Source organism: Mirounga leonina, unplaced genomic scaffold (assembly GCF_011800145.1).
Source record: "Mirounga leonina isolate KUSES-001 unplaced genomic scaffold, KU_Mleo_1.0 Mir_173, whole genome shotgun sequence".
Classification (NCBI taxonomy): Eukaryota; Metazoa; Chordata; class Mammalia; order Carnivora; family Phocidae; genus Mirounga; species Mirounga leonina.
Window position 1 is genome coordinate 38,110,746 of NW_023270447.1, and position 72,089 is coordinate 38,182,834.

General features: G+C 36.2%; 1 protein-coding gene across 1 annotated transcript; it reads right to left on the reverse strand.

Annotated features, from left to right (window-relative positions):
• Positions 1 to 12,266: 12,266 nt before the first annotated feature.
• Positions 12,267 to 12,764, reverse strand: DPPA3 (developmental pluripotency associated 3). Its single transcript, XM_035017717.1, has one exon. It carries the CDS (start codon positions 12,762 to 12,764, stop codon positions 12,267 to 12,269), a length of 498 nt encoding a protein of 165 aa, XP_034873608.1.
• Positions 12,765 to 72,089: the final 59,325 nt, after the last annotated feature.

The following is a 72,089-nucleotide window of genomic DNA, read 5'->3' on the forward strand; positions in this document are numbered from 1 at the left end:
TGAATGTTTGCAAGGTATTTGACCGAGAGTTATTACAAATACACATTCTATTTCTTGTTAGAGTAAGATTTGTGTCTGATTTATACCTGTGTTGTATCTCCTCATCATAAAATGCCTTGGCTATTCTTGAAAAATTTCCCTTAAGGCTATGGACTTCACAAGTTTAAAGTCCTCTCCTATAAAATATAAATAATTCTGAAGCTATACATTCTAGATATTGGCATGTAAAAACTACCTAATGATTCACAATTGTTTGCTGCCTCTCCCTGGAGGAAGATTATAATTTCATGACCCATTGATGACAGAATCAGGTAATTTAATGAAAATAGAAATGACTGAATTCTATTTCAAGCAGAAATTTTAAGAGCTAGAACATACTTCCCCTTTGTTATGAGTTCAACAATGTTTTATACATTGGGTATTCCAGAGTCCCAGAAAGAAGACAACATAAAGAAGAGCCACCTGATGATCAACACATAGGATTAGTAATCAATAAATCTTTGCTGCTGCAGACCACTATGATCTTAGAGTCATTTGTTACTGCAGTCTATACTGACCTGCTTTTACTCAGTGTTCAACCCACCATCTATAACTTTATTTGTAAATATCATGCTTAAAATTCTGTTGTTACTCTGTTAATTAGAAGGTATCATATTCGGTGTCTGACTTTCTTCCTTCAGGTTACATAGTGACTAATGCTGATTATTTTGTAAAAATAATACAAAGGTTTATTCTATTCTGTAGCCATTCCATCGGGATCCAAATTAAATAGAAAGCCAGCAAGGCAGGTTTTCTGTGTCCTATATAAGAAAAAGGAAATATCATTGGCATTTGAAAAGTGCTAATGCTTCCTAGAGTAATCCCAGGCATGTAGTAGTCATTCAGTAAATATTTGTGGGATGAATGGATAAAATATGATAACAATTCCATCAAGTAACAGTGGCATGTATATTGGTCCTTTTCCTACACTATTAGTCAGTTCTCACTGTAAAATAATTGTATAAGAACCAACCCCAGGGGCGCCTGGGTGGCTCAGTCAGTTAAGCATCTGCCTTCAGCTCAGGTCATGATCCCAGGGTCCTGGGATCAAGCCCCATGTCAGGCTCCCTGCTCAGTGGAGAGTATACTTCTCCCTCCCCCTCTGCCCCCCCAACTTGTGATTTATCTCTCTCTGTCTCATAAATAAGTAAAATCTTAAAAAAAAAGAAAAAAGAAACGCCCCAGAACTTCAGTGGCTTAGGAAATATATATCCTTACTCATAGATCTGTGGGACAGTTGTTATGGCTCTACTTCTAACTATATGTCCAGATTAGATCTATTCCATATGTTTCTCAGTCTGAGACAGTGAATTCTTTCCTTATGTCAAAATATAGAAGCATAAGAGTATAAACCAAGCCATGCAACTATATAGCTTCTATTTGCTATCTGTGCACATTTTATTACTCAAAACAAGGCACAGAGCCAAACTCAATGTCAATGAGGACATATATTCTTGACCTACCTTCTTGAAAGTCCCATGGCAGTGTATGGACACAAAGTTATATTTTAAGGAGGGTGTAAAAGCGTTGGGACAAAAATCTGATCTAACTCATTCCCCAAGGATAATTTTTTTTGAATAGAAATTTAAGGGGTGCCTGGGTGGCTCAGTTGTTAAGCGTCTGCCTTCAGCTCAGGTCATGATCCCAGGGTCCTTGGATCTTGCCCTACATCGGGCTCCATGCTCAGCAGGAAGCCTGCTTCTCCCTCTCCCACTCCCGCAGCTTGTGTTCCCTCTCTGGCTATGTCTCTCTCTGTCAAATAAATAAATAAAATATTTTAAAAAATAAAAAATAAATAGAAATTAAAAAAAATTTAAAAGCAGAAACAATAAACAGCAGCAACCTCCTCTACAGTACTAATTACCTCTGTTGGGAATTTTACATCAATCTTGAGACTGGTTCATCAAGGATTGCTTAAACTCAATCATTATAATCAGTTGAAATTCTGAAACTGACTAATGGGTGACATGGGACTCTCTGCTAAGAATTAATGATCTTTTTTAAAAAGCTAATTTTATTTTTTTAAAAAAGAGCTAATTTTAAATACAAGTATTTGTGAACTTTAAAAATATATTTTGAGGGGTGTCTGGGTAGCTTAGTTGGTTAAGTGTCCAACTCTTGGTTTTGGCACAGGTTGTGATCTCAGGGCCACGAGATCAAGCCCAGGGTGGGGCTCTGTGCTCAGTGGGGAGTATGCTGGAGATTCTCTCTTTCCCTCTACCCCTCCCCTGCTTGTTCATGCTCTCTCTCTCTCAAATAAATAAATAAATAAATAAATAAAATCCTTAATATATATATATATATACACTTATATATATATTTTTTGAACAAGGCTCTGTAATATACACATGTAAGCATAATTTATATATTAGTGAATATGTATGATGGCGATGATTAATTATATATGTAAACCTGACTAGACCACAGTACTCAGAAATTATGTCAAACACCAGTCTGGAGGTTTCTCTGAAGGTATTTTTTTAGATGAGATTGACATTTAAATTAGTAGACTTTGAGTAGAGCAGATTACCCTCCATAATGTGGGTGAGCCTCATCCAATCAAAGGTCTTAAGAGAAAAAGGCTGAGGTTCTCCCAAAAAGAAGAGAATTCTACTTCTAGACTGCCTTTGGACTTGAGTTGCAAAATTAACTCTTCCCTGGGTCTCCAGTCTGCTAGCCTGCCCTGCAGATTTTAGACTTGTCAACCCCTAAAATTGTATGAGTCAATTCCTTAACATAAATCTCTGTCTCTGTCTCTCTCTCTCACTCTGGGTGTATGTGTGTCTCTCTATCTATCTATCTTTATCTCTATCTCTATCTCTATCTCTATCTCTATCTATTTCTATCTCTAACTCCAGAGACAAAGAGAAAAGCCTGAAAGCAGCTCAGGACAAGAGGTCTGTAACCTACAAGGGTAGAAACATTAGATTGGCAGCAGATCTATCCATGGAGACCTGGCAGGCCAGAAAGGACTGGCATGATATATTCAAGGCACTAAATGAGAAAAATATGCAGCCAAGAATACTTTATCCAGATAGGCTGTCGTTCAAATAAAAGGAGTGATAAAAAGTTTCTAGAGCAAATAGAAACTAAAAGAATTTGTGATCACCAAACCAGCCCTACAAGAAATATTGAAAGGGGTCCTCTAAGCAAAGAGAGAGCCCAAAAGTAACATGGACTAGAAAGGAACAGAGACAATATACAGTAACAGTCACCTTACAGGCAATACAATGGCACTAAATTCATATCTTTCGATAGTTACCCTGAATGTAAATGGGCTAAATGCCCATGTCAAAAGACACAGGGTATCAGATCAGATAAAAACACATTGACAATCCAATAATAGTAGGGGACTTTAACACTCCCCCCTTACAAAAATGGAAAGATCATCTAAGCAAAAGATCAACAAGGAAATAAGGGCTTTGAATGACACACTGGATCAGATGGACCTCACAGATATATTCAAAACATTCCATCCCAAAGCAACAGAATACACATTCTTCTCCAGTACACATGGGACATTCTCCAGAATAGGTCACATCCTGGGTCACAAATCAGGTCTCAACCAGTACCAAAAGACTAGGATCATTCCCTGTATATTTTCAGACCACAATGCTTTGAAACTAGAACTCAATCACAAGAGGAAAGTTGGAAAGAACTCAAATACATGGAGGCTAAAGAGCATCCTACTAAAGAATGAATGGGTCAGCCAGGAAATTAATGAAGAATTTAAAAAAATTTATGGAAACAAATGAAAATGAAAACATAACTGTTCAAAATCTTTGGGGGCGCCTGGGTGGCTTAGTTGGTTAAGCGACTGCCTTCGGCTCAGGTCATGATCCTGGAGTCCCTGGATCGAGTCCCGCATCGGGCTCCCTGATCTGCAGGGAGTCTGCTTTGCCCTCTGACCCTATCCCCTCTCATGTGTTCTCTCTCATTCTCTCTCTCTCAAATAAAAAAAAAAAAAAAATCTTTGGGATGCAGCAAAGGTGGTCCTAAGAGGAAAGTCTATAGCAATACAAGCCTTTCTCAAGAAACAAGAAAGGTCTCAAATACACAACCTAACCCTACACCTAAAGAAGATGGAGAAAGAACAGCAAATAAAGCCTAAACCCAACAGGAGAAGAGACATAATAAAGACCAGAGCAGAAATCAATGAAATAGAAACCAAAAGAAAAGTAGAATAGATAATGAAAGAATTAATAAGATTGATAAACCCCTGGCCAGACTTATCAAAAAGAAAAGAGAAATGACCCAAATAAATAAAATCATGAATGAAAAAGGAGAGATTGCAACCACCACCAAAGAAATACAAACAATTATAAGAACATATTATGAGCAACTATATGTCAAAAATTAGACAATCTGGAAGAAATGGATGCATTCCTAGAGATGTATAAACTACCAAAACTGAACCAGGAAGAAATAGAAAACCTGAACAGACCTATAACCACTAAGGAAATTGAAGCAGTCATCAAAAATCTCCCAACAAACAAGAGCTCAGGGCCAGATGGTTTCCCAGGGGAATTCTACCAAACATTTAAAGAATTAATACCCATTCTTCTGAAGCTGTTTCAAAAATCGAAATGGAAGGAAAACTTCCAAACTCTTTATGAGGCCAACATTACCTTGATCCCAAAACCAGACAAAGACCCCATCAAAAAGGAGAATTACAGACCAATATCCCTGATGAACATGGATGCAAAAATTCTCACCAAAATACTAGCCAATAGGATCCAACAGTATGTTCAAAGGATTATTTACCATGACCATGTGGGATCTATTCCTGGGCTTCAAGGGTGGTTCAACATCCACAAATCAATCAGTGTGATACACTACATAAATAAAAGAAAGGATAAGAACCATATGATCCTCTCAATAGATACAGAAAAAGCATTTGACAAGGTACAGCATCTTTCTTGATTAAAACTCTTCACAGTGTAGGTATAGAGGGTACATACCTCAATATCATAAAAGCCATCTATGAAAAACCCACAGCAAATATCATTCTTAATGGGGAAAAACTGAGAGCTTTTCCCCTAAGGTCAGGAACATTCAGGGATGTCCACTATTACCACTGCTGTTCAACATAGTACTAGAAGTCCTAGCCACAGCAATCAGACAACAAAAAGAAATAAAAGGCATCCGAATCTTTCATATAAAAACACACATATACTATTGGTTCTGTTTCTCTGGAGAACCCTCACTAATACAATGACTAACATTATCTATAAATGACAGAAAGATATGAAATGGAAAATAGTTACAAATGTTATTAAATTGTGAAATGATTAATGCATATAAAAGATCTCTTAAACATGAAGTTTTTAATTGACAATCTAGATGAAGAATGAAGATACAGCATAATCATCAATTCTAATTTCTGCACCAAATTTTTAAAAATTATAGAAAAAATACATTTAGAACATAAGTGTTGAATATAATAAAAAACAAGATAGGTATCACCAGCAGAACAGAAATTTTGAGGACTGCCTGAAAGGTGAATTGCAGACATAATCAATTTACCAGAAATGAAAATAAGGAAAGGCATAGCTCCCAAAATATGAGGAAAATCAGGAATGTAAGTTCAAGCATTTTTAATGATTCTCAGGATTCAAAGTGCACAAAATCAGAGAAGGCCCTGAAGAAATTATCTTTCTATAAAGAGGACTATATATTTTGAAGGGCTGAACATTTTCTCTTCCTTTGCTCAGACTGAACAAGAAGCATCAGGGACACTTATGAGTCTACCAATATGGACATGGGGGTTTAAGAGAAGAGGAAAGTAAAGCTTGAGTCATCCTCAATTTACAACATATGCTGAAGGTATGGGAGGAAGAGTCAATGAAGAGTGGAAAACAAAGAAAAATGGCTCCTGACAGAAAGGAAATGATTTACAGTACTTCAGAGATAAGACCCACCTCTTTCTGATAATTGGTGGGAGCATAGGGCAAGATCCTCAGTCCTTCTGTTGGTATTTTCCTGAATACACCCTAAAGTAAAGCTTACCTGTTGCATTCCCCACACAAATACAAACCTCCTAGCCCATCCAGCCAGTCAGAAAATGGCTATTGGTGATACAGACCTATGTATCCTGAAAGAAGTTGTTTCTTAATAGCCTTACTAATCTACCTAGTCTTTCATCCATACCTCAGTTGGCAAACCAAGTGTCACCACAGTTTTGGAGAAAGGTAGTAAACTGAAAGAGAATGAACTAGATAAACAAGATAATCTGTATTTATTATATTTTAAAATGTTTTCTCTAACTTTAAAGGATTTGGTTCAGAAAGTAGAATTGATGATTATAATATATGCATTCTTGATCTAGTCTCTATAAATGTCAATTAATAAAAAGTGAGTACCTTTGCTTCATGTTTAAAATGAGAGAACTTTTACATGCATTAATCATCCCATAACTTTATAACAAGGAAGAACTAACTTTGGAAAAAGATAAGGGAATTCAGAAATAAATAAAAATTTAAAAATAATTGACATTCTCCAGAAAAAAAATGGAGTAGCTATTGCAACAACAAAGATAAAGAATCTGTACTATAAAAAGTATTACTAAAATGAAAAATAAAAAGTAGGTAAAATTAGAGAAACAAAAGAAGGGTGAAATAGACAAAAGGAATGGCTAAAAGACAAATTAATGGTATATAAAATAAAGTCAAAGAAATCACAAAAATAAAAAGCAAAAGACAAAGAAATTACAAGTCAGACAAATTAAGACTCACAGAGATCAATTCAAGATACCTAATATTCATCTAAAAGGAGTTTCAAATCAGAGATAATTGATGAAAAGAAATAATAGAAGACCTTTCCATTGAGCTAAAGAGAGACATAAAATATAAGATTAAAACTGTCTGGTGAATGACAAACAGCATGAATTTAAAAAGAAAAAAACAAAGACATACCCTGATTTACCTAAGAACTCCAAGAATTAAAACAAATAACGATGCTAAAATCTTCCCCCAAATTATCAAATTACTCACAAAGGAACAAGAGAAAGATTTTGATTAGATTTCTGCATACTGCCTATATTCTAGTGAATGGAGAACTATCTTAAATCTTCTGCAGGAAGAAAAAAAGCAGAAAACACCTTTGAAACTATAACTTTATACTTAGCCAACATTTTTGTTGAAGAAGATCAGGGAGAGAATATAAATATTAACTTTAGACATTGTTAGAGAAAATATCAGTCTAAATATCCACTTCGAATCAAAGGTAATCACAGGAAACCTAGAAATATAATGTATAATTAAAAAAATAACTCAAGAATACTTCAAAAAACTGAATTGAATAACCATAGAAAAAGAAGAAATGTAGTCATATTTCTGCCTATAAAATTATTAGGCTCATAAAATATTACAAACAATTCCTTGCAAACTTTTAGGATCCAATTATTTCTGTACTGTAATTTTTAACCTCTGCCTGACTTATATCTGGTCCTTTAATTAACAACCTCTGTGTTAGTGAGAAATTAAATGATAAAGACCTAAATCAAGAGTGACTGAAGGATTAATGCAGAATAAAGGGGTTTTCAAGAGATTAAAGAGGTAGAATTACAGAAGTTGAGATCATTGCAAATGTGGGCATGATGGAAAAGAAGTAGTACAGGGTGATAACTTGCTGAATGCCATTTACTTAGGAAACAGTAAGGGATGGTGTTTGTGAGAGGGAGGAGATACTAAAATATAGGTACAGTATGTCATAGGCCCTGGGATCAAGGAATATGACACTTGAAGGCCCCAAATCATTAACACCAAACCACATTCTACCGGCTATTGTTTAGCCATTTCATTTGTAATGCACAGCCTTCTGAATAAGAAGTCAGAGTCAATGTAACAGCAATGGCATTATTATTATTATTATTTTTAAAGATTTTATTTATTTATTTGAGAGAGAGAATGAGAGAGAGCACATGAGAGTGGGGAGGGTCAGAGGGAGAAGCAGACTCCCCGCCGAGCAGGGAGCCCGATGCGGGACTCGATCCAGGGACTCCAGGATCATGACCTGAGCCGAAGGCAGTCGCCTAACCGACTGAGCCACCCAGGCACCCTATTATTATTATTATTATTATTACTATTTTTATTCCCAATTCTGTGCCCTGGTTCCTGGAAGGAGCACATAAGGAGCTACACTTCAGCAGAGATACATTGATGTGATATTGACTAACTTCAAGTTTTGACTAATCTTAGATTTTGTAAATTATTGTCAGAGTTATTTATTATTAGAATATTTTGTATGTATGCAGGGACTAATCAGTCATTTCTGAACGTCATTTCAGTTCTTGGAAAATTACTTACATTTCTCAGAATCATGCAATTAGTCTTAATTGTCTTTATCTTTCTATCTCTATATACAGAGAGAGCTGGGCAGGGCAGGGGGAAGGGGGGCAAGGCAACAAACATATATACTTTGTAGACAGAGGTAAATGACAAAGAAATACATTTCAATGCTCCATGGCTATTGTATTCAAAAGAGAAGCAGCGTACCAATATGTGCCAACATTATTAAGTTTTTAGAATATATACAATGATGGAAAATTTCCCAGGTAATTCCACAAAGTAAGCATAAGTCCTAACAACAGAACTGGACAAGGAATAGTATATTCTGATCAAAAAGGATTTCTTTCCAAGAAATACAAGAAGGCTTTAGCATTACAAAAATTATATATTATAATTTGCTACATTAGTGGATTCAGGAAAAACAATTTTTATCAACCTGGTAGATGTAAAAATCATCTGAAAAATTTTTGTTTAAAAAAATTTGGCAAGCTCAAAATAGAAGAAAACTTTTATTTGGTTACATCTGTATAACAGAACTTCCTAGCAAAACATACTTAAGAGGAAGTAGTTTTAAAATTGTAATAATCTCAGGAACAAATTATAGATACCAACTATTGCTGTCATTAAACAATATCTTAATCTTACAGAAGATTCCAGACAATGCAGTAAGTCCAAAAAATAAATAAAAAGTACACATATTTGAAAAAGCCAAAACTCACAAATCAGATGATATAAATCTCTATCAAGAAAATCCAGAAGAATTAATTTAAAAATTTCTTAAAATTAAAAGTTGGCTTTAGTAATATTGCTGGATAAAAAGATCAATATGTGAAAAAGTCAATATCTTATAGAACAAAAATTAACAGTAAGAAAAAGCAAGGAGAAAATATTACTTAAATTAGCAACAAAGATATTAAATGTTTAGGCATATATCTAATATATCCACTACCTATATAAACAAAGACATAAATCTTTACTAGTGGACATAAAGGAAGACTAAGTAAATAGACATACAAAATTCAAGAATGGAAGAACTAAATATTACAAATATGTAAATAGCCTCATGTTAATCTGTAAATTCAATGCTATCCCAAGTATGGTACTAACTGAATTCTCAGATGACTCTGACAAGCTAATTCTTCAATTCAAAAAGAAAGGAAAAATTCATAAAGACAGAGAAGAAATTTTTGGAAAAGAGAAAAAATAAAACCTTTTATATCTTAACCTTGCAGGTATCAAGCAGATCCACATTTATATGAACCCAGAGTTATCTAAATTATGATGTTTGAGGGCAGAATTCCTACACAAAACCATCTTTACTTCTGATATCAGTTGCAAGTTCATGGGGTTTCCAAAACCACCCTTAGGTTTGATAATTAGCAAAAAGGAATAACAGAACTTATTGAAAGCTATTATAGTCACATAATTATTTGTTGCAGGAAAAGGATACTGATTAAAATCCGCGAAGAGAAGAGACACATAAGGGTAGGTATTCCAAACATGGAGCTTCCAGGTGTCCTCTGTCCATCAAGTCACAAATATCATGGTCATGTTGTTGGCAATATGTACAGAGTATTTCCAACCAGGGAAGCTAGTCGTTGTCAAGAGTTTTTATTGGGGCTCAATCACATACTGCTTACTGACATGGCTCACTTTTAGTCTCCAGTCCTTCCCGGAAGTTGGATTAATACCTCTAGTCATCAGTTTCTCTGGAAGTTGTATGTTGTAGCCCAAAGCCCCCATCACAAATCACATTGTTAGACTGGCTAGTGGCTAAAGCCTCCACTCACACAAAGGCACTCCTATCCAGACTTCTTAACCCTACTCAGGTTAATTCTTCACTATACAATATGAAAATTTAGTGTATAGCATTGAATTCAAATTTAGGAAATGATCAGCACATATTCATGTAAAAGCACAGAAATAATTCTGGGAAAATATATTTTAAACTCTAATCTGTAATATACACCAAACTATGAAATAGCAGAGGCCTATTAGGGGACAGGAATGCAAGGAGAGATTCATTATTTGCTCTTTGTGTTTCTAAAGTATTTGGACATTTTTTAACAGGAATCATTTAATAGATATGTGATTTAAATAACTATTTAATGAAATGAGATTACCTCCACTTCTACTAAATAAATATGAACATAATTCTACACAATATTACATTTAAGAGGAGCCACAATTTTTAGCCTACTGGAGGTACTAACATGCATCAGTCTGGGTTTACTGCCTTTCCTATTGACCTTTGAAAAAGTAGAGGTTGGAATGAACGGACTACACCTCTATGAATCTATGAGCATTGTTATTATGTATGGAGCCATTTTTTTAATTTCTTTCTTCTTTCTCTTATTCATTATTCATAGTCAAATGGCTCAGGCTTGAGAAGGACAGAGGTAGGCAAAGATTGCACACTGGCCACCCTCAAGGTCTCCTTAATGAACTCCCTTTCTTAAATCTACCTTTTAAACTTAGTGTTTCCCATACTTCCACCCTTGTTCTGCTTCTCTTACCAGGCTGCAAAGCCTCAGAGGGTGAATTCATCTGCCTTAAAGTTGTCTCTCACCATTGTCTCTCATGGTGATTCATGAATTATATTCCCTGTCTACAATTCCATGGACTTCAATTTCTATATTCTGTTTCTTTAATCTCTCTGTAATCCCTTTACTTTGCATTAATCCTATAGTCATTCTTAGTTTAGGTCTTCATCATTTCATTCCTTACTATTATAAATGTCGTTCATTAAGGAATCAGGATGGTAACATAAATAAGTGAAGCAGACAGCTATAAGAATATCAGGAATTGGGGTGCCTAGATGGCTCAGCTGGTTAAGTGCCCGACTCATGATTCCAGCTCAGGTCATGATCCCAGGGTCCTGAGAATGAGCCCCATCTCATCAGGCTCCGTGCTCAGCATGGAGTCTTGAGATTCTCTCTCTCCCTCTTCCTCTACCCCTCCCCGTTTGCATGCTCTCTCTCTCTCTGTCTCTAAAATAAATAAATAAATCTTTTTAAAAAATATATCAGGAATAGTGAAAACTATAAGGAACTGGAGAATTTTTATCCCTTTTAAAAGCATTTGCATTCAAGTGTTTTTTGTTTGAACATTTTGTTTTGCATCACTGGGGCTAACTGCTTCTGTGGCCAAATTCTGACCTAGTTTATAAACTGTGTGCATGGTCTCCACACCATGTACCTTACAAGTCTTCTATTTGGCTGCTGAATTATCTGTCTAGAAATTAAAAACTAATGATTTCAGTCGTCTACTCAAAAGTTTTCCAATGATTTAACTCTAGACTAAACTGAAAACTCCTTACCCTGGCACTCAATCCTTTAATTATCTAACTTCTGATTATCTCCAGCTGTATTCCTCAACATTCCCATATCACACTGATCCAGTCATCCTGAAATTCTGTTGAATCATTTTTTTAAGAGGTATTCAAATAAGTCAATTTTAATAAGATCCTCTACACACACATTTGCTACTGAAAATTGAAACAGCACAAAAAAATTTTATTACAATTTTTGAAAACCACAAAATCTAGCATACACATCTGTCCTAATCATGCTCTAACCAAACCACCCAAAGTTTTCTGTGTATTCCTTCTGCACAAGTTACTTGGCTTCCAATTTTTGAGGTTAGGTCTTGTCTTAATGACTTCAGGCCTCTCAAACACACAGGCAACACTCAAAACCTATTAGTGCTTCCTTAGGTCAAATCAAAAGGTGGACGTGTACTGAAGTCATTCAAATGCAAACTACAGGATTCCTCACAAATTACTGGTATGAAGGTAGGAAAGATACAAAAAAGACTTTATAATATCATAGATTACCAAAATATTATAGTTTGCCCTAACAGAGCAGCTTTCCCAAGCTGTTGCAAAATGATCCTAAAATCAGTAGTTAAGAAGAAACCATACAAGAATAAAGTTTATGTTTACATTGGCTCTATGTCATAATTATTCTCCATGCTGGTTTCCTCAGAAAGATCTTTATGATACAGGCAATAATGACAGCGACATCGAAATCTTTCTACTCTTGATTCACCCTCATCAGCTTCCTTCTGCTGTAGATCTTCTTGAAGCTGGGACCCCGGGCTGAGGTAGCGCTGGTGCTGAATCATTCGAATCATCCTTGCCATCCTTTCTTTCCGAGCAGTTAACAAAGTCCTTACTCCAGTCCTCCTCCCGCTGCTGCTAAGGATGCACTCAACCAGCCCCTGTGGTTTCGTCTCTCTGTCCTGCTGCTGGGATGGATATTCTCGTAGAGGGGAAGGGAGTTTGATACTAGAGTCGAGAGTCAATTTACCAAGATTCTTTATTAATACTTTGGAGATAGTTTGAGAGGCACCTGAGCCTTCCTGGGAATTCTCTTCACTGGGCATCTGAGATGACCCCAGGGCCCAGGTTGGGTAAAGCTGCTTTGGCAAATCCATTGGAAGCCTGGTCACAGACCGAAGCTCCTCCTAGATCTTCGGGGTCCAGTGGTCCTATGCTCTGTATTGCCTTTGTGATTTTTATAACTTTTTAGAAGCCTTCCCTGACTTCATTTTGATGTAAGCCTCTTGTAAATTGTTTCCTCAGTGCCACTGATTTATTCCCCTCAAAGCGATTTTCACGGGCTGTATGCAATAGTATGTTTGCTTTTCTACCTCTTGCACTAAGGTGTGTGCTCTTCAAGGTGGGCTTGATATTGTGTTTATCTCTGTAGAAATGGCATTTGAAACAGAGACTCTATCAATCTCTCTTTTTCTGAATGGATTATTCTTCTTCTAGCTACAAAGTTAGCTCTTGTTTTGATGTAACACACTAGTTGAGAACACAGGGTTTTTAGTAAGACAGGATTCAAGTCCTTTCTCCACTACAAACTATCTGTGTGACCTTAGGTAAGTAATATAACCTCATTAAGCCTTTGTTTTCTCATAGTGCCTACCCTGCATGACGGTTATAAATACTTAAATAATATAATTTATTAGTACACAGGCTGACACTTTGAAGCTATTCAGTAAGTTCAGGTTACGGTCATGGTAACAGTAGTAGTAGAAATAGAAGTTATAGTAATGCTGATAACATTTAAAAAGTAAACACTTAAAAACATTTAAACATTTTTTTTTGTTTAAAAAGCTAACTGTATTTCAAAAGAAACAGTAAAGCATACTGCACTTTTACTATAGTGGTTCTCCATAAACAATACAAACCTTTTCCTGCCCCAAACTAAACTCATTACATCACACCTTCCTTAATCCACAGGCTTGCTCTTCCTCCTAGATTTCCAACTACTATCCATAACCCTGGCCAATTCAATAATTTAAGAGGACTTCTTGATTCCTCAGCTCCTACAGCCAATCATCAAAATCTGTTGATTCTCTAATGCAATCACTACCACACTAGTCTCACTACATCTTGTCTCGCTAACTCTGATTTTCTAAACAATAGTTAGAAATAATCTGACCAGTTCTCCTACCCTTAGTGCTTCCCATTGTGCAAACTCCTTCCCACTGTCTGAACAAGGCTCACAGACTTACAAAACTGCTCTGGCCCAATAATCTCCCATCACCTCAGTCTCTTCCATCTTTACACTCTGGTCTCCATCAGGTTATAATTCATTCTGTTCCTCCTATCCACCTTGCTCTTTCTCACTATTAAGCCTTCACCCAAGCCATTTTCTCGTCTAAAATAAGCTTCCCAAACCTTCTTAACCTGGCCATCTGCCACTCATTATTCAGGTTTCACCATGTGTGATTTCCTCCAGGAACCCTTCCCTGACAAACATCCCCTCCACCTAGGGCTCATATAACACAACACTTGATTTCACTGTATCACAAATCCTGTTCACTTGTCCTCCTTTTCTGCTTTCTATGTTCTATGAAAGCAGAAACCAGGTGCGTCTCACTCACCATTGTATCCCAGTGCTTATCTCAGTACATGCTACACATAGTAGGAATGACTGTACCTAGGCATGAGAAAAATGAATGAATGAATGAATGAATGAATGAGCAAGTCAGGTGGATTTTTAAGCCTATTTTGAAGCTGTATCTGAGCCAAACTGGTGGGTGTAAAATCCTTTGTCTATTTCAGGCTCTGTGATGACCCTAGAAGAATCACTGAATTCCTGAGTTTCCATAGTTGTCTACAGCTAGTCTGTTTGAAGTTCAGCCGTTCTATGAAGTTCTGCAGTGTGAAGTATAACAACTCCCCTCTCCTCAGCTGTAAGACGTTTTCACACTGTATCTATTAGACTAGAAGTGTTGATTCTTTCACTGCAGATTTCCTCTTTAACTGATTGATTTTATTTTTTATAAACTCAGAATTACTTTTCTCAAACTCTATTTGATTCTTCTTTTTAGTCCTCAGTGTTTAGAATGCCACTAGTTTTTATTACTACTACTACTAGTAAAACCAGCCAGCTATGATGGCTGGGTCAAAGTCTTATTTAGTTTAGATATTCAAACTTTTCTTTTTGATTTAAAAAGAAAAGAAAAAGCATTTCTACACAACAGTGATTCAATGCATATGGAAGGACACTATTGCTGCCATCTAATATTCCTTTGAAGAAAACCCTGGAAAATTTATTTCCTATCTCTATTATTAGTTTTCAATGAGAGAAATGCTTAGGTTTCAGTGAAGAAAGTCAAATCCTTCCCCAAAGTTTTGACCTTCCCCACTTTTGAGGATAAATAAACAGACATAAATAAACAGAAAGTGCATCATAAAGGAAAAAGCATATGCACCTTGGAGTCTGATGGAAATTAATGAAGTTGTAATCATGGCTCTGTGACTTCCTCACTGTGTGAACTTTAGCATTTTAATAAACTCTCTAAGACTCATTTTCATTATTTATATCTTTAAATGATTTACCATAGTAACTACAATAGAGCTGTTTTGAGTGTTACTTGACTAGGGCACATAAAGTGACTTCTATATAATTTGTTATATCGCACATAGTATGAGTATATATATGTATTACAGTAACTGTTTGCAATGAAGCAACATCTGCCACAGAATTTATAGCAATAAAAGCTCTTATATAATCTGAACCTGAATGATGCATGTCGATCCTGGTACTCTTTGTAAAGAGCCCTTCGATGAAGTATACCCTGGGAGTTATCTTTACAGGTTAGAATATCAGTATCTTTCCCATCTTTACTTAGGGTGGTTCAAATATTAGTGCAAAAGTTATAGCTAACATTCAAAGGCTCCTGCTATGGAACACATTACAACCCTTGGCTTTCAGCTTTCAAGATCATCTGTTGTCAGGTGATGGGATTATTATAACTTTTTCTGAACTTAATTCTTGTGAGCTAAAATGATATATTCTGCCAATATGGCCCTGTTTCTAAAAGAATTTGCTTAAATCTTGAATCTGAAAGCAGAATACTACTAGAATACTGTTCAGCTTGAGCTCAGCATTTGCAAAGGCCTAAAGATTTTCTAGAGTTGGCACTTCTCACCTGCTGACTCAGATGGGAAACACTCTCTACTTAAGTATTGTGGCCAAGATTTCTATTGAGAAGATGCTTCTTTAATTTTGTAAACATTTAATGAAGTGGCTTCTCTGACTAAGTTCTTTACTTGAATGACTAAAAATGACAAATTTTACTTAAAAGGTTGCTGCTCAAAGGAAGGCATTTTAATTATCAATAGCTGTTTGACAAACCACCTAAAATAATGGCTGTGACAGACCCACTCTAAGGTGACCAAAATGACTCATACAATCCCTTTCCGTTAAGTGCAGATGAAATCTGTGACTTCCTTCTAACCAATACTATATGGCGAAAGCAATGAGATATCACTCTCTTGATTAGGTTTATTATATGGCAAAAGTGATAGGATGTCACCTCTGATGTTAAATTATAAGATTCTGTCTTAGCAGATTGGAGCAAGAAATAAACAGCCACAGTGTGAACTGCCTGTGGAGAAGGTCATGTAGCAGGGAACCATGAGTGACCTGCAGGACCTGAGAGAAGTCTTTATTCAACAACCAGTAAGAAGCTGAGGCCCAGATACAGAGCAGCAAAGAAATGAATTCTGCCAAAAACCTGAATGAGCTTGGAAGTGGTTACTTGGCTAGTCCAGGCTCAGATGAAAAGGAAGCTTGTTCAACACTTTCATTGCAGCATTGTGAAATCCTCTGCAGAGAACCCAACTAGACCATTACCTGACTCCTGACCAGGGAAATTGTGAGAAAATAAATGTGTATTGTTTCCAGCTGCTAACTCTGTGTTGATTTGTTGTATATCAATAAAAAGTAATACAGTGTCTTGGAATAAAAATGATTTATTATTTATCATTTTGGGGGTTGACTTGGGTTCATGTAGGGTCAGCTGGGGTAATCATGTGGTTGCTTTCAGCTGGGAGGTCAGATAAAACATATGGGATGGTCTCACACATCCCCTCCACTCCCCTCTACATATCTCTCCAGCGGAAGAGTTGGACTTCTTACATGGTGCTTAGAGGTCTTAAAGAGAGAAAGTATAAGTTGTCTGGACTCAGAAGTCCTAGAGTCTCCCTTCTGCCTACTTTATTGTTAAAAGCATATCACAAAACTATTCCAGGTTCAAGGTAGGAAAATATGTGCCACTTCTTAATGTGGGAGCATCATGAACATCCTGGAATGAGAGAAATTGTTGATGGCAATATTTGCAGGCAATTTGCCAAAACCCACCCTCTGGCCTCAACAATTTATAGCCACCCTACGTGCAAAAGTCTCTCACACTCATAAAAGACCAGAAATTTTATCCAATTAGGGGATTAGGTTAAAAGTTCGGTATCTTATGACTCACATTCAAGTCCAGATAAGGATCTTCTAGTATGGACCTTGTAAATCTGTAGATTTGTAATCCAAAAAGACAAACTCAGCATACAATGGCATGATATCAGTTCTCAGAGCACTTTACTGTTGGGCAAGAAAAATTGGGATTCAGTTCTGTTCCCTGGGAGTGATTTCAATGTCTCCCAACTCCATCCTTAGACTGTAGCCTTTTTCTAAACCATCCTTCCTTTACTATAAGAAATGTCCTATATAGCTAAGTGGCATTCTCAGTTTTCATCCTGCCCATAGAAAGTTAGAAGCCTACAAGTCTCTTTTCATTTTAAACTTTGTCACTTTTCATCCAATCTAATTTAACTACCTTAAAAAGCACTGTGTTTCCATGGTATGAAATTATAATCCACTACATTAGAAAAACACCACAACCAAAAATCTCTTCAAAGTGGGTCTTTCTTTACTTTGGGTTGAGACTCAGGATGCCCTGGGATAATATCTTTAAAATTCTTTTTTTTTTTTTAAGATTTTATTTATTTATTCGACAGAGAGAGACACAGCGAGAGAGGGGACAAAGCAGGGGCAGAGGGAGAGGGAGAACCAGACTCCCCGCTGAGCAAGGAGCCCGATGTGGGACTCAATCCCAGGACCCTAGGATCATGACCTGAGCCAAAGACAGACACTTAACGACTGAGCCACCCAGGTGCCCATATCTTTAAAATTCTTTGAAGGCTTTTGTCTGGTTGAAAGGGTCTATAAGGCACTGCCTTAAATCTTTCAGATTTTTTAACAAGCAGTATTATAGCTATACTACTGATTTGATCTTAACCCCGAGGCCACATTAATTGTCAGAACCTCAATTTGATCTTTGTCCTGAAGCTCTTTCTTACTTTGAGAACTTTTTGTCAGTTTGAGAAACTAGGATTGAGAAATAGTGTTATTTTCTAACACAGCAAGACTTGGGTTGAAAATATTTCTTCTCAATTCTGCTTGAAAACTGAAAAGTTCCTTCTTTAGCTCATGTCTCTTGCAGTATCTTCGCATAGGTAGCTAAAAAAAGCCATTTTCAAAATTTTGCCTAGAAATCTCCCCAGCCAGATCCAGGGCTCATTAGGTACTTTTTTGTCTTCCAAGTAACTTCAGGCAACAAACTCAATTTTTCTGCCAAAACTTAATTAACATGGCCTACCCTTTCTCCAGTCTTCCATAGCAACGTCCCCATTTTTCCTCCATTAACAGCTTATTCACCAGTCATATCCCTCTCTTCTAACTACTCATTCAAAATGCCAATGCCATATATTTTATGCTGGGAACTGTACCCGAGTTTCTACACCTGAACAACTGCCCCCCAAGGAGCTTTTTCACATCTATGCTTGATCTAGGTGACAGGATCCTGAACTTGGAGGTTGTTTGACTCCAAGTCAAATGGGGATATGACTTTAGGGGGAGAAGTGAATGTCTTTGCAGGTGCTGGGGACGTGAATTGTGGCATAGTACAGAGATGGATGGCTTCCAAATGTGGTTATCAACACTTCCTTACACCCTTGTACATATATCCCACTCTCGCCATCAAGAGGCGGAATCTATTTCTTCTCTTCTTGAAACTGGTCTGGTCTCATGACTTGCTGGAATGCAGCTGAAATGACATTCTGGGCCCAAGTTTTAATAAGACTGGCATCTGCTTTCTACCTCGTGGAAGACAGTCATTAGACTAGAATATGTCAAAAGACTACACTGTCTGGGAAAAGATGCCTTTTGGTCATTTTAGCCCCAGCTCTTCTCAGGGGTATGTGGCCTCACATAGCTTATACAATATACAAAAAACCACCCAATTTAGCCCAATCAATGCATAGAACTATGAGAAATAATGTTTTTTGTCATCAAATTTTATAGTTTTTTTTTTTTTAAGACAGCAACATATAACTGAAACAAATCTTGATCATGGAACCACATACAACACAGTTATATTATATGTCAGTTAAAATTGTGGTTCCTTATGTATAACTCCAACTTATATATAATCATGCCCCTTAAGTTGCTTATATCTATCAAAATAAAGTATCTAAATAATGTACGATTGAGAATAGTTTTTTTTTTTTAAGATTTTATTTATGTATTTGAGAGAGAGAGAGAGAATTAACAGTGGGAGGGGCAGAGGGAGAAGCAGACTCCCCACTGAGGAGGAAATCTGACATGGAGCTCAATCCAAGTATCCTGGGATCATGACCTGAGTCAAAGGCAGACACTTAACCAACTGAGCCACCCAGGTACCCCGAGAATAGTTTTTAAATTATTTAATGATTTCCTTAAACATATTTGATTAGGATGAGTCAGAAAGACAAAGGGTCGAATAAAAAATATAGCTGGACTCCACAAATGTGTAGGAATTTATTACTTGATATCCTGTTTATTATATGGTAGCTATAAATTTCTCAGCAAATGTATGCCAAAAGGTAGGGTGACTGATATCAAACTAATATGTCCCTATTATTTATGCTTTTATTCATACAATTTATTCACATATTAGGATGGAGGCTGCACTAATATACTTAAGAGAAGCTCAAATTAAATTGTCCTCCTCAGTTTTCTTTTTCTCATTATCATTCTATCCTCATTAGTTGAAGCTACAGTGTCTTATAGTTAGCAATAACCAAGCAAAAGTTATGTTTTAGACCTAAAACTTATATAACTAACCAAGCTTTACAAAATGTAGGTTAGGAAAACATAAACCCTATGCCACAATGAGATATAAACATACTCAGATAATCATTGCTTTTTCTATAAGGAAACTCAATTTCAGGGAGATTAAGTATCTTGACCAAGATTGCATCTAATTCTGTCTGTATCATAAACCTATGCCTTTCTTTTTCTTCCCTCTGTGTACCACAATGCCCCCTAGAAACTAAGGTGCTCTATAAGGTGTAAAACCTGTGGATATAACATTGAACAGATGCTGGTGAGAGGTCTGTAGTCTTCTTAGTAGTTGAATGCAACTCTAGAAGGTACTAGTCTCTTATGGAACATATCAATTTTGATTATTAATCACTTGCTATGGCTGCCCTCTTTTTCTGTAACATTATAAATTCCATTACAATATATCAGCTCTTGATTACTCTATGTCAACTTCCTCATCTCTCAAGAAAAACATCAAGGATAGAGAAAAATAAATTCCATTTAATAAAATATATTGCTACCTTTTATTGCGTGTTTACTATATGCTCCCAACAATTCTATATCTAAGAAATTATTAAAGCTAAAGAAAGGTTAATGACTTCAGAGATTCTAATTAATTAGTTGTATCAGTCATGGGTCCAGTAAGGGTCAGTAGGAGTGATTCAAAGAGTTTATGAAGGGACTATTTTATTTATTTAAAAAAAAAAATTTTTTTTTTTAATTTGACAGAGAGAGAGACAGCGAGAGAGGGAACACAAGCAGGCGGAGTGGGAGAAGGAGAAGCAGAACTCGATGCAGGGCTCCATTCCAGGACCCTGGGATCATGACCTGAGCAGAAGGCAGATGCTTAACAACTGAGCCACCCAGGTGCCCCTGAAGGGACTATTTTAAAAACCAAATTAATACAAAAAAAATTCCAACATCACAATTTTAAAGAATTTTTTTTTTATTTGAGAGAGAGAGATAGAGAGAGAGAGCATGAGCTGGGGAGAGGGGCAGAGAGAGAGAGAGGGAGAAGCAGACTCCCCACTGACCCAATACAGCGTCCAATGTGGGCTCGATCCCAGGACCCTGAGATCATAACCCGAGCTGAAGGCAGACGCTTTACCAGCTGAGCCACCCAGGTGCCCCACAACATCACAATTCTAAATAAAGTACCATAAGAACCACACTGGCACCTGAGGCAAAAGGAAAAACAAGTAATAGTGATCCTGTCTTTATTTAAAATTTTGATACTGTGTTCAGCATGGCTTTTTTCCATTATTTTGATTTTTTAAAAAATAGTACATTAAGGTATTACCTATCTTGATTACTGAGTTTTTATGGCATATTCCTTTCCCTTAAATTTTATACTCAAGGCATGTGCCTGAGCCTGCTCCCACCACTTATGTCCTTGCCATAGAGTATGTGATGTCACCAATCATGGCACCACTTCTGACTGCTTAGATTCACATCACAGCTTTACTATTTATCAACGCTGTGGCTTCAGATTACCCTCTTCACTTTTTAAGAACTTATTTCATTGACATCTTGTGAAAATTAAATAAAATAATTCTTATGAAACACTACAGTGTCTGGGACAAAGTAAGTTCTTAATAAATATGAGTTAGTGTTGTTATGTGTGGAGTTCTAATTTAATTTGACTAATTGAGGAAGGACAATTCTTCCTTTTATGGCCTTATAGACTAAAATAAAGTATTTGTTTAGAATTTTAGATAAGTGCCAGTGGCAACAAAGAAAATCTCTGCTTCTGTCTCATTCCAGACAGACTAGATCTATCCATTAGCACTTTCTGAAATGATGGAAATATTCCATAATCTATGCTGTCCAATATGGTAGCCACTAGCCATGTGGTTTGACATGTGGCTAATGAAACTGAAAAACCCCAATTTTTTATTTCATGTTAATTGGTTTAAATTTATATAATCATATGTGCCTAGCAGCTACTTTATTGAACAACACAGGTACAGACCCCTGATTGTTAATTTACTTTTTTTATGCTATAAGTAAAAAGGAGAATCAATGTGAAAGTACATACCAAAAGACTTGTCATAAAGGAGATGTCCACTAAAGGCTGTTGTTTCCCCTTATCCAAACCCAAAGGACTAGCATTTTGTTGTTGTTGTTGTTGTTTTTACAACTCCAGTTTTTGCTGATTCTCCCACACAGATTATATCCAAAGTTTGCAGTCTTTGCAGAGGACACCAAAGCGGGAGCCACAAAGCCAATAATGTACAAGATGACCCACTGGGGTGCAAGAAGAATATAGACTTAGAGGGCATATTTGTTTTTAATAAAAATATGAGGAAGGGGCGCCTGGGTGGCTCATTTGGTTGAGTGTCTGGCTCTTGGTTTCAGCTCAGGTCATGATCTCAGGGGTGTAGGATCAAGCCCTGCATTGGGCTCTGTGCTAGCATGCAGTCTGCTTGAGATTCTCTCTTCCTCTGTCTCTCCCATTGATGCATGCTCTCTCTCTCTCTCTAAATTAAAAATAAACAAATCTTTAGAAAAATTTAAAAAATATGGGGAAGAAATTAAGTTTTGTAATATCCAGTAAATGGATAGGGCCACCTCTGCCTCACCCTGCCTTACTCAGTCTGTGCTTTATTCAGCTGTCACTCTACATGAACTTATATCAGAAAATCATCCCTGAAAAGAATAAAAATATCCATAAGCCCTAAATGTTGACAATGGTGTCCTCACTGGATTGTTCGTGTATTCTAACATATCACATTTTGCACTTTATGGGATGATATTATATGGTTAATTGTATTTTTTTAAGATTTATTTATTTATTTTAGAGAGACAGAGAGAGAGAGAGTAAAAGTGAGAGGGAGACGATGAGGGAGAGAGGATCTCAAGCAGACTCCATGCTGAGCGTGGAGCCTCACACAGGGCTCATCTCAGAACCCAAGAAATCATGACCTGAGCCAAAACCAAGGGTCAGATACTTAACCGACTGTGCCACCCAGGTGCCCCTGGTTAACTGTATTTTTAAAAGAAAGATTTTAAAATAGTAGGGCGCCTGGGTGGCTCAATTGTTAGGCATCTGCCTTTGGCTCAGGTCATGATCCCAGGGTCCTGGGATGGCTCCCTGCTCAGGGGGAAGCCTTCTTCTCCCACTCCCACACCCCGTTTGTGTTCCCTCTCTCGCTGTCTCTCTCTCTCTCTCTGTCAAATAAATAAAAGATATTAAAATAGTAAAATCTTTACAATATTATGTGATAAAATGGAGGAATAGACTGTAAAAATTTTTGCCATTATACTGAAAAGAGTTGCTGACCCTAAATATGAATTATGTGTTTTTATTTTACAGGAGACAGATGTTCCAAATTTGTTGATTTTTTTCCAGTATGACAGGTACCTATCATACTGTTAGGTTGCTGCTACCTATCAGATCTTTAAATAATTTAATAAACTCTTTGAATTCATCTCTTTGAGGTAAAAGTAATATTTCAACAATAAGCAAGAAAATAATTGCTTTTTGAAAGAATTTCTTGCTATGGAGAGAGTATTTGGAAAACAGATGCTTAGAATTGTTTCCATTCTTTGGTGTTGCCGCCAAAAACGCTGTATATCACCCATAAAAACACTCATATCTGCAGACTCTAAAACCTCAGCAACATAATTTTTTAAACTTCCTAAAATTCTCACAAATGACATTGTAGGGAATTTGAAATTTCTTTTTAAAAATTTAAAAGTACAATGTTGTATATTTAGGTTAAAAAGAAAAACAACTGAATCAGGGGAAAAAAACATTAACAAGATGAAACAACATGAACTTTCCATCATTGGTGTGCAAACTTAAAAATCTTATGTAATATTTTTAATAGAATGCTTCATGGTGGCTTTTTGCCATTAGGACTTCTCTTTTTTTAATTATTATTTTTATTGTTATGTTAATCACCATACATTACATCATTAGTTTTTGATGTAGTGTTCCATGATTCATTGTTTGTGTATAACACCCAGTGCTCCATTCAATACGTGCCCTCTTTAATACCCATCACCAGGCTAATCCATCCCCCCACCCTTCTCCCCTCTAGAATCCTCGGTTTGTTTCTCAGAGTCCAGAGTCTCTCATTAGTCCTTTTCCAACTATGACAGTCATAAAAAGCAGGAATTAAAAAAAAAAAATGAAACCAGAATTAGACCTTTACATTGCTATGTCACAAAATGTTAAAGCAAGACTAAAACTCAGTGAGGCATATTCAATCACATTGCTTTACCCAAAATTTATCGTATTTATATATTAATAGTAGTATTTTAGTGAGAGTGAAAGTGATTTTATATATTAATATTTACCTCATTCTAAAATGTCTATTTGTATTTATTATTTATAATATACTAGTATCATAACATGTTTTTTTAAAGAAAACTATAAGTAATCATATATTGAGAAGGTCCAATTTCTTTACTGAAATATGTGACTTATTAGAAATGTTTGAATGTTTAATAGTTTATTTCTTCATTCTGTATGTTTTGACTTTCTAATTAGGTTGAGAAAGCTTTGGCACATATAGTTTTTGAACTCACTGTCTTTAGGACATTGGTTAGCATATAAGAATAGGCAATAATAAAAATATGCATCACTTATCAAATGCTATGCCAGAAATTATACTGGTGCTTTACAGTATAGTACAAGCTGCCAAGGAATATTTTGTTTAAACCTCACAGCATATCTATGAGGTAGGCAATATGATCTTCTTATGACATGCTAGGAAACTGAAAGTCAGAGCCCCTAAACAACTTTCTCAAGTTTGCAAAGTTAGTTAAGGGACAAACTAACTTAAATACATTTTTTTGGATCTGAATATTAATATTACTAATAAAATAATTATAGTAATCATAATATCTAAAATTTATTGTTATTACATGCCAGCATTCTAAGTGGCATGTACTATTCTAATTATTCTATTCTGTACCTAGATTTTAAAATAGAATTTAAATAACCCACGCTGGTAATTGGCGGAGGTAATATTCAAGCCCTAGAGACTATCTCTTAAGTATATTCTATTGTCCCTCAAGACTGTGCTCTTTCCAATACGCCACCCTTCTTACAGATTGATTGACACTCACCAGCAATAATATAATCATTGTTAAACTCATCATCCTTAGATCATTTCTAGGTTTTCATACTTTAAATGAATTCTTCAAAAAGTTAAGATTACTGAGTTCAAAATGTTGGAAGCCAAAGGCTTGGAATTGGAAAATTTTAAAAATTGGAAAATTTTAAAAATTGACCACATAAATTAAGTTCTGGACTCTAGGTAATTTAAGAATAACTGTTTTGCTTATTTGTTCAATTTAGCTTTAGAATTGTCTCACTTCTCCACTGAGCATGTATGCTGGTAGGGACAATGTTCTTTTCATATTTAGACAATAATCCTAAGGTATTCACTGTAAAATATGTGGCAAGTTGGTTAGCCATTATTTAAATCAGTTTTTGTTTTGTTTGTTTTTTGTTGTTGTTGCCACTTGTGAATATTGAATTCTAGACTTCGTACTTGTGGCATCTCGGAATTCAAGTCACTTGCAAAAAATTTAGATTGGAACATTGTACATTGTCTATTTATAAGTGCCTTAACAATCAACCCTTTGTACCTATTTCTTGCTATTGATTGAAATGTCTTCAAGGGAAATAGGATAAAAGAAGCAGATATACATTTTGCTTACTGAGATGAAAATTGTTCTGCTAAATATTGAGGAATCCTAAGTTTAAACCAGTTTGTGCATCCCCAGAGTCTGTGGAACACTTACTGTGACTGTATAGTTTCATTTCTGTTGAAAGAAAATTTAGTCTCAGTTCAGTGATTATAATGCTATGTTGTATTAATAAGCTTCCTATTATGCTAAACCAGCTGGACACACTTGACTAACTCTGGAAAGCAGTGGATGAATATGTTAGCTGTCTGGCCCAAGTTCTAACTTTCCATCTGTGAGTTGGACCCATTTGCTGATACTGCTACTTGGGAGATTATTAATAAAGTTAAACAAGTGTTTATAAGAGCAGTTGAAAGGTGGGCACAGAAGGGGAAGATAGAGAAGGCATTTGGAAATACAACTGTTACTATTTATTAGGCTTTTCAAACTTAGACCTCTTAGATCTGAGAAGAAGTTTGAGCTCTAGATAAAATAGTTATAGGGGGATTTTTATTTCAGTTCAGTTTAATTCGACAAATACTGTTTCACTATCCCCACTAGGAGTGAATACAAATGAGATACTATGTATTGTTGGGTCAAGCCACAGACTGAGTAACCCTGGATGTGACCTTTCAAACAAATATCTGGAAAGAACAAAATATGAGGCAAGTCCAGGACTTTTCAGATTCTCATTCATTCTCATTCTCTCTCTCCCTCTCTCTCTCATACGCTCTTACCAATTTAGCTACCAATCTTATTTACAAAGAATAATTAAACACAGATCATGAGGGTAAATATTCAAGTGGCTTGATGTTTTCTTCAAACGCAAAGATATCTCGAGAAGAATTATGTCATTGAACAAGAGTGAAAATAACAACTTTAATCATATAATAAAACACTTCATGTACTTTACAAATAATATTTCTTACTAATAGTCTGACATACTGACAATGCTCTGTCATATATTAGATTACAGAAATATATGCATTAATTAGATTGTGGAGAACATTATGTGAACTTCTGGTACAGTCAAAAGAGAATAAAGATGTACTGATTTTCAGGTATTTTCACTGTGAGCAAAAGCTTTACTCACAAGGCCCCTAAGATGAGATTTCATGAAATTTTCAATAAACACCTATGAGGATCCACTATATATCAAGCAGAACTCTGAACATTTAGCAAGAGAAAAAAATGCAAAACATATGTTCACAAGATTATGTGGTGAGTGTGATAATAGAGGTAAGACTAAGGGAATATGTTACCATGGATTGCTATAGATAATGTGTAAGAAAAGTTGTGAGACAAGACTTCAAAGAAGAGCAGAGTTAATATACTCCTCTAAGATAAAAGAGTTCACTAGCAGGGGGTGGGGGAAACAGAGGAAAAATATTCTAGGCCCCACAAATCTGAGAGATAATGATAGATAATATTCATGGAGCAATTGCTGGACATTATACTAAAATTCTCAGAATGAGCTAGCTCATTAAATCCTGATTTAGAAAAAATCTTAGGGCGCCTGGGTGGCTCAGTTGGTTGAGCGACTGCTTTCGGCTCAGGTCATGATCCTGGAGTACCGGGATCAAGTCCCACATCGGGCTCCCGGCTCGGTGGGGAGTCTGCTTCTCCCTCTGACCTTCCCCCCTCTCATGCTCTCTCTCTCTCTCTAATAAATAAATAAATAAATAAATAATCTTAAAAAAAAAAGAAAAGAAAAAATCTTACACACTAGGTAATCTGATTTCAATTGTAAAAATAAGATGCTAAATCTCAGCTAGGTTAAGCAACTTAACAGAGATCTGAGAACTAACAAATTGTAGTGCCATTGTTTAAACCTAGACAGTATGATACCATAACCCATGCTTTTATTTGTTTGTTTCAAGTTTTATTTAAATTCAAGTTAGTTAACATTTGGTGTAATACGGGTTTCAGGAGTAGAATTTAGTAATTCATCACTTACATATAACACCTAGTGCTCATCACCAACAAATGCTCCCCTTAATGCCCATCACCCATTTAGCTCATCTCCCTCCCACATTTCATGCTTTTAAATAATACATTACACAACTTCCCAAAGGTCCTGAGATGTAAAATAGCATGTTTATAGGGAGTATCAAGAAGATCAATGAGGTACTTGCTTAAAGTAAAGAAAAAAATCTATCATCTATCTATCTATTATCTGTATCTATGATATTATTTAGTCTTGGTTTCTGAGAAAGTAGCTACTCAAGATACATTGTAATTATGTCTTTATTGTTTTGTACCCAACATGAGACTCTAAATTCCTTGAAATGCAAAGATTGAGTTTTTGATCTCCAGTGCTCACTGGTACTGAATAAAGTATAAAATTCCTTTTTTCTATTTTTTGTTTGTTTGTTTGTTTTTCACCTATTCAGGACCTATTCATCTTCTTTCCAGGAAGTTCCTAATTTTTGTTAAGAAATCACTCCTCTCCTCTTAATACATGAGTTTGGTGAACTAATCTCACCCTAAGGGGGACATAGGAACCAGCCAGGAAAATAAGACTATCACATACCTCTAAAACCAAAGATTGGTTTCATAGATGACATATGACCAATCACAGCCAATGAGAAATGCTCTTGGAGTTTATGGGGGTATATTGAAAAGAAAGAATTATTCTTTCTGCTCAGGTTTATGACACAATAGTATGCAAGGCATGAGTTACTGTTAATCATCTTGCCATCACATTTTGGCAACAATTCTTATTCTGCCTAAGTATAAAAGTAATAATGAAGAAAGATATATGACATTATTTGAGTCCCAACTGGGGATAGTAATTGAAACTAACTAAACTTGGGAGTTTCATTTATGTAAATTAATATAAATGTTTCTTGTTTAGGCTAGTTTAAGTATGACTTTGTGTGTCTTAAAACAAAAAAAAATTTATTATTTCATGCTCTGGAAGCCAGAAGTCCAGAATCAGTATCACTGGGCTAAAATCAAAGTGCCAGCATTGCTGTATTTTCTCTGGAGGCTCGAGGGGAGAATGCATTCCTTGCCTCTTCACCTTCTTATTGGTTGTTGACATTCTTTGGCTTGTGGTCACATCACCCCAATCTTCAAGGCCAACATCTTCTAATTCCCTTCTGTTCCATCTTCATATCTCCTTTTCCTATCTGTGTGTAAAATCTCTTTGGCTCCCTTTTATAAGGATATATGTATTGCTTTTAGGGTCTATCCAGGTTATCCACCCAGAGATGGACAATCTTTCCTTCTCAAAATCCTTAACTTAATCACAACCACAAAGACTCTTATTTTGCCATATAAGGTAACATTTAGAAGTTCCAGGGATTAGGACGTGGATATCTTTCAGAGGGGCATTTTTCAGCCTACCACAACTCTCAATGGCCCCTACTTCCCAGTAGTCACACACTTGTGTAATACCCTCCCCTTGGGTGGTGACTTGACCTAGCAACTTCTTTCTAATGAATAGAATATGACAAAAGGGATATAATGGCACTTCTGTGATCAGGGTATAAAACACTTTGATTTCCATCTTGCCAATCTTTTCTCTTTCCATTGCTTTCTTGGTTTACAGATCTTGATAAAGCAAACTGCCATGCTGGATATGCCCATGTGGCAAGGAACTCAGGGAGGCCTCTGTCCAATAGCCACTGAGAATGTGAGGCACAGCACACAAGGAACTGAATCCTGCCAACAGCTATGTGAATAACCTTAGAAGCAGAATCCTTCCCTAGGATTCATCTTTTGATGAAAATACTTTAGCCAACACATTGATTATAGCCTATGAGAGAGATCCTAAAGCAAAGGAGTCTGTTAAGCCATTCGCAGATTCCTGGCCCACAGAAATTGTGAGATGATAAATGTTGTTTTAAGCCACTAAATTTTCAAATAATTTTTTAGGCAGTAACAAATAACTAACAAGGCACTAAGTGAATATTCACTGAATAAAGTGATAAATGAACAAGACTTTTCAGTGTGAACAGTTGGTCTATGTATAATAGAAAATGGATAAAAACAGGAGGAAGGTATGATCTGGAAAAAGATTCAGGTGCAGTAATCAATCAGTGATAATTTGTAATTATCACAGAGATGGTACACTGTTCTGTGTTACTGAATGAACAAATTTTATCTGAGTATAAATCAAAAGTAAAATATCTACTATCAAGTATATCTACATGACAGCTTTGGTCAACATAGAAAAAGCCACTGACAAAACTGATTCTGTGCATTTTGATAATAATGCCAATGTGCTCTTTACTCTATTTTCTGAAAACCTGTGCATCTGTCTGCTATTGTTATGTAACAAGCAAACACAAAAATTTCAGTGACAAACAACAATAAGCATTTTTTTTGCTAACATATCTATAGTTTGAATGAGTGAGTAGAAAATTAGTTGATCTAGATGAGTTTCATCTGAGCAGCTCTAATCTGTAGGTTAACTCTCAGTTAGATCTACAAACTCCTCATTTCCTGGAACCAGTTGGCTCCCAGGACATATTCTTCTCAAGGCACTGGCAAGAGGACAAGAAAAAACATTCAATGGCTCTTATGTAGAGTTGCCGGATAAAATATAGGATATCCAGTTAAATTTAAAGTTCAGATAAACAACAAATAGTTTTTAGCATGAGAAACTTTTTGGAACATACATAAAATATTTGAGACATACTTATACCAAAATACAGTTTATCTGAATTTCAAATTTAACTGATCATCTTGTAGTTTTATTTGCTAAATCTGGTAATCCTAGTCTTAAACCATAGATGTAGAACTGGTATATCATCGCTTCTATCCAAATTTTATTGGCCAAAGAAAGCCAAAAGACAGAGCCCAAAATAAAAGGTCAGTACACATGTCATGGAGAGGAGGAAGTGAGTATTTTGCACAACAATCTAATCTACCATGATTTGCCAAGACTTGCAAAAAGATCAATAAAATGTAAGTTAGATATTTTAAACTTTTTTTTAGTTTTGAAAAACTCATGATAATATGTCAGCATTATAAAATAACATTGCAGGTTCAACAGGCTATAAAGTAAAATTAGTCTCACTATCTTTGTTCTTATGTTTTATAGAAAAGGTAATATACAAATTTTTTGTCTACTGACAAATATGTCAGTAGAGTTTCAATACCCATTTCCTAAAATAATAGCATTTTTTAATTTCAATTCCTATTTGTATTAAAATAATTCTGTGTTTATCTGAATACTTCTTTTTTATCAGACCTGGCTACAGTGCAAATTTCTGTTTTATGTCTGGGCTAGAGAACCTATTCTAAGAACAGTTTCAAACATCTTTATATGTTGGAAGTTTTCTTTTAATTTTAAAAAAAATTAACACTGCTTTTTAAAGCAGTTTTAGTTTAGCAGTTTAAAGCAGCAATATTGAGGGGAAAGTACAGAGATTTTTTTATATAACCCCACCCCCAAACATGCATAGCTTCCCCAATTATCAACATTTCTCGCCAGAGTGGTACATTATCACACTTGATGAACCTTTATTGACATATTATAATCCCAAAGTCTGCAGTTTATCTTTCCATTTTCTCTTGCTGTTATACACTCTATGGGTTTGGACAAATGTATAATGACATGTATTTCATTATTATGGTATCATACAGAGTATTTTTTACTGCCCTGAAAAAATCCTCTGTGATCTACCTATTCATTTTCCCCTCTCCCTCAACCTCTGGCAACCACTGATCTTTTTAATATCTCCATATTTTTGTCTTTTCCAGAATGTCATATAGTTGGAATCATATAGTGTGTAGCCTTCTCAGACTGAATTATTTCACTTAGTAATACGCATTTATGTTTCCTCCATGTATTTTCATGACTTGATAGCTCATTTCTTTTAGCACTGAATAATATTCCATTGCCTGAATGCAGCATAGATTATTTGTCTATTCACCAGTGGAAGGACATCTTGGTTGCTTCTAAGTTCTGGCAATTATAAATTAAGCTGTTACAAACATCCATGTGTAGGTTTTTGTGTGAAGATAAGTTTTCAACTCCTTTGGGTAAGGTAAATACCATAGAGTATGACTGCTGCATCCTATGGTAAGAGTATATTTGGTTTTATAAGAAGCTGCCAAACTGTCTTCCAAAGTGGCTATATCATTTTGTATGCCCACCAGCAATCAATGAGAGTTCCTGTTGCTCCACATCATTAGCATTTGGTGTTGTCAGTGTTCCAGATTTTGCCCATTTCAATAGGTTCTGTAGTGGTATCTTTTTGTTTTAATTTGCATTTCCCTGATGACACATGATGTGGAACATCTTTTCATATGCTAATTTGCCATCTGTATATCTTTGGTGAGGAATCTCTTAAGATGTTTGGCCCATTTTTTAATCAGGTTGCTTGTTTTCTTATTTTTGAATTTTAAGAATTCCTTGTATATTTTGGGGCACCTGGGTGGCTCACTTGGTTAAGCGACTGCCTTCAGCTCAGGTCATGATCCTGGAGTCCCAGGACCGCATCCCTCATCTGGCTCCCTGCTCAGCGGGGAGTCTGCTTCTCCCTCTGACCCTCCTCCCTCTCACGCTCTCTCTCACATTCTCTCTCTCTCTCAAATAAATAAAATCTTTTTAAAAACAATTCTTTGTATATTTTGGATAACAGTCCTATACTGGATATGTCTTACATAAATATTTTCTCCCAGTCTGTGGCTTGTCTTCTCATTCCCTTGACAGTGTCTTTCATAGCACAGAAGTTTTTAAGTTTCACAGCACAGAAGTTTTTAAGCATAGCTTATCAATTATTTCTTTCATGCATCATGCCTTTGGTGTTGGATCTAAAAAGGCATCACCATACCCAAGGTCATTGAGGTTTTCTTCTTTGTTATCTTCTAGGTTTTTTATAGTTCAACAGTTTATATTTAGATCTGTGATCCATTTTGAGTTCATTTTTTTGAAAGCTGTAAGGTCTGTGTCTAGGTTCATTTTTTTGCATGCTAAGTCCAGTTGTTCTAGCACCATTTGTTGAAAAGACTATTTTTGTTCCATTCTATTGCTTTTGCTCCTTTGTCAAAGATCAGTTGACTATATTTAAGTAGGTCTATTTCTAGGCTCTCTATTCTTTTCCATTGATCTATTTGTCTCTTCTTTCACCAGTACCACACTGACTCGATTACAGCAGCTTTATAATAAGTTTTAAAGTCAAGTAGTGTCAATCCTCTGACTTTGTTCTTCTGCTTCACTACTGACATGGCTATTCTGGATTTGTCTCTTCATATAAACTTCAGAATCAATTTGTTGATATCCACAAAATACTTGCTAAGATTTTGTTTGGGATTACATTCAATCTATACATCAGGTTGGAAGAACTAAAAAAAAAAAATTATGTTTTTGTATGGATTATTTTATAAAATCTGAGCCCGTTTTTTGTTATTATTTTAATTCCACTTAGTTAATATGCAGTGTTATATTAGTTTCAGGTGTACAATATAATAATTTAACAATTCCACACAACATCCTGTGATCATCACAAGTGCACTGCTTAATCCCATCACCTATTTCACCCATCCTCCCACCCATCTCCCCTCTGGTAATGGTCAGTTTGTTCTCTATAGATAAGGGTCTTTTTTCGGTTGGCCTCTCTCTTTTTCTTCCCTATGATTATTTGTTTTGTTTCTTAAATTCCACATATGAGTGAAATCATATGGTATTTATCTTTCTCTGACTTATTTCACTTAGCATAATACTCACTAGCTCCATCCATATCATTGTAAATGGCAAGATTTCATTCTTTTCATGGCTGAGTAATATTTGTCTGTGTGTGTGTGTATAATACATCTTCTTTACCCATTCATCAGCTGATGGATACTTGGGCTGTTTTCATAGTTTGGCTATTATACATAATGCTGCTATAAAAATTGGGGTCATGTATCCCTAAGAATTAGTATTTTTATATGTAAATACATATATTGTATACAATACCTACTAGGGCAATTGCTGGATTGTAGGGTTGTTCTATTGTTAACTTTTTGAGGAATCTCCATACTGTTTTCCAGAGTGGCTACATCATTTTGCATTCCCACCAACAGTGCAAAATTGGTGATTTTAGCTATTCTGACAGGTGTGAGGTGATATCTCATTGTAGTTTTGATTTGTACTTCCCTAATGATCAGTAATGTTGAGCATCTTTTCATGTGTCTGTTGGCCATCAGTATGTCTTCTTTGAAAAAATGTCCATTCATGTCTATTCATATGGATTATTCATTTTGGGGGTGTTGTTTTATAAGTTTTTAAAATATTTTGGATACTAACCCTTGATCAAATGTGTCATTTGCAAATACCTTCTCCCATTCTGTAGGTTGCCTTTTAGTTTTATTGATTGTTTCCTTCACTGTGTAGAAGCTTTTTATTTTGATGTAGTCCCAATAGTTTAATTTTGCTTTTTCCCCCTTGTCTCAGGAGACATATCTAGAAAAAAATTGTTACAGCTGATGTCAAAGAAATTACTGCCTGTGTTCTCTTCTAGGATTTTTATGGTTTCAGGTCTCATATTTAGGTCTTTAATCCATTTTGAATTTATTTTAGTGTATGGTGTAAAACAGTAGTCCAGTTTCATTCTTTTGCATGTTGCTATCCAGTTTTCCCAACACCATTTGTTGAAGAGATTGTCTTTTTCCCATTAGATATTCTTTCCTGCTTTGTTGAAGATTAATTGACCATACAGCTGTGGGTTCATTTCTGAGTTTTCTGTTCTGTTCCACAGATCTATATGTCTATTTTTGTGCTAGTACCATACTGTTTTGATCACTACAGCTTTGTAATATGACTTAAAGTCTGGAATTGTGATGCCTCTAGGTTTACTTTTCTTTTTCAAGATTGCTTTGGCTATTTGGGGTCTTCCATACAATTTTTGGATTATTTGTTCTAGCTAAAATCAGAGCCCATTTAAACATCTCTGATAATTTTGATTTAGTAATAGAACTGTTTTACTCTAGATTAATGGATCATTCTCTCTTGTCCTAATTTAGATGTGATTTGTACTTACTCAGCTTCTACTATATGCTCTGGCATGGCATACTTTAAAAAAATACAAGGTGAAGCAATATTGATATTATCTCACAGCAGGGATCATTCAGAAACAAACAGACAAGCAAGAATGTTGAAATGTGGGAGCATAACTTGACTATTTGAATGGCCTTTTGGATGCCTTATATTCATCCCTTCACTCATTTATTCATTATTTAGTTGTAAGCATTTCTTGTGTCTACAGCATAAAAGACATTGTGTGAGATGTTGAGAAAAGAATGAAGAAGGCACAAATCATCTAAAATAATATAACGAATACCTTTTTCTTTTAGTACGAGATAATATACCACATCCTTTACATACACTGTTGCATATAATCATCACTGTAAGCCAGATAAGTTGAGAGTTTTATTCTCATTATACTAGTTAAGAAACAGAGCTGTGAGGCTGGACTTGCCAAAGATTACAAAGTTAATGATTCATACAACCAGAATTTAAACACAAATCTTTTTTTCTTTCCCTTCTAGAAAACATGCTCTTTACCCTAATTTCACTGTCTGATAAGGAAAACTTCTATGAATGTAGTAGACATTGGGCACAGTTTGAGAACATGTGCTTTGGAATCAAATTAACTCAGGTTCAATTTCTGAAAACTCAGGGCTATATAATACTGCACAAGTTACTTAGAGCTTCAATGTTCAGTTGATTTTCAAGAGAGAAAAATGGACAAAACATCATTGCTATCACAGGCTTCTTAACCAGCATTGTGCCTGGAACATAATGTGTATATCCTAGTAGGAACTCAGTAAACCCTTGTGGGATAAATGTAATAAAGCATATTAAGTGTGTTGCACACTCTACCCAGCATATCATCGGTATTTAATAAATGTCAAATTCCCAAAACTCCCCTGACTACTGGTGCTCTGATTTCTAATAAGTTCTCAGCTCTTTTTCAATTGTATTTTTTCTTTATTTCACAGATTCCCCCAATTTGTTATAATGGCTAGTTTCAATCTGATAATAGTTAAAATTTTTATATTAACTTATCTAAATCAATAAAAGAATAATTAGGGAACCTCTGCTTTACTGAAATATGTGATTAATTGTGTTATATAGGAAACATTCTTATCATTGATCTTGTCATATCACATTTAATCCACATAGCAATTCCAGGAGGAAACTGGGTTTAATAATGTTAATAAGAAACAAATATTATCTGACTCCATGCCATAATAATCAAACTCAGTGATATTTCATGGACATGTGAGTTTTATAAAATAGATAAATCTAGTTGTGTATACACAAGACAGATCAATAATTGCTCTGGACAGAAGAATAATTGGTCTAAATCAATTTTTCATTCCTCTATAATCATTCTGACCCAACATAGTTGTAATGTAGGGGTCTATACTAATTATTAAGTACACTTCAGGTCTGAGAAAGTGATCGGTCTTAGATTAATTTTGCCTGGTAATCTGCTTCACATAATCACTGCTTTATTCCCCCAAGCAATGAAGCTACTACACTCCTCTTGAGGAAAATCTTCAAACACAACCTTTTCAAACTGGTTGGTGTGGTTTACCACTATTGGGTTGAAGGAAAGCAGATAAGAAATCTGACATATTTCTTTGACTGAAAGGATGTTGTGCTATTCACCAATATTAAGAGAATAGGAGGATCAAGTATTTTTTTTTAAGGTAAGATGTCAAACTTAACATTATTTGGTCTAGGAACTCAATTTTAACTCAGATTAGTTCTAGGATGTAATATAAGGCTGCAGGGAGTATAAAATAGCTTTAGACTCAGAGTAATTTTCTTTGAATTTCATGCCCCTCCTCTACTAGCTGTGTGACCTTGGGAATGTACTTGCGATCTTGTTTTTTTCTCTTTTCTAAATAAAGATGATATTCCTTTACAAGGCTGTTATAAGGATGAGATAAAGTATATAAAGTGCTTAGAACAGAGCCTAACATAGTACAAGACACCCAGGAAAGATGTCTATTAAGCAATTTAAGGCATGGTGACATTGCTCAGGAGCAAAGTTAGAGCTATGGAGATAGAGATTTGAGAGTCACCACTAAATAGATAATAACATATGAATATGTCCTCAAATTTGAAAAAAGAGGTAGTTCATTTTGAGCTATGAAAATATTTAGTTCATCTGAAGATACCATTAAGGTGAAAGCTTCATTGCTAGTTGTAATCTTAACATTGAATATAGTCAATCTTGAGTTTTTAGTCCCAGGCTCTGTGAGCAGAAAGCAAGCTAGGGCTTTAGAAACCCAGAATGACAAGACACTATTTCTGCCTGTCTGTTCAGTGGTGTGTCCATGCTGATTTCAAACCAAATAATCATCACTCGATTGGTGAGTCCGATGATGCTTTTATCACAGCAGGATACATTCTCCTTGTCAAAATTGGAACCAATTATGCAAATGAAATTTGAAGAGTTCATTAGCTAAATGATAATTGGAGCAACTTGCACTAAAGAAATGATATACAAAACTTTTATCAAGAAAAATTACTTCATTTTTACAATAAACTTTAAAAGGCTTCTCTGTAAATGATAAGTAAATAAAGATTTTAGAATTATTTTATAGATATTTAATGGATTCACTGCCGACATCCTGTTCACAATGCATTTTAATATTTGTTCCTTTGCTGATGTTTTCTTGGTTAAAATATATTGCTTATAGTACTAATAGGAAAGATATTAGGCATTATTTGAAGCTGTTGTATTGTCAATTAAAACAAATATAAGTTCAATAAGCTTTTACTGGAAAAAAATTTAAGCTTTCCTAATCATTCTAGATAGATTTGATAAACCCCATATTTATATATATATGGCAATGATAACATCTATCACTGGCACTGGCCTTATTTAGTCAATGAATTTAAAAGTATTTCCTCTTTTTAAAAGTTCCCAGAAAAGTTTGTGTTAAATTATTTTTTCCTTAAATATTTGTTAAAATTTATCAGTAAAATCATCTGGCCTGGAGCTTTATTTGTGGTACATTTTAATTTTAAGTGAGTTTCTAATAGATAGCATATACTTGAGTCTGGCTTTTTTTCTTTTTTTCTTTTTTAAAGCCAATATGACAATCTCTATCTTCAAATTGGGGTATTTAGATCATTAATATGGAATGTGTTATTGATATGGTTAAGTTCATCATCTTGCTATTTGTTTTTCTATTTGTCTCACCTCTCCTTATTCCTTTTTTCTTCTTTTTTTCTTAACATCTGAAGTCACTAAGCATTTTTTATTATTTCCTTTTATTTATCTTATCATCCTATTAACTATAATTTTTTTTAAATTTTAGTGGTTGCATTAAAGTTTATGGTATATATTCTTTAACTTTTTACAGTGTATCTCCAAGTGATATTATACTACTTTCTGCATAATATAAGAATCTAAGAATAGTATAATTTTGTTTCTCTCTTTCTGGCCTTAAGGCTACCATTGCCATACATTTTACTTACAGATATGTAATATAACCCACAATGCATTGTTACTACTTTTGTTTCAATGGTTAATATCTTTTTAAAAGACTAATAAGAAAACAGTTATACATTTACCCACATGGTTATCATTCCCAGTGTTCTTTGTTCATTTGTGGAGATCTAGATTTCTATTGTATCATTTTTGTTCTACCCAAAGAACTTCTTTTAATATTTCTTGTAGTGTGAATCACCTGGTAATGAATTCTTTTCAGCTTTTGCTGTCTAATCACTTTTTAAATGTATTTCTGTTAGGTATAGAATTCTAGATTGACTGGTATCATTCTTTCTATACTTTGAAAGTGTTGCTATATTTCCTTCTTGCTTGCATTGTTTTCAAGGAGAATTCTGCTGTCATCTTTAAATTTGTTTCTTTCTATACTACGTGTCTTTTTTTCCCTCTGGCTGATTTTACAATTTTCTCTTTATTGCAAGTTTTTGAGGAATTTGATCATGCTGGGCTTTAGTTTACTTTTCCACATGGTTCTTGTTTTTGGAATTCATTGAGCTTGGATCTGCAGGCCCACTTCCCTACCTCTCACTTTAGGGACTGTGATTTTATATATTGGGCTTCTTGAAGTTGTCCTAGCAGCTCACTGATGCTCTTTTCATTTATTTTAGCATATTTTTGACTTTGGTCTTTTTTATATCTTCCATATTTCTACTTAATTTTTGAACATATGGAATATATTTATAATAATTATTTTAATGTCATTGTCTACTAATTCTAACATCTGTGTCTATTCTGGCTCCATTTCAATTTACTGATTATTCTCACTATGGGCCATGTTTCCATGATTTCTTGTATACCAGATAGTATTTAATGGGGTGCCATACATTGTGAATTTTACCTTTTTCAAAGCAGGGTATCTTGGTACTCCTATAAATATCCTTGAGCTTTATTGTAAGATATAATTTATTTCCGGTCTTGCTTTTATATTCTGTAGGTGAGTCCTGAGCAGTGCTCAAACTGGGCTAATTATTCCCTACAACTGAAGAAAGATCTTCGTGATTACTCTATGCAATGCTCTATAAATGAATTTTCCATTTAGGCTGGTGGGAGAAAGCACTATTCCCAGCCCTTTATGAGTACAGAGACAGTGTTCCCTATTTTCTCCAGCCTCAGGTTGCTTATTCACAGGCATGCTCTGATCACTACACAGCTGAGTACCTGGCAGGAATTTTCTGTAAATCTCAAGGGCTTTTTCCTTCATGCAGCTGTCTGGTACTCTGTCAAGCTTATATCAGTTTTTTTAACTCCTTACTAATTTTCTCAACTCAGAGAGTCAGCTGGTTTTTACCTGAATTCCTCTTCTCTGAGCTGTAGCTTGGAATCTCTCTCAAGGCACTAAGCTCAGGAAATTGTAGGGCTTATCATATTTGTTTCTTGTTTTTCATAGGTCATTTGTAACCTAATTCTAGTGTCTCAAAAAAATTGTTCCATATATTTGTCTGTCTTCTTTGTCATCTTTTTCTGGGCTGTTTTATATTTGAGTATAAATACATATCTTGTTACACCATCATATTAGATTTTAATCTAGACATGAATATAGTAACTGAATTCCTATTTTTTCTCTAAAAAACCCATGCTCTTTACTGTTATGCTATAGTACATTATTACAGATACTGTTGTGTTACTTTTAAAGAAAAAGAAAGACATCACCTTTTCTCTTACAGGGAGTTATAAAGATATACAAGAGGTGCTAAGAAGGTAGTTGGAGAGCTCACTTCTCAGTAAGGAAATAGAGAACACTGTCAGCTGTAAGGAGAGGTGGGAAAAGATAAGTAATGGAAAGCTAAAGCCTTCCACTGCCACTGAAGTCAGAAATCCATGAGGAATGGACAAGAGGGTTGCCAAGCAAATATCCACATCCAAGTTATGGATGGACAGCACAAACTTATAGTAAGCCAAGCTTGATGGTTCCAGCAAACACTGTAGCCCAGAGGCAGGACCCGAGGATAATGTAGGGCTTGATACTGGAATGCCAAGAAAGGGGTAGGTCAGAGCAAGAGAGGATGTCAGCAACTGAAGTAATAGAATTCAGGTAACTGAGTTGGCAAAAAAAAGAGCACCAGTTAGCCATAAAGGGACTATTTAATAATTTAAGAGAATAATATTCTAAAATATCAGTATCAATATCTTGTGCATGAGAGGAAGAAAGGCAAGAAATGACAAGTGTATTTTGATTTTGAACAGTACTGAGTAAACTCAGGGATAATACTTTATTCTTTTATTTGTGGCACATGACTGGTTAGAAGTGAAAATGAAAGTTAACAGAAGCAGAAGGTAATTGACCATGAGATCAAGTGTCTAAAAGATAGTAAGTGCATTGAAAGGAATAATTCTAGGCAGAGAGACACTAACAGAAGGGAGTGAATGTAGATGCACAGCAAAATCTCCAGTGCTGAAGAGCTGAGGGAAGATAATGAGTCAGTGAGGTGTCTGGCTCTGGGCCAAAATCCTATGTGTGATTTTTCTGGCCAAACCATAGGTGATAATAAAGCTTTGTCTCTCAAGTCTCATTGAGGAAATCTGCCCTCCCTGCATCACAGCTGGTACCCAGCCAGTGCATTGCAGTTTTCTGGAAGGACTTACAGCCAACGATTCAATCCCCTATCCTTGGGACAGCCAGACATATTCATATTCATATTTGCATTCCTAACCTAGACACCTTCACTCAAAATCCTCCTTACTGAGGGCTTTGGCTAAGGTACTTTTCTTCACTTTCACTCAGTACATTACTGTTCCTATCCCTCACAGATGCATGTACATACATATATGTACACACAGAGGCCAATAAAAAGTCAGGAACCTTTTGTTCAGGGGTTCCTGACAGTAAGATGATTTCTTCTGTCTGTCCTAATCCAACTGACTCTTGTCTGGTGCTGATCCATGGAAAGAAATGGAATACTAAAGAGCCATTGCTACTTTTTTGCCTCTGAATAAAGTCTTGAATGTTACTTTCAATTTGTCTCATTGTCCTAATTAGCCACCTTGATATCTGGTTCCTTAACAGTCAGAGCCTAAAAAAATTAACCATTTTCAAACTAAAATGAAATTATTTCAAGCTCCATATGTAACTAAAATTATAAAGCCTCTGCTAGTATCAGTGAAAGAATGTTATATTGTCCTGATAAAAGGTTTATATAAGGGGCACCTGGGTGACTCAGTCCATTGAGCTACCAGCTCTTGATTTCAGCTCAGGTCATAATTTCAGGGTCCTGGGATGAACCCAGCATAGGTGTCCATGCTCAGTGGGGAGCCTGCCTGAGGATTCCCTCTCCCTCTACCCTCCTGCTCTCAAAATAAATAAATAAATCTTTAAAAAAAAAAGTTTTAATATGAAGATTTTTTTCCTCTATGAGTTTCTCAAAACTGGACAAGAAGTCAGAAAACCAGTTAGTGAGGTTAATCATGCATTCTTATTAATTTATACATAATATTATAATAATATCAATTAAGCAAAATTGATGTTGATTACTTAAAAACACCATGGTAGAATATGTGGCTGATATTAAAAATGTTCTTTGAAGACCAGAAAGTTACTAATTTTACAAAATTTATAGTGTTGGATTCAGTGTGTAAATCATGGCAGGCACACAGTAAACATTTATGTTTTTTTTACATTTATGATTTTCAACTAAATGAAATACTTACACTGTTGTTTTATTTTGAATTTGATCTTCGTTGTTCAAACATCATCCAATCATTTATACAGTCTTCATCAAATACTTTATTATGTGTCTACTACCTTACTAAGTCCTAAATAAAAAGATGAAAAATACATGGTTCCTGACCTCAATGACAACAGTGTTTATACAAAACAAGCTCTTTTATGAAGACCATCATTTGGTGTTGGTAAAGCATCTTTAATGAAACTGTACTAAAATCTTAAGAGGAAAATAAGCAACTTTCAAACATCAAATGCAATGGATATAGAAGATGGTGAATGTTGTACAATAAGAAAAAAATAGGGTCATTCCTTAAAGGTTCTTAGAGCATAGCAGAAGAACAAATATTCTGTTTAGATTTCTAGGTCTGTGTAAGATTTCTCCACTTTTTCTCCCAGCATTGTAGGCTTGTCTCTAAAACATTTCCTGTTTTCTGCTGTAAAAACATATTTTCTTCCTCTCTCTTTTTCTTCCTTCTTTTCTCTTTCATAATCACATTCAGTTTAAAAACCACCTACCTGGGAGCAAGATGGTGGAGGAGTAGGAGACCTGGATTTTGTCTGGTCTCAGGAATTCAGCTGGCTAGGGATCAAACCATTCTGGACACCTACAAACTCAACAGGAGATTGAAGAAAAGAATACCAACAACTCTCTGAACAGAAAAGTGACCGCTTTCTGGAAGGTAAGAGGTGCCGAGAAGTGAATCTGAGGCAATATTTGGGAAGATAGATGGCGGGGGAGTGGGCCTCCGTCAGCCACTTCTGGCAAGTGATAGAGTCGCAGAGCACAAAATCGGAATTTTTAGAAGTCGGCTCTGCTGAGGGTACGTCACTCCAGTGGCTAAGCGGGGGGTGGAACCCTCTCTGGGACAGTGTGGTCTCAGGACTCTCGGGGTCACAGAAAGACCGGGGGTGCCTGAGTGTGGCAGAGCTCCCAGGTATCAGAGCAGGGAAGCCAGCTGCAAAGACAAGGCCGAGGAGCAGGCTCTCAGCTCAGGGTTGCCATAAACCGTGATCCGCGGCACAGTCAGGCCACTGCTTTTCTGGCAGGGACCCAACAAGTGGCAGATCCAGGGAGACTCCCCTTCCTCCCTGGGGAGGAGTGGTGCAGGAGCACACTGCAGGGATCTGCTGGGTTTGGAGACTCCACACCGAGTCGGGTGCCAGAGATAGAAACGCTCAGTCACAGGCCGGGTGAGCACAGAGTGCGGCCGGAGACTGGGGAGATGGGAGTGATTGACTGCTTTTCTCTGGGGCTCACTGAGGAGTGGGGCCCTGAGTTCTTGGCTCCTCCAGGGTGGAGATTGGGAGGCTTCCATTTTCACTCCTGTTCTCCAAAGTCGTGCAGAGAGCTTGCAGGGAACAAAAGCCCCCAAGAGCAAACCCTAGCAGATTACTTAGCCTGGACTGGCAAGGGCAGGGCAATTCTGCCTCCAGCAAAGACATTTGAGAACCACGCCAAGAGGCCCCTCCCCCGGAAGATCATCAAGAACAGCCAGCCAAGACTGAGTTTACCGATCAATGAGAACAGCAGAATTCCAGTGCTAGGGGAATACTGCACATAGAATCCATGGCTTTTTTTACCATGATTCTTTAGTCTTTCAAAGTTAATTTTTTTTAACTGTCTTTTTTTTTTTCCTGAATTTTTTTTTTCCCTTTTTCCACCAACATCTTATCAATCCCTTTTTTAAAAAACATTTTTATTTTTCATTTTTGGAGTCATATTCTATCCCTTCATAGTAGTTACCCTTATTTTTGGCATATATATATAAGTTGTTCTCTCTTTAAAATTTTGAGATACAGTTTCTTCTAACAGATCAAAATATACCTTAAATCTCTAGTGTATGGCTTTGTTCTAGTCTCCTGCCTGATCACATTCTCTCCGTTTTTTTTTTTTTTTTAAATCCTCTTCTTTCCTTTTTCAAACAACTTCTTATCAATTCCTTTTATAAAATTTTTTATAATTTTCATCTTTACAGTCATATTCCATCCCTTCATCATATCAACCCTTATTTTTGTACATATATAAGTTTTTCATTCTTTAAAATTTTGGGAGGCACTTTCTTCTAACAGACCAAAATACACCCAAAATCTAGTGTGTGGCACTAATCTATGCAACGACCTGATCATTTTGATCATATTCTGTTTTGTTTTGTTTCGTTCTCTTTTTGTTTGTTTTTATCTTTTTCTTTTTTTTTTTCTTTTTTCTTTCTTTCCCTTTCTTTTCCCCCAGCTTCAGGTCTTTTCTGATTTGTTTAGAGTATATTTTCTGGGGATGTTGTTACCCTGTAAGCATTTTGTTCTCTCATTCATCTATTCTCCTCTGGACAAAATGACAAGACAGAAAAAATCACCTCAACAAAAAGAACAAAAGGTAATACCAACTGCCTGGGACCTACTCAATACGGACATTAGTACCATGTCAGATCTAGAGTTCAGAATCATGACTTTAAAGATACTAGCTGGGCTTGAAAAAAGCATGGAAGTTATTAGAGAAACCCTTTCTGGAGAAATAAAAGAATTAAAATCTAACCAAGTTGAAATCAAAAAAGCTATTAATGAGGTGCAAAAAAAATGGGAGCACTAACTGCTAGGATAAAGGAGGCAGAAGAGAGAATCAATGATATAGAAGACCAAATGATGGAAAATATAGAAGCTGAGAAGAAGAGATAAACAACTACTGGATCACGAGGGCAGAATTTGAGAGATGAGTGATACCATAAGACAAAACAACATTAGAATAATTGGGATCCCAGAAGAAGAAAAGAGAGAGGGGGCAGAAGATATATTGGAGCAAATTATAGCAGAGAACTTCCCTAATTTGGGGAAAGAAACAGGCATCAAAATCCAGGAGGCACAGAGAACCCCTCTCAAAATCAATAAAAATAGGTCAACACCCCAACATCTAACAATAAAACTTACGAGTCTCAGAGACAAAGAGAAAATCCTGAAAGCAGCTCGGGAGAAGAGATATGTAACCTACAATGGTAGAAACATTAGGTTGGCAACAGACCTATCCACAGAGACCTTGCAGGCCAGAAAGGACTGGCAGGATATATTCAGAGCCCTAAATGAGAAAAATATGCAGCCAAGAATACTATATCTAGCTAGGCTGTCATTGAAAATAGAAGGAGAGATAAAAAGCTTCCAGGACAAACAAAAACTAAAGGAATTTGCAAACACGAAACCAGCCCTACAAGAAATCTTCAAAGGGGTCCTCTAAGCAAAGAGAGAGCCTAAAAGCAACATAGACCAGAAAGGAACACAGACAATATAGAGTAACAGTCACCTTCCAGGCAATACAATGGCACTAAATTCATATCTTTCAATAGTTACCCTGAATGTAAATGGGCTAAATGGGCTAAATGCCCCAATCAAAAGACACAGGCTATCAGATTGGATTAAAAAACAAGACCCATCGATATGCTGTCTGCAAGAGACTCATTTTAGACTCAAAGACACCCCCAAATTGAAAGTGAAGGGGTGGATACCATTTGCCATGCTAATGGACACCAAAAGAAAGCTGGGGTGGCAATCCTTATATCAGACAAATTAGATTTTAAACCACAGACTGTAATAAGAGATGAGGAAGGACACTATATCCTACTTAAAGGGTCTATCTAACAAGAAGATCTAACAATTGTAAATATCTATACCCCTAACATGGGAGCAGCCAATTATATAAGGCAATTAATAACAAAAGCAAAGAAACACATTGACAAAAATACAATAATAGTGGGGGACATTGACACCCCCCTCACTGAAATGGACAGATCATCTAAGCAAAAGATCAATAAGGAAATAGAGACTTTAAATGACACACTGGACCAAATGGACTTCATAGACATATTCCGAATATTCCATCCCAAAGTAACAGAATACACATTCTTCTCTAGTTCCCATGGAACATTCTCCAGAATAGATCACATCCGAGGTCACAAATCAGGTCTCAACCGGTACCAAAAGATTGGGATCATTCCCTGCCTATTTTCAGACCACAGTGATTTGAAACTAGAACTCAATAACAACAGGAAAGTCAGAAAGAATTCAAATACATGGAAGCTAAAGAGCATCCTACTAAAGAATGAATGGGTCAACCAGGAAATTAAAGAAGAATTTTAAAAAGTCATGGAAACCAATGACTGTTCAAAATCTTTGGGATGCAGCAAAGACAGTACTAAGAGGAAAGTATATAGCAATACAAGCCTTTCTCAAGAAACAAGGAAGGTCTCAAATACACAACCTAACACTACACCTAAAGGAGCTAGAGAAAAAATAGCAAATAAACCCTAAACCCAGCAGGAGAAGTGAAATAATAAAGATCAGAGCAGAAATCAAGGAAATAGAAACCAAAAGAACAGTAGAACAGATCAATGAAACTAGGAGCTGGTTCTTTGAAAGAATTAACAAGATTGATTAGCCCCTGGCCAGACTTATCAAAAAGATAAGAGAAATGACCCAAACCAACAAAATTATGAATGAAAGAGGAGAGATCACAACCAACACCAAAGAAATACAAACAATTATAAGAACATACTATGAGCAACTCTATGCCAGCAAATTAGATAACCTGGAAGAAATAGATGCATGCCTACAGAAGTATAAACTACCAAAACTGAACCAGGATGAAATAGAAAACCTGAACAGACCTATAACCACTAAGGAAATTGAAGCAGTCATCAAAAATCTACCAACAAATAAAAGCCCAGGGCCAGATGGCTTCCCAGGGGAATTCTACCAAACATTTCAAGAAGAATTAATACCTATTCTTCTGAAACTGTTCCAAAAAATAGAAATGGAAGGAAAATTTCCAAACTCGTTTTATGAGGCCACCATTACCTTGATCCCCAAACCAGACAAAAACCCCATCAAAAAGGAGAATTACAGACCAATATCCCTGATGAACATGGATGCAAAAATTCTCACCAAAATACTAGCCAATAGGATCCAACAGTACATTAAAAGGATTATTCTCCACGACCAAGTGGGATTTATTGTGGGCTGCAAGGTTGGTTCAACATCTGCAACTAAATCAATGTTATACAATACATTAACAAAAGATCAAGAATCATATGATCCTCTCAATAGATGCAGAAAAAGCATTTGACAAAGTACAGCATCCTTTCTTGATCAAAACTCTTCAGAGTATAGGGGTAGAGGGTACATACCTCAATATCATAAAAGACATCTATGAAAAACCCACAGTGAATATCATTCTCAATGGGGAAAAACTGAGAGCTTTCCCCCTAAGGTCAGGAACACGGTAGGGATGTCCACTATCACCACTGCTACTCAACATAGTACTAGAAGTCCTAGCCACAGCAATCAGACCACAAAAAGAAATAAAAAGCATCCAAATTGGCAAAGAAGAAGTCAAATTCTCACTGTTTACAGATGATATGATACTTTATGGGAAAAACCCCAAAGACTCCACCCCAAAACTGCTAGAACCCATACAGGAATTCAGTAAAATGGCAGGATATAAAATCAATGCACAGAAGTCAGTGGCATTCCTATACACCAACAACAAGACAGAAGAAAGAGAAATTAAGGAGTCGATCCCATTTACAATTGCACCCAAAACCATAAGATACCTAGGCATAAATCTAACCAAAGAGGCAAAGGATCTGTACTCAGAAAACTATAAAATACTCATGAAAGAGATTGAGGAAGACACAAAGAAATGGAAAAATGTACCATGCTCATGGATTGGAAGAACAAATATTGTGAAGATGTCAATGCTACCTAGAGCAATCTACACATTCAATGCAATCCCCATCAAAATACCATCCACTTTTTTCAAAGAAATGGAACAAATAATCCTAAAATTTGTATGGAACCAGAAAAGACCCCGAATAGCCAGAGGAATGTTGACAAAGAAAAGCAAAGCTTGTGGCATCACAATTCCGGACTTCCAGCTCTATTCCAAAGCTGTCATCAAGACAGTATGGTGCTGGCACAAAAACAGACACATAGATCAATGGGACAGAATAGAGAGCCCAGAAATGGACCCTCAACTCTATGGCCAACTAATCTTCAACAAAGCAGGAAAGAATGTCTAATGGAAAAAAGACAGTCTCTTCAACAAATGGTGTTGGGAAAATTGGACAGCCACATGTAGAAGAATGAAACTGGACCATTTCCTTACACCACACACAAAAATAGACTCCAAATGGGTGAAAGGCCTCAATGTGAGACAGGAGTCCATCAAAATCCTAAAGGAGAACATAGGCAGCAACCTCTTTGACCTCAGCCACAGCAACTTCTTCCTAGAAACATCTCCAAAGACAAGGGAAGGAAGGGCAAAAATGAACTATTGGGACTTCATCAAGATAAAAAGCTTTTGCACAGCAAAAGAAATAGTCAACAAAACCAAAAGACAGCTGACAGAATGGGAGAAGATATTTGCAAATGACACATCAGATAAAGGGCTAGTATCCAAAATCTATAAAGAACTTATCAAACCCAACACCCAAAGAACAAATAATCCGATCAAGAAATGGGCAGACATTTTTCCAAAGAAGACATCCAAATGGCCAACAGACACATGAAAAGTGCTCAACATCACTCGGCATCAGGGAAATCCAAATCAAAACCTCAATGAGATACCACCTCACACCAGAGAGAATGGCTAAAATGAACAAGTCAGGAAACGACAGATGTTGGCGGGGATGTGGAGAAAGGGGAACCCTTCTACACTGTTGGTGGGAATGCAAGCTGGTGCAACCAGTCTGGAAAACAGTATGGAGGTTCCTTAAAAAGTTGAAAATAGAGCTACCATACGATCCAGCAATTGCACTACTGTGTATTTACCCCAAGATACAAATACAGGGACCCGAAGAGGTACGTGCACACCGATGTTTATAGCAGCAATGTCCACAATAGCCAAACTGTGGAAAGAGCCAAGATGTCCATCGACAGATGAATCGATAAAGAAGATGTCGTATATATATACAATGGACTATTATGCAGCCATCAAAAGGAATGAGATCTTGCCATTTGCAACGATGTGGATGGAACTGGAGGGTTTTATGCTGAGCGAAATAAGTCAATCAGAGAAAGACATGTCTCATATGACCTCACTGATATGAGGAATTCTTAATCGCAGGAAACAAACTGAGGGTTGCTGGAGTGGGGGGTGGGGTGGGAGGGATGGCGTGGCTGGGTGATCGACATTGGGGAGGGTATGTGCTATGGTGAGCGCTGTGAATTGTGAAAGACTGTTGAATCACTGATCTGTACCTCTGAAAGAAATAATGCAATATATATTAAGAAAAAAAAAAAAGAAGATAGCAGGAGGGGAAGAACGAAGGGGGGGAAATCACAGGGGGAGATAAATCATGAGAGACGATGGACTCTGAAAAACAAACTGAGGGTTCTAGAGGGGAGGGTGGTGGGAGGATGGGTTAGCCTGGTGATGGGTATTAAAGAGGGCACGTTCTGCATGGAGCTCTGGGTGTTATGCACAAACAATGAATCATGGAACACTATATCAAAAACTAATGATGTAATGTATGGTGATTAACATAATAATAAAAAATTAAAAAAAAAAACCCCACCTACCTGAGGAGAGGGGGCAAATGCTAAGTTTTTATCTCAGTAGAAACTGTAGCAAGAAATTTGGTAGGGAAATACTTGTCCTGGAAATGCCTTGTTTATATGTGGTACAGTGGCTTAAAATTGGGATAAGTTAAATAAAAATATGCTATTTAAATTCATATAGAATTTCCTCTTAGAGTTGCTTAATGATTTGTTTGACTCCAATTGCTGTATGAGAATAAGATGAGTGCCCAGGTCTCAGATCAAAAGGCAAAGTGATCTAGATTTTTTAAAAATGTATTAGTTTTTTTTTTTTTTTTTTGGCATTTTGGAGCTAGAAAACAAAAATAATCCCATAGGCGAAAGAAAAACTGATTAAGACATTTTTGAGATTGCCATTTATATGTGTTTAGCATATCACAGGCATAGCACTTAAGAAAAAAATTATTTTTTTTAAAGATTTTATTTATTTATTTGACAGAGAAAGACACAGCGAGAGAGGGAACACAAACAGGGAGTAGGAGAGGGAGAAGCAGACTCCCCGCCGAGCAGGGAGCCCGATGTGGGACTCGATCCCGGGACTCCAGGATCATGACCTGAGCTGAAGGTAGTCGCTTAACCAACTGAGCCACCCAGGCGCCCCCAGAAAAAAATTATTTTTAAAACCAAAGGAAAACCTGTAGTCAAAATGGATTCGAATGAAGGAACATTTTATATCTTTTGACCAACAGTTATCATAGTTATCTTGCCACCTAGAAAAGTAATATAGCCTTGTTATATATTCTTGGGCTAAAATCTAGGTTTAAATTACAAATCTGGACTCAGGGAGGATAAAAACAAAATCATCTACTCCAAAGGATAAAGAAAATTCACTCTTCCTCCTCCCCATCCTCCCTCCCTCTCTCTTTATCTATTCTTCCTTCTTTCCCACACTTATTCCTCCCCAAAATGGGAGTGCTTATTATGTAGCAGATGCTGAGTAGGGTGCTGGGGTGATAGAAATAAATAAAATAGATTTCTTCTCTCCAGGAGATCAGTTGCAAAAGATCAGTTGCAAAAGCCAAAACATATGAAATTGGTACAATGTAGTATGTGCCGCAATAGAGGTTTAATTAAAGTGTAATGAGAACTCAAGTTCTAGGGATCTATTAATCTGCCCAGGAGGATTGGAAAAGGCTTCAGAGGAAACATGATATTTGAGTTGCATCATGAAATCTGAATGAGATATTTCCAAATTACAACCTACCCTCAGGTTTCATCCATATGCCACCAGTGTCCAGGGCAAGGAAGACGTATTCTCCATATGCCTCTGAGATCCTGACTCTTCTCAAACTTTCATTTCCCTTATTTCATGAAACTAGAACAGATAATGTTGACAAGGCCAACCCCAAGGCAGTAAATCCAGGAGAGGGTCCTTAAGAGGTAGCCCCAGCAAAGAGAGGGATAGGACAGGGCTCTCTGCCAAATACCAATGTCCTCATGGCAGCTTGTCAAGCTTCTGCATCCATCAGGAGATAGGAAGCATAGAGGTAGGAGAATAAATATGAGAAATCATGGGCTAAGGAGCAGGAGAAAGAACAATGATCAACATCACAAAAGGAAGGCTGGTAATATATAATAAAGCCTTATATTTGCATAGCAGGTCATTCATTCTCTTCATGATAAAACAAAAAGCCATTGCTCTCTTACATTATGGAGAGAAAAAAAAAAAAATCAGTAAGTATTTATGGAGGCCTGATTTGTTAAGTGCTTGATATTATTTTTGCCAGTTTCTGAATCAGAAGCACCTTCATAACCTGAAATAATATATATCTGTACATATAACTTGTATCACCCAAAGTTGCCTTTTGTACCCTCTGAAAGTACCCAAAGTGGCTTAGTGATTTTTAACCAAAAAAGGAGCAAGGGGCGCCTGGATGGCTCAGTCCTTAAGCATCTACCTTTGGCTCATATCATGGTCCCAGGGTCCTGGGATCGAGCCTCACATTGGGCTCCCTGCTCGGCAGGGAGCCTGCTTCTCCCTCTCCCACTCCCCCTGCTTGTGTTCCCACTCTCACTGTGTCTCTTTCTGTCAAATAAATAAATAAAATCTTTTTTTTTTTTTAAGGGAGCAAAACCCACAGTTTTAAGATGCACAACCATAGTGTAGTGCATCATAGAACAAGGCCATGGGGCATATTCAGCTCTTACATTTGATTTAAAAAAATGCATTAGAGTCAAAGCCCAGTTCTCAATTTTTTTCTCCTATTTTTGTCTTTTCATATAAACCTTAAAATAATGCAGGCTTCCAGGATAGTGATAATCTCTGTCCCTATATAACCAGTAGTGTAAAACAGCACTTAAATAGAGGTATAATGAAAGGAATATTTAGGAAATCTGTTCCATGCAAAATAACCCAAATGATTATCTTCCAGGGTAAATGTCCAGTACTTGCCAACTTTACCCATTTGTGTGACAATCCACAAATTTTACCGTATTGGTGTATCACCTGCATTGTTAATGTTTCTTTAACTTAAAGTTTTTGCTTTTTAGCTTAAATCAGTTTATCTTAAAGGAAAATATATCTCTGACTCTAATTAGAAAGTCCAGGGCGCCTGGGTGGCTCAGTTGGTTAAGCGACTGCCTTCGGCTCAGGTCATGATCCTGGAGTCCCGGGATCGAGTCCCCCATCGGGCTCCCTGCTTGGCAGGGAGTCTGCTTCTCCCTCTCCCACTCCCCGTTTGTGTTCCCTCTCTCGCTGTGTCTTTCTCTGTCAAATAAAAAAAAAAAAAAAAAAAAGAAAGTCCAAAATAAAAATGACAAAAATAAAAATCATATTATTAAATTGTAGTGATATTGTTGTCTGCCTCAAGCTCTGGACGGATGATGCTTCCATTCATTAAAAAAGTACACACACATATACATATATATGATATATAAAAGTATATACATATATATATATGTGTATAGAGAGAGAGAGAGAAAGAAAGAGATTTGTCAGTACTATAGAGGAAGTGCAGATAGAAGGGAATCAAATTGAAACATTCTCTTTGATGATAACCAGAAGATATGAGAGAAAAGGGAAAAGAGCTTGCCCATTGCATGATAGATTGTCACTTAATACCATTTCAACATGCTACCTAAAACCATCTCTAACTTGCAGCTAATGCTTTGGGATACCCTAAATTTGTAACTTTCTTCCTTCATATACATATAGGAAATGCTTAATGTGTATGTATTAAATACATGTCAAATCAAAATAAATATTTCTTACTACGTTGGTCATAGTATCAATACTATGGAGGAAGCTAGTGCTTCTTTATTAACTCATTTGCTTAAGAAATCTGACCTTTATCTAACTAGAATTTTTAATTTAGACTTGTCCCTAAAATGACAATAGCACATGTTCAGTGTCAAACCCTCAGTTGTTATTCTTGTTGACATTTTTCATATATTCTGTCCTAATTGCATCCAGGAAACATAAGGTTGTACTGCATATTTAAAAAACAGGGCTTCTGTACAGCAATCAAAAGAATGTGTTTTACATGTTAATATTGGGTTTCACAAAACAGAGGAAACATATCTTTTGAGAATGATAAACATCATTCTAACTCAGAAGCATTATAGTAGTATTGCAAACTCAATAAAGAAAAAAACCATGATTTGTAAATATCTTCTCCCATTCAGTAGGTTTGTTTTGTTGGTGGCTTCCTTCACTGTGCAAAATCTTTTTATTTTTGTGTAGTGTCAATCATTTAATTTTGCTTTTGTTTCACTTTGCTGAGGAGATGTATCCCCAAAAAAGTTTCTATGATTGATGTCAAACAGATTACTGTCTATCTTTTATTCTAGGAGCTTTATAGTTTCAGGTCTTACATTTAGGTCTTTGATCCATTTTGAGTTTATTTTTGTCTATGGTGTAAGAAAATGGTCCAGTTTCATTCTTTTGCTTGTAGCTGTCCAGTATTCCCAGCACTGCTTGTTGAAGAGATTGTTTTCTCCCCAATATATATTCTTGTCTCCTCTGTCATAGATTAATTGACCATATAAGCATGAGTTTATTTTTGGGCTCCCTAATTTGTTCTAGTGATCTACGTGTCTATTTTTGTGCCAGTACCATACTGTTTTGATTATTACAGATTCCATACAAATTTTAGGATTATTTGTTCTAGTTCTGTGGGAAAAAAAATGTTGGTATTTTGATAGGGATTGCATTAAATCTGTAGATTGCTTTGGGTAGTAAGGCATTTTAGCAATAGTGGTTCTTCCATTCCATGAGCATGGAATATCTTTCCATTTGTTTGTGTTGTCTTCAATTTCTTCCATCAATATTTTATAGTTATCAGAGTACAGGTCTTTTACCTCCTTGGTTAAGTTTATTCCTAGGTATTTTATTATATTTGGTGTAATTGTAAATGAGATTATTTTCTCAACTTTTCTTTCTGTTACTTCATGATTAGTGAATAGAAATGCAGTAGATTTCTGTAAATTAATTTGGTATCCTGAGACTTTACTGAATTCATTTATCAGATCTAGTAGTCTTTTGGTGGAATCTTTAGGGTTTTCTAAATATAGTATCATGTCAAAATGGGAAAAGAGATTTGTAAATTATATATTTGATAAGGAGTTAATATGCAAAATTTTATATAAAAAAACTTAACACCAAAAAACAAATAATCTGATTAAAAATGAGCAGAAGACCTGAATAGACATTTATCCAAAGAAGACATACACATGGCCAACATACACACGAAAAGATGTTCAACATCACTAATTATCAGGGAAATGCAAACCAAAACTATAATGAGATATCACCTTATATCTGCCAGAATGACTAAAATAAAAAACACAAGAAATAACAAGTATTGGCAAGAATGGAGAAAAAGTAACCTTTGTGCTCTATTGGAAGGAATGCAAATTGGTGCAGCCACTGTGAAAAACAGTATGAAAATTTAAAAATATTAAAAAATAAATATCGAATCAAAAATTTAAAAAAATAAACATAGAATTACCACACGACCAATCTGAGAAGGCTATCTACTGTATGATTCCAACTATATGACATTCTGGAAGAGGCAAAGCTATGGAGACAATAAAAAGATCCGTGGTTGCCAGGGGTGAAGAGTGGGGGAAAGATGAATAATCAGGGCACAGAGGATTTTTTAGGCAGTGAAAATACTTTCAAAGATATAATGATGAATATATGTCATTATACATTTGACCAAAACCATAGAATGTACAATACCAAGAGTAGACCTTAAGGTAAACTATGGATTCTGGATGATTATAATGTGCCAATGTAGGTTCATCCTTGGTAGTAAATGTACTATTCTGGTAAGTGGCGCTAGCAGTAGGGAAGGCTATGCATGTGGTGGGGGGAGGGTATGCATGAGAAGCTCTGAACTTTCTTCTAAATTTTATTGTAAACCTAAAATTGTTCTAAAATGAACAATCATGTTCAAAGTAAAGATACTGGCAAAGTGGTAGGTTTATGTAAATGTCTAATTAGATTTGAACATTATATCTGATAAAGTAGGCTCAAACATATTTACATGTACTATTTTCTCAGAAAAGGGTGATAAACTAATTTTATGAAGTTATATCTACGGGGAAATCTTATCTTCAGATAAGCCCTTGTATTTAAAGTTTAAAAAAAAAAATGGACCAAAGAACTATTCAATGTAAAATCTTAGAGTCGTAAGACTGGGCAAAATCAATTTCAGAGGACATTTTAAAGAGCTCCTCATTCAGTATTTCATCGTCATTTACAACTCTCAGCAAAGTGATCATTCTTATTTATTTAACAAATGTTTACTGCATGCTTCCTATAGGTCAGACATAGCTTGAGTGTCTAGAAATTTGTTTCTGCCTAACTAAAACTATCCTGTCGCAGTTCAATCTATTAAAAAGTTATTCCTGGGCGCCTGGGTGGCTCAGTTGGTTAAGCGACTGCCTTCGGCTCAGGTCATGATCCTGGAGTCCGGGGATCGAGTCCCGCATCGGGCTCCCTGCTTGGCGCGGAGTCTGCTTCTCCCTCTGACCCTCCCCCCTCTCGTGCTCTCTCTCTCTCATTCTCTCTCTCAAATAAATAAATAAAATCTTAAAAAAAAAAAGTTATTCCTTATTTCACTGTTCTGAATTATGCTTTTGAAGCCATATAGGTTAAGTCTAGTTCCTCTTTCAGGAGACATCCTCCAAGATTAAGGAAAACCTTCCTAATTTACCAAAATAGAGCACATAACAAAGTATTTCCCTCTATGTATTCCAAAGTGTTTGACATATGCCCATTTTTAGTGCTATATTTCTTTAAACACTAATCACAAAGATGTGATTAATTGATTACATGTGGAATTTCCAAGGTCCGATCTATGAACAGTTTCTATAGGTTATCTTATATCTTAAAAACTTCAGGATTAACAGTATCTCTCCCCAGACCTCCTGACTGAGGTCCAGGCATAATTTTCTTATCAACTGCCAGTCATCTTAAATTAAATGTCCTTCAACCATGTCAAAGCAAAATTTCTAAATTTCATTGTCTTCTCAATAGATTCACACATTCTCTATTCTGGTCAACGAAGCCGCCATCCACCCATTGTTCTAGAGCAGACTCCTTAATGTCTCACATTTCTAATTAATTCTTCCACCTCATTATCTCTCATATATGGTCTTTCCTTTGACCATGTCACTGAATTAGTTTAGACATCTATTATCTCTTACTGGAAAACCTTCAAATTGGTTTCTGACTCCTGTTTTCCACTTTCTAATCACATGCCACGCTGTTCTAAGAATATGCAAATTATGTAATTCTCCTGCTTAAATTTCTGAAAATATTATATCTTCTTGCATAGGATATATACTCATGTAAAAGATTTTCCTCATCTTTCCTTTTACATTTTGCACAAATTCTACCCCTTCATGCTCTATTCTAATTGAGAGTTCCATTTACCAAGTCTTAGTATAATCTATAGTCTTATTTATCTTTTTGTATTAAATTTCTAAGCTTTACCTTATTCTTTACCCATTCTTGGCATTGGTCTGAAAATTTCTGAATGTATTGGTGTTAGTTTCAATTTCCTAGCCACATGCTAATATTCTGAATTACTGGGTAATTACACATGTTCATGTTTTCTTTTTAGTCCTATTCAGTGTCTTCCACCTGAACTAGTGATCTCACAAGCACTCAGGAATTGAGTATATCAATGTCAATAGTTAGCACCTATATACCAAGACAATATGTAAGCTCAAATCCATATTTACTGTTTCTAAAGCTCTTGGACATATTATAGTCATTATTTGCATGCAAAACTATTGCCAGGGACTACATAGGGTTTGAAAAACATAGGAATTAGGTAAAGATAATTAATTATTCAAGGCATTAAGTTAAAGAGTAGGCAAATGGATACTTGGTTTTTCTTTTCACTTTGTCATTTTTTAGTGTCATTTGAAATATTTTACTATGAAAATTTTCATACACAAAGGCAAAGGGAATTTTATCCTATGAATTTTTATCTACACTGGCAACAGCAATCTTTGTGTGACCTGTGTTTAGTCCTTTAACCTTTGCACTACCTTTTCACCTGCAGTCTCAAGACAGAATTCCAATAACCTCTCCTCAGAACTCTTAGAAATAATTTAAAAATTAAAGCTTTCTGCTGGAGATGCTAAATACAATTTAGATTTAAATACAAATACAATTTAGATTTAATGGGAGAATTGGGGCATGTAAATACAGCAATCAGAGCAAGAGAGCAGGGTGTTGACTGTGTTTTATTGATGAGAACAGGGAACTGGGAATAAAGGTTGCAGAGTTATATTCCCAACTCTGTTTTTTTTGTTGTTGTTGTTATGAGGAGAAAAACATTTAACCTCTTTCAGTTTACCCATCTAGAAAGAAAAACTGTTTTTCTCTTCTGATGTGAGCCTTAACAAGATAATTAAAGCTGTTTGAACTTACTTTTCTTATGTTAAAAAAAAGGATATACCATTAAAAAATAAATATTACATCATTCAGGGACACCTGGGTGGCTCAGTCGGTTGGGCGTCTGCCTTCGGCTCAGGTCGTGATCCCAGAGTCCTGGGATCGGGTCCCACATCAGGCTCCCTGCTCAGCAGGAAGCCTGCTTCTCCCTCTCCTGCTCCCTCTGCTTGTGCTCTCTCTCTCTGACAAATAAATAAAAATATTAAAAAAATATATTACATCATTCATAAGGGTGTTTTGTATTAGCATGCTCAGCTTCCAAGGCTGAAATAAATGATGCAAAGCCACCTGTATGGGTTGACAGACAGAGCATCATGTGATAATGGTTCTAGAATTTAGCAGTGAGAATGTTTACAGTCCATGGGTCAAAGTTAAGAAACAGGTCATTTCAAGAGTAAGATGATATATGATCAAGGAAAATCCGCCCTCCCTGCCAACTCATACACAAGGCAATGAGCCCCAGCATCCCAGGGAAAACAAGTGCACAGAAAACCCAGATGCTGAAAAATCTTTAGTGAGTTGAATGAACAGTAAAGTGTGGATATAGGTCAATTAGATATAGAGCGAGTAACAGAGTAACAATTCTCCCAGGCCACTGGGCTGTGTCATGGTCAGTTCACAATTCTCTGTCCCAGAACTTTTTGAGTCCTGTTGACTCAAAACAGAAACAGAAGAGGAGATTTCTGGATGTCTCACAATTGTCATTAGTCTTTCTTCTTTCCTGAGAAGGCTGGGTTCCTCTGATTGGTTCTTCTGCACCAGAGAGTTCTGTCCTACCACAATCAGCCTTATCACTCTGGTGTCCCTTGGGGGTGCTGCTGTTAGATTTGGACAGGGAACCAAAACCAAATAGGAGAGGGTTCTGAGATGCCACTATAGGGCCCAATTGCTTCTGAACTCAACACTTTGTTCCCACTCAACTCCTACCCACTAGTCTCCTCTTTCCCCATGAAAGACCTCAGGTCAGGTCAGCACATTTATGCCCATGAACTAGGATAGAGTTAGTCATCCACAAACTGCTTCACCAGACCCTGCTCTTGCCTAAACTGAGAATCTCCCTCTGGCTTTCCTCTGCTTTTCTCTCAGATTTCATCAACTGCTTTGCTTTCATGCTTCTTTTAACAAAAGCCCAGACCTCCCCCTTTTCCTTTAGCAGAGTCACATTGTTGTTTGTTTGGTTTGGAGTTTAGCTGGGTGATTACTGACCACAAAAGGATTGGAAAAGGATTTTAGAGATTATCTGGCTCATATCCTCCATCTGGTATTTCATCACCCCCATGTACCTGCCAGTCTCTGCTTCCAAACCTCCAATCACATGAAATTCATCCCTTCCTGGACAGCTTTTTTTTTCATTTACAGGCAATTAGAATGTCCTTGTTATCAATTACATCTCAATAAAGCAGAAAAAAAAAAGTCTTTGCATGAGGAGCTAACAAAAGGAAACTTTGATCTTAGACAAAGAAATACCAAAAAGGTCTGGGTTAAAATAAACAGAGAGGCATCTGATCGCCTAATTTAATCTGATAATTCTTCATAATTATTTTTTTTAATTTAAAAAATGAATCAGCCTTGTTGTATTTTAGTTTCTAATATATAAAATGGGACCAATACTACCTTACACTGACTACCTCATAGAGTTGTCATGGAAACCTAATGAAGTAATGCATAGCAGACTCCCACTTGTGCCTAAATTGAGCCCAGTACTAGCATTAATCTAAGCATTCCTTGTGAGTGAACGGAAGGCCTGCTCAAAGAATCTATGTACTTGGCATAAGAGTCCCAGCATGTGAAAGCAGAAGGGAGGAAAATATAGCATAAAATAGGTTAACACAAAACATTCTTTCCACTTCCATGGAGATTACAGCACCCCTCCTCTAGCACCACAGATGTCAGCAACAATATCAGCATTTTCATGGTAAACAGAGGCACTAGCAGGCATATTTAAAGTAATTTGGAGAGCAGAGAACATTGACAAAATAATCCAGTACAGATAAGAAAGAAAACAATGGACATCCAGCAATAACTGACACAATATTGTGAGATAAGGTCAAATATCTCCTTGGGACTCCCAGAAACACCAAGGTGGGAGGGGCTGCCCATTTATGTACAAATGAGGACAAGAGGCCACTACAAGAGGTTTTTAACATTAATAACACCTATTTGTATCCAAAGAAGAAAAGTTGGATTATTTACATTAAAGTGTTTTGCAAATTACAAAATTCTATGCAAAAGTAATGTAATACTACACTTCTAAAATGTATTTTCTACTATAGATGCATAATTCTAAAAAAAATATAAAAATCTGTCTCATGAAACTAACATGCAAATCTGAACTACTATTAAAATACAGAGAAAACAGGTTGCCATGCTTTTCTCCTGACCAAGCTTTGGCCTATTTTTAGTCAGGTACAGGAGTGCTGCTCTTGAATAGCTAATTAAACAGCTAAGGGAGAAAGCCAATGTGGGAGAAATTTTTGATTAACTTATACACCACCTTTATTTCCTCCACATCATCCATAAAGCACCCACTTAACCAATGTTCTTTATCAAGCATCATTTCTGGGAAAGAAAAAGAGGGTTAAGCATAAGAAATACTAAAGAATCCTTCCTCTCTCTTAAGCAAATCCCTTTTGTCACCTGTGCTCAATTTTATAATCTTGGAAACCACCTGTCTGAAAGATGAATTTCCCTCAAACTCCAGTATGCTGAACTTTGCCCAAAGTTAAAGCGAACATGTTTTATGCATGATCTTGAAGTCTAGACGAATACAGAGAGCAAAACGACATAGACAGTGCCTTTCTCACTTCTGCAGACTAATTATGGTCAGCTTTGGCTGCCTGACAGAATCCCAATTCTGCTCTTAACCTAAATCTGGAATAGAATGTCCCTAATACATAAGCGTTTACTTCTAGGATGGACATGGTACTGGGCCTTGTTCTCTGTAAATGTCAGTCATTTTGTCAACACTCTCAAACAACAAATAAATTATTCAAGAAAGCTTGATACATGGGAGGCACTGAACAAACACTGGTCATTAGTTAATTAATCTATTCAACACTGAGTGATTATTCATTGTGAATCCTATGCTAAGTGATAGGAATAAAGTAGTGAAGAAGACAAAGTCCTCCCTTTCATGTAAATCACATGCATAATAAATGCATAAATAAATAAAGATTGTATTTTCAGATAGTGTCAGATTCTATTAAAAAGTAATTCAGATTAATTAAGGTAGTCAGTGAGTATGAGAAGGTATGAATCATGTAAAAATCTCAGAGTAGCCCAGGCAGAAACAATAGCAAATGTAAAAGTCTTGAAGGAGAAATGAGTTTGGCAGATGGAGTAACAAAAAGGACAGTGAGAGCAAAGGGGAGCATGAAAGAGCAAAATCCTAGAGGGGTAGGGGGAGACCTTTGTAAAGCTTTGTAGGCTCAGATCAAAGGCCCAGGTTTCACTGTATCAGAATGAGAATAGAAGGCATTAGAAAGAAGGATTTTAGTAGAAAAATGATACGTACTGGTCTGTGTTTGAAGATGGCTCTGACTGCAATGTACAGAATGGATAGTATGGGCAGGAACAGAAACTCCTCAACAGGTCTGGGGGTTATTGAATGAACCAACAGGAGGGAAGTCAGTGTTAGTTGCCATGAGAGTTTTTGTTTCACTTTTTTTTCTGATTTTTAGTATAATTGTAAAGAATATGGTTCTGTGCAACTTTTTTGAGATTCCTTTTTAAAGAAGTCTGTTGCTAGGGAGGTTGCTAAGGAGACTGAGCAAAGCCTGGAAGATAAGTGACTTCAGTATCTTATGCAGATTTATTTAAATACCAGAGCATGGAGCAGAGTAGTTTAATCCCCCAAAGGAGAAAAATGTGTAAGTTAGAAAAGGTCAGAGAAGGGCCTTCTGTGTGTGTGTATGAGTGGATGTGTGTGTGTGTGGATGCGTGCATTTTGACCACTCCCAGGAGAAAGATGACTGGTGGCATGCCTCAGTGGAACTAAGAAAAACAATTTTTCTAGAAAGGAGATGTAACTCTTGATTCAAGAAAAGTTAGAACTAACTAGGATTTCACTGGCTGATCAAAACAAACAAACAAACAAACAAAAAAAGCCAGTAGAAATTGAAAGATTAAATTCTTTTGAGGAAGAGAGCCACATGCAATAATAGGAAGGATCATCTCTTACTAGAGATGGTTTGGTATGGTGTAAGAACATAACTAGACTTTAAAATTAGACAAATTTCAGCAAAGAATTTTGCTCACAATTAGAAGCTGTGAGACCTTGGGAAAGTTTCTTAAATCTATGAGCTTTGGTGTTCTCAAATATAAAATGAGGAAAAGAAAATTCATCTTACTGGTTGTGGCTGAAAAGGTTAGTCACTCGTCAACAAATTAACTCTCTTTTTCATAGCCAGGAATCTTTAGAAGACAATTGCCTGATTGAGGCCTATATTTCTCAGCTTCCTCCTGACTCCTTGCTCCCCTTCTCTGAACCATCTCCCTTGCTTCCAAGTTTGGTCATATGAGTTCTTCTGGTTAATGGGATATGTTTATGTCATTTCCCAAGCAATTTTTAAGAAGCAGTTGTGCTACTGTACACATATGTCGTATATAGCATCCTATATATACTCTCCTTTCCCTGTTGGCTGGATAAATGTGGAGGATGCTAGGGCCCTAAAGGAATAGAGGAACTATGAGAAAAAGGAAGCCTGAGCTCTAGAATCACCACATGGAAGAAAGCACATGAACTAAGAAGATCAAAAATTGGACAGTTAAATGTGTAGAAATAAACTAATTTTAAGTCATCAAATTAGTAAGCTACTAGAATTTGGAGGTTGTTTATATGGCAGTTTGTATGGCCATAATCAATACTTGTGCTTATTATGAACACTGTAAATGATGCACAGTCCATCACTTGGCAATGCATGTTTAAAAATTAATCTACAAACAGTACTAATTTTGTTACCTTGGACAAATTACTTAATCTCTCTGAGTCTTAATTCACTCATATGTAAATTATGTCTTCCCTAAATATTTTCTTCTCTACTCTGAACATCCCCAATTTCTGTCCATCATTCTTCAAATGGAAGAGTTTTTAGATTTTTTCATTATCTGTCTTTTCTAAAAGCTCTCAGGTTGGTTAATGCTTCTCATAAAGCATAAAGTCTCATAAAGACTCAGAAATAAATACACTACCATAAACAAATATAATATATTGGGGTTATAACCTTGCTTGTTTTGAATACTAAACATCTATTGCACTTAAAGATTGCATGGAAACAGGTGAAACCAATATCACTCTACTTATCAAGACAATAATGAGCCAATGTGTGTATAAGTGAGCCTATACCTCATTCCATAGTGATGTAATCATATTCTGAAACCTGAGTTGGAATTTTATTGTATTTGCTGTAACTCAATTTTTTTTACCATGGGTGTCAACCCATCACATTAACTATCTCTTCCAACTTTGTGTTATCTCTAAATCTGATAAGCATGGCTCCTATATATTCCAAGCCATTATCAAAATGCTGAACTGAAAAGGCCAACTTCATTATATTTTCTTCTGGAGGACAGTTTTAAATATCCCAACAAATATCTAGATGTTTAAACATATATTTTAATCATCTTTATAGTCAGGAAATGATTTTAATACATTGGTGGATTTCCACTTTATATACTCCTAGGTAATTTCAACCTTCTGTTCACCAGTCCATAGATATTCCAACATTCAGGTCCCGTGTATTTGAGAAGCAGAGGCATTCAACAAACATTTAACAAAGCAGGTCTCAAAGGAGGACTCCCACTTTCAATGGGGTGTTTTAGAAATTTGAGAGTATTTTTTAGTTGTCACAATGGTTATGGGGTCTTCTTGGAATTTAGGGTGTAGGGATGACCAGGGATGGTACACATACAGCAATACACAGGACTGTCCCGCAAATTTAGAGAGGTGTCTCACATCTGGTAACTATCAAATATCCTGTGGGAGATTCATGTGGGTTAAATATCTCTACATAATAGCTGAGTCTAGAGTCTAACTCTATTTTGCATATAAATACACATATGCATATTTGTTGTTTTAATTACACAGAATTTTCAGAAATGCCATTATGCTCATCAACCAAAAAACACTTTCTTAGTAAATCTCCCAAGATTTGTTCACTCTTTTGGAAAAGCATGTCATAAGTTACAACAGTGTTATGAAATTTAAGTTGCCAATACAATGTTTCTGTGTCATTCTGCACTTTTAGTTGTTCCATTTTCACTAAGTCTGTGTATATATATACTGAGTCTATGTATTAACCTGTATTTTAATTAACAAAGATTTTAAAAAGTAAATAATATTCAAATGAATGTTTTCCTTTTTTCTTAAAGTTAAATGTATTTTTTCATAAGTGCAAGTATCTAACCACTTACTATGCCTTCTAGTATACTCATGCCTTATCCTTTACATAACTTTTAACTCTTTTTATCAGAGTTAAGACATAATACTGGTATTTTCAAAATGTGTGTAGGCAGGTTATATTATTTGAATTTCAGGACAGTAAATGAGATATTTCAAATTATTTGTGATTAAAAAGGGAGGATTTGGGTCTGATTGGGTTAAGAAATACCAATTTAATACTTTATATATATTAAGATATATATATATATATATATATATATATATATATATATATCCGTGGCTGATTGGTGGGAACTAGATGAAGAATAAGAAATAGGTTCTGGTTTAATGAGCAAAAGTTGAGTTTAGAAAGAGATATGTAATAAACACAATGACAGACATATAAAGAAAGTACACAAAATACACAGAAGAGAAGCACCTAATTCAGTCTTGGATATGTAGAAGTGCAGTCATCGCCCCTTGACACAGTTCCTTAACCTGCTGACAAGTTCTTACTACAAGTACCTATGCTTCTCTGCCTGTGGACTTTCTTTGATCAACTTTCTCTAAGCATGTTCAGCCCATACTCAGGGTAGGCTGAAAGTGGCACCAAGATAATGGCCCATCCCGTCCCTGGGGCAGTTCTCAACCAATAAGAGAAGAGAGTTGGTATATACATACCCCAGCTTCCTCATTTCCATGCAGTTTCTCATGGGTTCCCAACATGATTGAGCCTCAGCTGCCCGCAATGATAACCTGCTATAATGCTCCTTCCATCAACTTCCTTACCTTCTATATATCATTTTCCCACTTCTGTTCCTGTGTATCCTGGATTCACCTCTCAAATAAACTACTTGAATTCAAGTCCCTGTTTTAGAGTACTTCTGGGTAAACCCAACTTAAGACAGGTTGTAAAACTCACATGCATGTTTGCTCTAGGATCCATTTCCTACACCCTCTCTGTTCAGCTTTGTATCTCAGGGAACTGTATTTCCCGGGCTCCCTTGCCAGTTGACATCTAATTAGTTTGGGCAACGGGAGCCAATGGTGGAAGAATGAGGGCAGGAAGAGAGAACAAGCTAGGATATTGACATTTCTCACACTCTGTGGGTTGTCATTTCCAGCAGCAGCTGTGCTTTCTCTGGTTCAGCTCTCAAGGAACAGCATCTGTGTGGTCTCAGGTCCCACCTGGCAGCCTATACCATGGTTCTAGCTCTTGCAGGACAATCCCAGCTCCTAGTCTCTAGTAAACCACCTGTCCCCTATTTCCTTCCAGCTTGGTATATCTAGAAAATTTAAACAGTTTAGTGCTGTTGAAATATTCAGTGTATGATGATGAGTGACAAGAATGAGCTAGAAAAGTAGCAAGCAGTTTGATGAAGGAGGACCTCAGATACATGTTCTGGAATTTATCCTGTTAAGCAAAATTTCCTGAATTTAAATGCTGTTTCTTACTTTTTTTTTTCCCTTCAGAAAATCCATCATGTGCTGGGTTATCCAACACCATGTGAATCCTTACTTCCAAATTACAAGATAGTATCTTTATGTATTTTAGTAGCATAGTCTGTTTATTTCCTTTGGGCAACCCACCCTGGGAAATTAAAATATTTTTAGGAGACGTAATTATGGTTCATACCTATGAAATCTAAACAGAAAACGGGTAAGGAAATATGAAAGAAAGAGTTGACAATACAATACAATATAATGAGATGGACATCAGACTGGGGATTAGGAGAATCCTAGAACCTGTTCTCTCACCTTGGGATGATGATGACACAAACAAGCACACCAAAAGGATAAGAACAAAAAACACTGGAGATTACTTCAACATCTAGATAAAGTAGTTCCCCTCAAAATGCTTCTTGACTTTTGCTACTTTAGAGAAAATTGTAGGCCATAAATCAGATGTATACGGACCAAAACACTCTGTCCTAAATGAGTTACTATTTCTTACCCTTTTGATGAAAACAGAATATAAAGATTGTACAAAAACTAACTGTATTAAAACAATTAAAGAAATTGTAAGGTAATTGTTTTCTTCCTGATCCCTTCTTCCTAACACTAAAGAAGGAAAGCACTCCACAGAACAGTTGCCAAAAACCTAAGCTGATAAACTACAGAATACTAAAGACCAGAAGCTTCATACATGTGTGTAGAAGCAATTTTGTTTTCCCAAGTCTTTAGAGGTCTGATGACTTTATTGCAAGGGTTGTTAAATGAGCTGAAGCTTAATTCATTTTAATCAGGGCATATGAAAAAAGTAATAAAGAAGAAAACCTCTAAAACCATTGTTATTTTATTTCCAAGCCCTGTCCACATGACCAAATCTCAGCAGAAGTCATGATTAGTTAGGAACTACATTAAAGCAAACTTTGACAAAAACTGCATTTGATTCATGTGTCCATAGAGGGAGTAAGCACGGCTCAGGCATTTCTACCAAAAGATCCAAGTACTTTCAAATCTTCATATCTGAGTGCACACTAAAAATCCTTAGTTACAAAAACAAAAGCAGAAACAAAATCACTTCACTTTCCTTTGTAGGAGATTGGCAACCCCTGGCATTGCAGTATGACATTTTCCTAGATAGGATGTCAAAAGCTAGGACATTGAATTACATGCTTTGCCAAGTAGTTTCCCTTCTGACTTCTAAAAACAAGTGATATCTCATCCTTCTTTACTGGATTCACTCAAATGCAATATAAACTCACTCTATAGACTTTCATCAAAGTGATACAAGTCGAGGAATTCAAAGAACACCTATTATTTTGCCTCTCCCCTAGTATAGAACCTATACTAAGTAAGTCAGATTTTCTAAGGAGAAAGCAAAAATTTAAATTTTTATTCTGAAGTAGGTCTAAAGTGAGCTTGGTTCTCTTCAAGACCTTGGCATACTTGAAAGTCCATACTGGATTTAAGGAAAGGTGAGAAAAGAGAAGACTAGGTCAAAGCTAAGTGTATAATAAAGTCAATTAACTTAAGAAACAAGTGTAGATTCAGTTCACAAGTCAAAAGACACTGTGCTTAAAGAAATCAGCACAATCAATTCTCAAAGGAAGCCCCTCAGGTCTGTGCCTTATTCTCAGATCTGTCTTCAGTGTATCTCCAGTCTGAAATAACTCTGGCAATAATTCTTAAATATCAGGGCCCAGAAGAATCACTTGGGAAATTTGTTAAATACAGATGCCTGGAGATCCCAAAACAAGGACTGTCATCCTGGGTCAGGCCTAGGTAGCCACACTTACCACAAGAACACCAGTTATTACTGATGCAGATAGTTTAAAGACTACTTTTTTAAGAAAAAAGCTATGGGGATTAAGAAGGGTTTAGCATATTCACTTTCTGGGAATGCAACCTTCCCTTCTGTTTCCAAGAGTGGTCTACTTTGCCATTCTACAGCATGTGTCCCAAACTGTAGTAATTCACAACCTACCATGTGTATCAGAATTTCCTGGGGAGCTTATAAAGGGTACACATTACTGGGCTTCTCCCCTGACCTCTAAGCCTACTAAACTGTACACAACCTCTATAAGTCAGGGTCAGAGTTAAGCTCAGATATGTTTTTTTTTTTTTTTTTTAACTCCATCAACTATTCTGATACATAGTCAAGACGGAGAATCACTAGAAGAAACTGAAGCCAAAAAACTGTTGAAAGCATTAAGGGACAACAGAATACTGAATGACGCTCCACTAGGATGATGATACAGGATAAAGTACATCTACTGGAACATACTGGATAATCAGAGTATTTGTCTAATGACTACTTGATTCCTACTTTCTTATACCACAGAAGGAGGATGGGTATGGAGGATTGGAATAAAGCTTTGTAAGGTGATTTACGTATACAATTTATTTTTTTTTTGAATGACATTTGAATGTCAGATCTTTTTGCAGTATGATTTTTTTATTTTAATTTTTATTGTTATGTTAATCACCATACATTACATCATTAGTTTTTGATGTAGTGTTCCATGATTCATTGTTTGTGCATAACACCCAGTGCTCCACACAGAACATGCCCTCTTTAATATCCATCACCAGGCTAACCCATCCTCCCACCCCCCTCCCCTCTAGAACCCTCAGTTTGTTTTTCAGAGTCCATCGTCTCTCATGGTTCATCTCCCCCTCCGATTTCTCCCTCTTCATTCCTCCCCTCCTGCTATCTTCTTCTTTTTTTTTTCTTAACATATATTGCATTATTTCTTTCAGAGGTACAGATCTGTGATTCAACAGTCTTGCACAATTCACAGTGCTCACCATAGCACATACCCTCCCCAATGTCGATCACCCAGCCACGCCATCCCTCCCACCCCACCCCCCATTCCAGCAACCCTCAGTTTGTTTCCTGAGATTAAGAATTCCTCATATCAGTGAGATCATATGATACATGTCTTTCTCTGATTGACTTATTTCGCTCAGCATAAAACCCTCCAGTTCCATCCACATTGTTGCAAATGGCAAGATCTCATTCCTTTTGATGGCTGCATAATAGTCCATTGTATATATATACCACCTCTTCTTTATCCATTCATCTATTCACGGACATCTCGGCTCTTTCCACAGTTTGGCTATTGTGGACGTTGCTGCTATAAACATCGGGTTGCACATACACCTTTGGGTACCTACATTTGTATCTTTGGGGTAAATACCCAGTAGTGCAATTGCTGGGTCGTAGGGTAGCTCTATTTTCAACTTTTTGAGGAACCTCCATACTGTTTTCCAGACTGGATGCACCAGCTTGCATTCCCACCAACAGTGTAGGAGGGTTCCCCTTTCTCCACATCCCTGCCAACATCTTTCATTTCCTGAATTGTTAATTTTAGCCATTCTGACTGGTGTGAGATAGTATCTCATTGAGGTTTTGATTTGGATTTCCCTGATGCTGAACAATGTTGAGCACTTTTTCATGTGTCTGTTGGCCATTTGGGTGTCTTCTTTGGAAAAATGTCTGTTCATGTCTTCTGCCCATATCTTGATCGGATTATTTGTTCTTTGGGTGTTGAATTTGATAACTTCTTTATAGATTTTGGATACTAGCCCTTTATCTGATGTGTCATTTCCAAATATCTTCTCCCATTCTGTCAGCTGTCTTTTGGTTTTGTTGACTGTTTCTTTTGCTGTACAAAAGCTTTTTATCTTGATGAAGTCCCAATAGTTCATTTTTGCCCTTCCTTCCCTTGCCTTTGGCAATGTTTCTAGGAAGAAGTTGCTGTGGCTGAGGTTGAAGAGGTTGCTGCCTGTGTTCTTCTTTAGAATTTTGATGGACCCCTGTCTCACATTGAGGTCTTCCAACCATTTGGAGTCTATTTTTGTGTGTGGTGTAAGGAAATGGTCCAGTTTCATTCTTCTGCATGTGGCTGTCCAATTTTCCCAACACCATTTGTTGAAGAGACTGTCTTTTTTCCATTGGACATTCTTTCCTGCTTTGTCGAAGATTAGTTGGCCATAGAGTTGAGGGTCCATTTCTGGGCTCTCCCTTCTGTTCCATTGATCTATGTGTCTGTTTTTGTGCCAGCACCATACTGTCTTGATAACTACAGCTTTGTAACAGAGCTAGAAGTCCAGAATTGTGATGCCACAAGCTTTGCTTTTCTTTGTCAACATTCCTCTGGCTATTCGGGGTCTTTTCTGGTTCCATACAAATTTTACGATTATTTGTTCCATTTCTTTGAAAAAAGTGGATGGTATTTTGATGGGGATTGCATTGAATGTGTAGATTGCTCTAGGTAGCATTGACATCTTCACAATATTTGTTCTTCCAATCCATGAGCGTGGAACGTTTTTCCATTTCTTTGTGTCTTCCTCAATCTCTTTCATGAGTATTTTATAGTTTTCTGAGTACAGATCCTTTGCCTCTTTGGTTAGATTTATGCCTAGGTATCTTATGGTTTTGGGTGCAATTGTAAATGGGATCGAATCCTTAATTTCTCTTTCTTCTGTCTTGTTGTTGGTGTATAGGAATGCCACTGATTTCTGTGCATTGATTTTATATCCTGCCATTTTACTGAATTCCTGTATGAGTTCTAGCAGTTTTGGGGTGGAGTCTTTGGGGTTTTCCCCATAAAGTATCATATCATCTGTAAACAGTGAGAGTTTGACTTCTTCTTTGCCAATTCAGATGCCTTTTATTTCTTTTTGTGGTCTGATTGCTGTGCCTAGGACTTCTAATACTATGTTGAATAGCAATGGTGATAGTGGATATCCCTGCCACGGTCAGGACCTCAGGGGGAAAGCTCTTAGTTTTTCCCCATTGAGAATGATATTTGCTGTGGGTTTTTCATAGATGTCTTTTATGATACTGAGGTATGTACCCTCTATCCCTACACTCTGAAGAGTTTTGATCAAGAAAGATGCTGTACTTTGTCAAATGCTTTTTTTGCACCTATTGAGAGGATCATATGATTCTTGTTCTTTCTTTTGTTAATGTATTGTATCATGTTGATTGATTTGCAGATGTTGAACCAACCTTGCAGCCCAGGGATAAATCCCACTTGGTCGTGGTGAATAATCCTTTTAATGGACTGTTGGATCCTATTGGCTAGTATTTTGGTGAGAATTTTTGCATCCATGTTCATCAGGGATATTGGTCTGTAATTCTCCTTTTTGATGGGGTTTTGTCTGGTTTGGGGATCAAGGTAATGGTGGCCTCATAAAACGAGTTTGGAAATTTTCCTTCCATTTCTATTTTTTGGAACAGTTTCAGAAGAATAGCTATTAATTCTTCTTGAAATGTTTGGTAGAATTCCCCTGGGAAGCCATCTGGCCCTGGGCTCTTGTTTTTGGGAGATTTTTGATGACTGCTTCAATTTCCTTAGTGGGTATAGGTCTGTTCAGGTTTTTCTATTTCTTCCTGCTTCAGTTTTGGTAGTTGATACATCTCTAGGAAGGCATCCATTTCTTCCAGGTTATCTAATTTGCTGGCATAGAGTTGCTCATAATACGTTCTTATAATTGTTTGTATTTCTTTGGTGTTGGTTGTGATCTCTCCTCTTTCATTCATGATTTTGTTGATTTGGGTCATTTCTCTTTTCTTTTTGATAAGTCTGGCCAGGAGTTTATCAATCTTGTTAATTCTTTCAAAGAACCCGCTCCTAGTTTTGTTGATCTGTTCTACTGTCCTTTTGGTTTCTATTTCCTTGATTTCTGCTCTGATCTTTATTATGTCTCTTCTCCTGCTGGATTTAGGCTTTATCTGCTGTTCTTTCTCCAGCTCCTTTAGGTATAGGGCTAGGTTGTATATTTAAGACCTTTCTTGTTTCTTCAGAAAGGCTTGTATTGCTATATACTTTCCTCTTAGTACTGTCTTTGCTGCATCCCAAAGATTTTGAACAGTTGTGTTTTCATTTTCATTGGTTTCCATGACTTTTTTTAATTCTTCTTTAATTTCCTGGTTGACCCATTCATTCTTTAGTAGGACGCTCTTTAGCCTCCATGTATTTGAGTTCTTTCCAACTTTCCTCTTGTGATTGAGTTCTAGTTTCAAATCACTGTGGTCTGAAAATAGGCAGGGAATGATCCCAATCTTTTGGTACCGGTTGAGACCTGATTTGTGACATAGGATGTGATCTATTCTGGAGAATGTTCCATGGGAGCTAGAGAAGAATGTGTATTCTGTTGCTTTGGGATGGAATGTTCGGAATATGTCTATAAAGTCCATTTGGTCCAGTGTGTCATTTAAAGTTTCTATTTCCTTATTGATCTTTTGCTTAGATGATCTGTCCATTTCAGTGAGGGGGGTGTCAATGTCCCCCACTATTATTGTATTTTTGTCAATGTGTTTCTTTGCTTTTGTTATTAATTGCCTTATATAATTGGCTGCTCCCATGTTAGGGGCATAGATATTTACAATTGTTAGATCTTCTTGTTGGATAGACCTTTTAAGTAGGATATAGTGTCCTTCCTCATCTCTTATTACAGTCTTTGGTTTAAAATCTAATTTGTCTGATATAAGGATTGCCACCCCAGCTTTCTTTTGGTGTCCATTAGCATGGCAAATGGTTTTCCAACCCCTCACTTGAGGTGATTTTTTCTGTCTTGTCATTTTGTCCAGAGGAGAATAGATGAATGAGAGAACATAATGCTAACAGGTTAACAATGTCCCCAGAAAATATACTCTAAACAAATCAGAAAAGACCTGAAGCTGGGGGAAAAGAAAGGGAAAGAAAGAAAAAAGAAAAAGAATTAAAAAAGTAAAACAAAAAGATAAAAACAAACAAAAACAGCGGAAAAAAAAAAAAAAACAGAATATGATCAAATATGAGCAGGCTGGTGCACAGATCAGTGCCACACACTAGATTTTGGGTGTATTTTGGTCTGTTAGAAGAAAGTGCTCCCCAAAATTTTAAATAAAGAAAAACTCATATATGTACAAAATTAAGGGTTGATATGATGAAGGGATGGAATATGACTGTAAAGATGAAAATTATAAAAAATTTTATAAAAGGAATTGATAAGATAAGAAGTTGTTTGAAAAAAGAAAGAACAGGATTAAAAAAAAAAGGGAGAGAATGTGGTCAGGCAGGAGACTAGAACAAAGCCATACACTAGAGATTTAAGGTATATTTTGATCTGTTAGAAGAAAGTGTATCCCAAAATTTTAAAGAGAGAACAACTTATATATATATGCCAAAAATAAGGGTAACTACTATGAAGGGATAGAATATGACTAAAAATAAAAAATA

What these genes read in the sequence shown, in the direction of transcription:
- DPPA3 (XM_035017717.1), bottom strand. Translation starts at nt 12,764, where the DNA reads ATGGATTTGCCAAAGCAGCTTTACCCAACCTGGGCCCTGGGGTCATCT.